The sequence below is a fragment of the Lonchura striata genome, chromosome 3, assembly GCF_046129695.1.
Source record: "Lonchura striata isolate bLonStr1 chromosome 3, bLonStr1.mat, whole genome shotgun sequence".
In the NCBI taxonomy this organism is placed as follows: Eukaryota; Metazoa; Chordata; class Aves; order Passeriformes; family Estrildidae; genus Lonchura; species Lonchura striata.
In genome coordinates, this window is record NC_134605.1 from 16962573 (window position 1) to 17034661 (window position 72089).

The following is a 72089-nucleotide window of genomic DNA, read 5'->3' on the forward strand; positions in this document are numbered from 1 at the left end:
TGAACCACAGCCAGTCTTCCCTGCAAACAACTTTATATTGATTAAAAAAATACTAGGCAACAATTAAAAATGCTCAGTCTTGCTCCTGCACAATGACTTTGGAGTGGCCCTTTCTGATTTGGGGTGTAGACCACTGTCAAGTTTTAGATTCTGGGACTAAATTCCTTATTGACCCTGAAGCACAAAAAGGCAAGACTTTCAAATTAGTTCCTGTATTTACTCTTGTCTGTCATCTCTCTCCAACCACAGAAGTGTTTAGAAAACTGGATGCAGAAAAAAATGGGGACAATAGAATTGAACCTTCTTAATGTAAGTTCATTTAGCTCTAAAACATTTGTTTTCATTTTTGGGGGAAAAACTGGGTGGGGGGGAATCTGTCCTTCTCCATTCTGAATGAGGATGGCTGGTTTTAAGTGCTCACATTTGTGCTGCATTTACTTACCTTGTATTTATAAGTAGCCTTAGAAAGATTACCTTTTAAAAATTTACCTAGATTACAGTGTATTCTCTAACAAACACAGTTACTTGCACCAGAAGCCACTTTTGGTAAAAGCAGCAATTTTGGCTTCTTCACTGGTTTTTCTATCAACAGAGTAAAATGTAGGTGCAGTTGTGTAGGCAAGACTGATGGTCTTGCTCATGTCTGCTTCTTCCTGCCCCATGTGTGCCCTGTAGAAAGGACTAAGTTTGGAGAAAAGTACCCTCCTACATGTGTTTGACTTCCTTATTACCTGAACATAACTTATTTCTGAACCTAAGAATCCCAAAACTATGATTTAAAGGAGATATAAATTTAAATCCCTCAGGAAAGATCCTAAAATTACTTCTGTAACAACAGGCTGACTCTATGCTAGAAATGCAGCTATTTGTAAGCTTGCTAAAGGTCTTTTCTCTAAATATAACCTTGTTTTCCTCTCTCTCTTGCTACAGTGGCTGTGCTTTACTGTCATTTGAGCCACTGGCATCAGCCTGAGACCTCAACAAGAGCATGATCAGGTGAAGATAATCAAGCTACATACAAGTAATATCCAAACATGAATGTGCCTTAACTTACACAAAGCAAGCAGATTTTGCACGCAATTTCAAGAAGAAAAGTGTTCTACTTCCACAGAAGAACCTGCAACCTCATTTTTATGGACCTGACAGTCTGTGCCTACTCTCACATAGCCTCTGGACAAAGGCTTTAGCTTAGTATCAATCTTCAGTGCAAGTTTTTCACTGCTTTGCTAATATCTTTGTATTTAAGGTGTTTTACAGGACTTCAGGGAGAAAAGCTCATTATAGCTTGACAGTCTGGTTTTAAAAAGTGCTTTTTGAACAACATCCTGCATATCTGAAATTAGCAAAGAGATAGTATTGCATATCTAACCATCTGTACTCAGAGATAGGGGTTCCAAGACCCAGCATATCCTAGTTAAATATTCTTTAAAGAATTTTTTTAAGCAAGTACATCTTTGACCAAAGTGAGCATTGATGTGCCTGGAGCTGAAGGCTGCTGGTAACAAGATTCTTCCAAGAGAAAGCCCATGCTGAGGTGGAATCTTGAGTTCCTGTATCTTATTTATCTTCATTTGAAATACAAAAAAAGCATTTAGATTAAAAAAAAAAAAAAAAGCAGAAATAAAGTTTGCCAGACTGTTATTTCTGCTGAAGATAGGCATTTTTTTTCCTTAGAGGTTGATACTATATTCCCCACACCCAGCCTGTTGAAAACAGAGGCTGTGACTATGAGCCAACTGCTGCTGCCTTTAGTTTCCCCACCTGAGGAATTGTGTCCTCCTCACAAACAATTTCTTCCTTATGAGCACCTTTTCAGAGAGCAGTAGGACTTACCTAGTAGGAAAACATGAGCCTGCAGCGTGAGGCATTTTCTAAATACCCTTAAGGAATTATTTGCTCCTCTATTAAATACTGTTCAATATCAAATTATTGCCAAATGGAGAGATAAAAATGATAGCTCTATAGGAAAGGCTTTATTTGGAAAATACTTACACCAAGTTGAGTTTTTTCTGCAAGTATGTCCCTTAGCTTTTAAAGTTAACAATGTGTCACTAACAGATCCAGCTCAATTTTGAATGCAGAAAAACTATCTTGAATGGATGGGGGAGGAGTGGCTCAGTTTAATACAGAAAGTAGCTGAAAGTTATGGTAATGTAGAACAACAGTGTGTCTTACTGGCAACATTTCTAATAAAAATCACAATTAAAATAGAGTTAAAGCTTAAGAGGAGACAAAAGTTTAATGGTGGAGTAAACAAGTAGAGTAAAAACAAGTACATTGTCAAGGACTACAGAAAGTTTCTACACTTAGTCTTCAAAGTACAAAATACAATAAATACATGAGGCTCTTTGTAAAAAGAGGAATCTAAAACTACATTTCTGTTACAGCACATGATATTTTGAATACATAGAATTTCTAAGATGCTACAGCTTTTTTAAAAGTTATTGCTTAATGGATTGGTCATGTGGTTGCCACTCTTCAGATGCACTTCAGGTTTTTTAGCTTTTTTTAACAAACATTCCGCTTCCAGCAATAAGTAGTTGGGTGCTGTGCACATACTTCAATTTCTCCCATTTGGAAAAAGCCTCGGGATAAATTTGGACAAAGCCAAGTTGTCTGTTTCATGATGATTCCTTCAATGGCAAATTCAAAAGGTCCTTGTATTTAATGCAGAAAATAAGTGAAACTCTCTTCTGCCATGTTTGAAGACAGCTGGGTGGGTACTTGAACATAATGGCTTGATTCGACCAAAGGCAGCAGAATTTCATTTGCTTGTAAGCATTATTTCATCTTGTACAATGCCCTCATCCATTTGCTAATGCATCAATCCTTCATTTGTTTTCAAAGCACATTTTTCATAGCTTTCAAATGACATTGTCATTGAAATAAGTCTCATGATATTGGAACCAACGCAAAATGGACTTTTTTTTGCTGTAAGTTATCCATGATTAGTACTTCAAGAATCTGGCTTCTGTACTACTTCATGCCAAGCTTCTTTGTCTAGGTTTAATCCTTGGATACAGCTGAGGGTAAAACAGAAATGAGGTTTAAAATTTTAGTATTGCAAAAGGTTACTTTTTTTAAAAGAAAAAATAAAGGAACAAATCCCCCCTCTCTTTGGTGCTACAATTCTAATGTAATTCATAGTATTAAAAAGCATGCTTATAAAAAACACTCAGGGCACTGACAAATATGAGTTTAGCAGTCTTAGGCAACCTTAAAAAAATACCAACCATGTCAGTACAAAAGGAAGGTATTGAACAGCACACAATTGAGTACTTTCAGCTCTACCCTGATGGATGGGCCAGGAAAAGCACGTGGCTTTGTAAGTCAAGAGACTTCTGTGTTCAGTGAACTGTGGGATTGTTCCCTGATTTATAAATGGGACCAGAGAGGCGAAGTCTGGTTTGCTTTCTCTCAGCTATCAGCTTTTATGGCAGTAAAGCTTGGGGCAAGCTGGAGACATCTGTCTGCAGAAGGACCATGGACGTGGAGGAACTTTGTTTTAGAGAGTGGAGGGTGGGTGGCCAGTTCCACGAGTGACCTGCCCAGCAGGAAATTGGTCCCTGCCAGGCTGTGGCCCCTGGGCCACGTGCTGCTCACACAGCCTGTCTGCGGGAAATTAATTTGTAAAGAATTCTTAAAATTTGATAGAAAGGTCACAGTCTTTTACATCTGTATGCAAACATTGAGATAAGGTGTGTTAATTTCAGAACTAGATTGAACTAGAAACAAATTTCTAGTTTCAAAATATGGCTTTGCAAAAAGACTAGATACTTTAGAGAATTAGAACTGTGAAAGATGCATTGCAGCAGGACTACGTGGGGGAAAAATAGAGGTGGATGGTGTTAGAAGTAATAGCAGCAGTGTGTGGCCAAAGCTAATAGGCTGAAAAACATTTATAAGGTATTGTAACCAGGAAATAGGTTGGCTTCTGATGGAGTGATGTTGAGTTTTACATCTCTTGTGTCTCACTATTCATCAAGACTGATAATGGAATAAAATGTTTTAAAACACCTCTCTGTTACCCCATCTTTGTAAAAACTGGGAAAACTTGGCCACACACACACAAGTACAGGGGACAACTGACAGGACACAGCTTGGGACAGCACACAGCAGTGACAAGATGCCTGGGAAGCTGTTGGCTCCCACTTGGAAGGGCTTAAGGAACAGCTGCTGTTCTGAAAACCATGGCCACTGGCACATGAAAATAGGAGGCGACACTTCATCCAGTTAGGAAAAATGAATCCTCGTGCTCTAAATGGCAATGCATGTCTGCATCACAGCTTAAAGCTCTCCTCAAAGCTGCCCCCTTCTCTCTTTAACCAGACTCTGGCTTCCTTCTTTTCTCAGTGACTAAGACAAGGCCAATGACTTCACCACAAGTCTGTCTCAGCCTGCTGTGATTTCACCACTCTTACAGAAGAAGTCAGTCAGTTCCAGAATCATAGCACCTGACAGTGTTCAAAAGACTCCCTTTGACAGCATTACCTTACTAGCTTAGGGAGCTGGGGAGTCACTATGAAGGCTGAAGCACTGATACTGGTAGTTTAATCCTTGTTTTTATTCAGAACACCTGGCTGCAAAAGGATAAAGCAACTATGAAATAAGAATATATTAATCTACCAAATGCTTTCCTCTTTGGTGAACATCACAGATTAGAATTCAGCTGTTATACTAAAAGGCCAGTAATTACTTTGCAGAATCATCGCAGCATATTTCAGTGGCAGCACTAGAACAACTGAACAGACACAGGAGTGTCTCAGCTAATTAATACTGTGTAGTTTTCCCCAAAGATTCTGTTGTGCATACAAAAGTAAGTTTTGATCCCCAGTTTTAAACTGTGCTGCCTTGTACTTTTTTTTTTTTCATGGAAGCACAGATGTTCCTTGTGTTCTTACACACCTGTGCTCAGGCTCAAAGCGGAAGCTTATGAACAAGCACTACATGCACAATTCACCACAGGGCAGGCAAAAATCAAAAAGCTGCTATTTTAACCTTACTGTTCAGGGATGATGGCTGCTCTCAATTTAGAAATGTTTACTTTGAAGAGGGGAAAAAACTGAGCAGGAGTAGTATGTTAGGCAGTATTCTACAGTGCATGGTGTGTAGGCCTGACCTGGAAATGATACAGACATGGACATGAAAATTGATTTTGCATTAGACAGAGTCACTCTGCAAAATCCAACCAGTTTAAGAGTAAGGATTATCTGCATGAGGAAGGAGGCTCAGTCTCTTTCAAGCATCATACATCAATCAGCTAAAATTCACAGTGGTTAATCTTGGAGAATCTCTTATCTCCAGAAACTAGAATTGCAGTAAAAAGCTTAATGGAATTTTTATGTATGTGCCCATCTGCCATTGTTTTCTAGCAACTCAGCTACCAGGAGAAATACAGGGACATAACTGAAAGTATCTTATTTGTACACTGTTTTTAATAAAAAGCAATACAAAAGGTGATGAGAGAAGGAGAGGCTATTCATATAAGGCCCCAGACATATGGTTAAAGGTTACTTAAAAAGCAGAGGAGAAAACAAAGATCTGCCTTTACTGAGCAATGTAATCTTTTTTCCAACACTAGAAAAAAAGATAACCTTGATTTTTGCAGTGTTTATCTCCTTGGATCAAAAAGTGCCCTCTGTACACAGCAAAGGACTCATGACTCACTCTTCATGCAAGTTTCAGTTCTGAAGGCCCTTTGTGCTAGTACGTCACTTTTTTGAAACAGGGAAAATTCTCAAAAAATCACAGAATATCCCGAGTTGGAAGGGACCCCCTCCAAGGAATCACGGAGTCCAGCTCCTAGCCCTACACAGGATAGCCCTAAAATCACCCCATGTGCCTGAGAACACGCTCAAGAAAATCTTATTCACACATGGATAAAAGAGGTTTTTTTCCTCTAAGATGGTGAGACAAGGCTGGTACCAGGGCATGCTGTGTATAGCAGGGTGGTGATACATGTTGTTCTTTTGGGCACCCATTAATCTGTGTTAAATACCTTAAACAGAGGGTGTTAACTCACTCTGCCAAGGTATTCAACTCCCTAAATAGAGATGGAGAATGTCATCTCTATTGACTCTTAAAGCTGCACCTCGATGCAAGAGATCCAAGGAGAACACAATGCTGTGTACACTCCACATCCTGGCGTGGGGTTTTTTTGGCTCTGGGAGCAGGCAGGACTCACCCCTAGCAGGTTTCGGGGCACGTAGCCCTCCTTGTCGTTGAGCCGTGCCCACCACCACTCGATCTCCTCCTCGTCCTCGCGGCGCAGGATTGTCATGCAGTCTCCTTCCTTCATGGACAGCTCGTCATCGTTCTGAGCCTCGTAATCCCACAGCCCATAAATCACTCCTTTGTTCATGATCCCCATCTTCTCCTGCACTCCTGCAACATTGCAAACACACAGCAGCTCAACACTGAGAAGAAATATATCAATAAAAAGGACAACAGGAGGGAAAACTCCTTTGTTCTTACTGGAAGACAGTTCAGGGAAAAACACCCAAAATTCCTACCTACTTGGCACCATATTGCCTACTCAGAGCTGGCCCTGGAAGAAGTGGCTTTATAAAGTTACTTACAGCAGACAGATTCCTTCAACATGCTCAAAAAACACAAGGCAAATGGGGAGAGCAGCACTGACTGATAAAAGGTTATATTTTTGTGTCCATGTTTTCTAGACCTAAGTGATGAGCAAGAAACACTTTCCGTACTCTTAGTGCAATAGTAATCTCTTTCTCTCAGAGGGAGATAGCAATACCTGCTTGGGTTGACCCCCACTGTCATTCTGATTCTTGTGGTGTCATTTGCCACCTGGGAAATTTTATTTCAGAACTTTAAAGCAAGTTGCATCTCAGCCCTGTACCTGAGAGATTTGCCTGCTACTCTGCAGCTGCTTTTGGTTATCTCAGCAGTTGTTCATTTCTAACACAATTTTTTTTTTTTTCTTGTTTTAAACACTGCCTTCAGAAACACAATTCTGTTAAATTATTTCTGGACCAAGGTGTTTTGGAGAACACACATGCACCCTGTAGGGTTCTTCAGAACTTGCTCATTTTACAGCTGTAGCCAGAGATTATACTCTTCTTTCTGTACCATCTCCTCAGCCTCTAAGCACAAGACTGGAAAAGGTATCTTAGTTTGTACACCAGTTGATTTTCTCTTAGGTAATTATTTTAAAATACTGAATTCTACTGTGGGTTTTGTGTTGTTTTTTTTGTTTGTTTGTTTTGGTATTTTCAGGATCAGAGAGTACACTGCACACTGTATCACAAAACTTGTCCTTTCTCATTTCATCATGTGCCCATTACCACCTACATCTGCTAAAGGAAGCATCTCTCAAATTCTTCACTTCTGCACACCAGCTCAGCACATAACATTAAATTACTTCCAGTGCATTATAAGCTCTGCTCAGAGAAACTCTTCCCCTGCTTTGCATTTGGTATAATCAGAGGTTTGGCCAAAGCTGTGCATCAAAGCAGATGAAGATTCACACAATGCATGTGGTGTCCTAAAGGGGTGTTTGTAGTCACACCAGGGCAGTGGGCAAACAGAGACAGCACAGGCATTACATTTAAGAAAGTGAAAATTTCCATACTTAAGCAGCATCAGACCTGTCATTTAATCAATGCTAAAGGATGACTGGTTTATTTACCTGTACCTCTTACTTGACATTAGACATAATTTGCAAGAAAAAAGATTAGGTGAATCAATTAATTACACCAGGGTTTATTAGCTTAATAACGACTTTAGAGGGCCAGGTTTTAGTGTAGTTCTGGAAACAGATACATATTCCCAAACTTCTTTTACAGAAGCAGTTTTAGACAGGGAATAATTTCTTACAGTAACTACAGGCAAGCAGAACCAGTCTTAGCAATAGGACTAATTTCTGATGGAACAATAAGGAACTTTGGTAGCTGAACAGCCAATACCATTAAGAGATAGTTTCAGTGGTTTCAATCTGGAAAAACTGGCAATAGGCCAAAGCCTCATAGTTCTTTCAGGACCCATCAACAAGTGCCTCATAACACAAGAAGATCCCAAACTCAACAGAAAACAGAGCATCAAATGAAAACACCAGATGGCAGGCCATAAAAAAACCCACAAACAAAAAGAATGGATTTCTTCATGGTATATATGAGAACACAGAACTTTCCACAGGATCTCATGGGCAGTTTACCTGAATTTAAGAATTAGATCAATTCCTGAAAGAAATCCTTCAAGAGCTGTTCAACATATACCATCTCTTAATAAAACCAGTTTAAAATATTTATATTTAATATATTTATATTTAAAATATAAACAAGTATTATTTTTTCATCTAATCCTGCAATCTTCCTTGGGTAATTGGTGTTGATGACCTCCCTCCGAGTCTGGATACAAAACCAAATTGAATTTTGCTTAGTCTACAAATTTTGATGCCAGTTAAAAAGGCTTCCTCCCTTTACAGAGAAAACTATATATTTGGCACCAAAGACACAGTTTTCAAGCTTAGGGAGGACAGCTGGACAGACTGTTTTGAAATCTCTTGGCTTAGGAGCAGCTTAGAGAAACTCGGCTCTCGCCTGTCCCACAAAAGCAGAAAGGCAGTTTTACAGCTTTTTCTGCTGTGTTACATTGCTGTTACTCTAACCTCTTGCAGAGAGATGACACACCAGCTGGTGTGTGCCTAGGGGACATGAGCTACATACAAAACAGAGAAAAGTAATTTAAACCCTCATTAAACACAAAACATACAGTAATGTAAAACCTCACTGACTAATACTCATCACACCCTAGGGGGAATTCATTTTCTCCATTCAAAGAGAGTATATCTCTGTAGCCTTACTATTTGAATAAAATCAAAACCTAATATGGGATTTCTTTTTAAATGCAAGTGAAGAAAAAAGTGAGGAAGGTAAAGTCAAATTCAGTGCTTACTAACATCCATCGAGGCAGGAACTTGACAATATCTTTTCTGGTTCTAAAGTGCACATTAGGAAATACTCATTTCGAGACAACAGGTAACAGCTACGAACTGCCTACTGACATATCCATACCACTTTTGTTTTCATGTAAAAATAGTTCTCATGTGGCAAGACTCACCTAACTGGCATATCTGTCAATGTACATGCTTCAGTCAAAGCTTTTAATATAAAGAAACCTTTTGTTACTCAGATGTCCCTCCACAGGATGAGTATTACAAAGTTCATGGAACTCCTCCATGGAACTCATTCTGTGACAGGAAGCTGCTGAAAACCTCTCTCTTTCCAAGAGGAACCTGAGTGTGCAACTCAGCCCTCCTCATGCACAAATGAAGTGAGAGGTGGCAGGGGAGCCCCTGGTGTGCTCCAGGATGGCACTCACCATACAGGAACTGGGAGCACTGTGTGTAGCCCTCCTCCATCTCCTCGCACTTGTCCGCAGCCGTCTGCATGTCGCTGTAGGTCATGGCAAAGACTGCAGCCCCCGACTCCACCAGGAACTTGCACACCTGCACGTTGTTGCAGGATGCTGCACAGTGCAGAGGGGTCCTACAAGGCAAGCAGGATGGCAATTCACTCCCACTGCTCACAGAGTGCTCACAGAGCCCTGGCAGCAAACTGTGTCCATGCCTGCAGGACCTGAGCAATCACCCCTGCCCTGCAGAGCGCTGCCCAGCACAGCACCTCACCCAGCATATCAAGAGCAATTGCTTTTCATAGGTAACAGGAGCTACTGAGAGCTCCTTAAGCCCTAAAGCTAAGTTTCCATACAGATCTCCAGCTATTCTACCTTTCTGTAATCTATTAACATTTTAGGAACATTCATTAAGGCACTAAAAATTCAACAATTTATCAATATTGAAAACCTACTCAGAAATCTTCCTGACATCATGCTTCTTACAATCTAGATAATTACTTCAAGATCTGACTTTGTGACAAGCACAAATAATTGTGATAACCCCTCAGGTTGAGGGAGCACAACCATCTTAATTCAGTTTTAGGCCTCAAGCACTTCTGTTATAGGCAGAAATAACAGTAAAATCACTACCCCCTGCACCAGCCTCCCATAAATAATCTCCCTAGTAATTTGTAAAAAGAATTTGTAACACATTATCAGCTGCAAGCCTTGTTTGAAGGTTACGGTTTTCCACTTTATTTTGGTTTCAAGTTGGCTGATTGTTGGACTGGGGAGAGTCTGCAGGGCTAGATACTGCCCAGAGCACAGGTACGTTATAGGTTATCTCACAGAGGATATTGGGAATTTCAGCATAAGGCTCATTATAAGCTGCTCTTCAATATCTCAAAGAAACAGAGAAATTTCCTGACAACTGTGTCCACTCCTACAAAGTTTTTCTAATAGAGGGAATACTGCTTTAATTTCCCTATTTTTCCATCTGCACAGTCCCATATGATGCCCCACGGAGAACTGCTGTTGCTCTGCTTTGGAAAGAAAACTCACTACCAGCTCCACAGGAGAAAAGCAAGGCATACTCTGAGGGACCTGCAGCAGCTCCCAAGTCCTGACTCTTGTGGAGAACATCCATAAGAAGCCACTTAATGAAACCCTTACCATCCATCACTGTCTGCAGCGTTCACGTTCACCCCAAACTGCACCAGGAACTTCACAATTTCCGTGTGCCCAGCACACACAGCGTTGTGCAGAGCAGTAATTCCTTCATCATTGGGCATGCTAGGATCTTCCACCTGGCCAGCCAGAAAGGAGCAATCACATTCATGTGAAACTCTCTGGAATAAACACCTCTTCTCATACAAATACCCATTTTATTATTCTTAAGTATGAATTTGTGATGCATTTCTAGGAAGGACATGAGCAAGAAGGCTACAACCACTACCAATTTTGCAGCAAGACTCATATTTAAGTTTGCAGTCTCCCTGTAACAGTGTGGTTCAAAGAAACAGGATCTTGATAACTTACTAAAAGTACTTTCAATAAATTTCTGATATATGTTTATTTAACTGTGAGCAAAATTCACATGAATTTTACTTACCAAATCAAATTATCTGATATCATGCCAGACAGGGAATGAAACACTACATCAAAAATGAGAAAAAGTTGTCCTGCAAATTTAATCTTGAAGCTAAATATCCACTGTGGATTTAATATACTTAAAATCAGCTTCCAAATATGATCACTTAGAACCTGTGATGCTTGTGGTGTCATTTGCCACACCAGATTTAATCTCCTCAAGCACAGATCTAGGTTCTGCACTAGTCCAGGAAAGCTATGACTTCCCAGTTTCAACCAGGATTGGAATTCCTTGTCTTACAAATTAGCATTTGTACCTCATAAATTATTCTCTGCACAAGGTCAAACTCCCCCTCCAAAGATGAATCCAGAAGCAATGCCAAGGGATTGAATTTCACTCTCATTCCATGGCCAATCCTTTCAGAGCCGGTCTTACGCAAGTTCGTCCTCTTCCCCTGTGAAAAGGTAACACAAGTTACAGACACTTTTTTCCTGGAAAGATGATGAATACAAAGCTGCTTATTTGGGAATGGCAGCTGAAATGATCAACTAGGAAAGTGTTTAATAGGCTATTTATAGTATTTTTTACCAATCCCCAAACACATTATGAATATATCAGGTTAAGGATGTTATGAAAGATCTCTGCCTTTATCTCTGGAGCAGGTCATTATTGAACTCTTATACAGAAGTCACCTTGATCAAACATCAACAAAGTAGTGAAGCTACCAAAGATCAGGAAAAGATGCAATATTTTCTTGCTGTTTGGAAAATTTTACCATTAACTCTCATAGCTGTTCAACAAATCAAGCAGCACCCTCCCCAGAGTACACTACTTTAAATGCTGATTTAAAGTTCCTAACATTTTTGTAAGTATACCAGAGGTTAGCAGGAGCAAACAGTGATGGAAAATGGTTTTGGGAAAATACAGAACCAAGTGCAGAATTGCTTTAGATGCTCCCATTGATACTGGAAACCAAGTATTTCTATAGCTGAGTTTGTATCCTTTCCTTTAGGGAACAAGCTTGCATTAGCTCAGCGCTCGCCCAGCTGCCTGGGCAGCAGCAATAACACTATTCATGAGGGAATGTAAATTTCTGACAGATGTCCAGGCAAAGATGACTAGAACTGACTCATATTCTGCAAGAGCAGGCATGTGGAGATAAGGTATTTAAGCAGAGATTCTTGTAAAATGCTCTTCTGCCTGTAGATTTGTATGTAATACCAAAAGTAGAGGCTTTTCCAAGAGTGAACCTGGCAGAACAACCCACAGATTTAAATATGAAATCAAGAAGTTGGGCTGGTTTCTTCTCATCATTGCAGAATTACTACTAAACCAAGCAGAAATAAGTTCTCACAATTCAGGAAATCCTACCACTCAAGTTTCCTTGTAAAAGGGAGCAAGAACAAATTCTTTAAACCATGAACACATGAAATGTCTACTCCATGCACAAATTACAAGGTTAAAAAGCACATCTAACATTGTAACTTGTCTGCACTGAAGTGATAGAGGAAAAAACCACTCACATGTATCAGGTCATGAAAACTGTTATCAAAACTCTCTTTTATAGGTTTTTAAAGAAAATCTTTGACAAACCAAAAACAGTAAGCATTTTTGTTCTGCAACAGTGAGGTAACATCATACCTCACATAGATACAAATTTGCAAAATAAACTAGTAAAAATGTTGCCCCCTCCCAGTCCCAAGTGACTCCATTTCAAGGCAACTTGAGAAGAGACTGAGGGTAAATCAGATTTCAAAGAAATTCAGGAAACATTCAGTAGACGTACAAACAGCTGATATCTACAAATGAGTTTTTTAGACAGAAACTAAAGAAGTCTATTCCTACATATTTTTCAAGAAAGTCACTTTCAGATAAACAAATGCAATCCAGGATTAAGAAAATTAGTCCCCAGCTCATGCTAGCAATAGTGGGAAATGCTTGTGAAATCTCTATCTGTACCTCAAGAAAAAAAAAATCAGCTTTAATGTTTCTTAAAAAGGAAGTAAAATCTGGGTGTAGGCAGACTTCTATAAGGAAGAATTCTTTACAGCTTTGTAGAGTTTTACTATTTGTGTATTCCATTTAAAACTTTCCATTATGTCATTAATTCTAGGGACAAGAGAGACATTTCATTACTGTCATGTAGTCTGGAGATAAGAGCATCACACAAATAGAACAGATACCAACAGAGACTTTGTTGAGACTGTTGTAGACTGTGTGACTGTTCTCCCACATCTGCCTGAGCTCTACAGCACAATGCACAGGGTTTATGGCAGCACGCGAGAGGGTTTATTGACAGGGCACCCCAGTTGTAAGCCATTACTTACAGGAGGCAAGGAAAACTGTCCAGTAACTTCAGGAGGCCTCATATTGAATGAATCCTCTCCCAAACTCTCAGGTTCCCCTGAAGGGTAGGGAGGTGGTGGGTATGGAGGATATTCTTCCATGTACACCTCCAGTGGCAGTGGAGCTTCTAGGTTTGGCTCTTCTGGTTTGGGCTGTGTGAGTTCATCACTGTCTGACACAGCTTCAGGTACAGGGTCCAAAGGCACAGGGGGAAGAGCAGCTTCACTCTGCTCTGCTGCTGTGCTTTCTGTCTCCTCAGCAATAGCTGCTTCTGGCATGGAAGCAGCAGTTTCTTTTTCTGATTCTGTGCTTAGATAAGGATTTGGGATTTCCACTGGGCTTTCGGGACTGGCAGCTGATGCTGTCTGTTTGGAGGGATGCGAGGGAGCTGAGATAGTCTCCATTGCAGCCAGAGTGGTTCTCTGATACAGCAGCTTCTGAATGTTGGGGCCATTGGGCCCCTCTGGCTCAGTAATGGAGCTGCGTTTCTTCAGCGGCCGGGGCGCGTTGGACAGCTTCTTCCGCAGCGCCTCCAGGTCCGCGTCGCTCTGGTTGCGGTAGGGGTTGGACAGGAAAGGCAGCAGCTTGGTGGGGCTCAGGGGACGGGGAATCCGCTCTGGTTCGTGGTTCTCATGAGCAGAGGCTGCTGTTTCCATCTCGGGCTCTGGACTGCCCGGCTTGCCCTGGAGGTTGGAGTAGATGTTTTCAGTCTGCGGCAGCTGATTCTGTACCCCGGCTCCTGCCATCACGGGCTTGCCATACACTGTGGAGCAGTTCAGAGAGGGGTTGAGGGGAAACAAATTGAGTATTTGATCAACAAGAGAACGACAACAAAGAAAGGTGAACCAGGTTGTGTATTTTTTGTGTAGGGCAAAGAAGCAGAATACAAAAAACCGAACAGAACTAATCTGGTAACCAGATCTACCATTAGTTATCTTGCAAACCCAAGACACAAGTTCTGTACTTCCTGTTAACACTCTTACACAGCATGGAAGATCCACCCAAGATTCCTACAGCTGCTCTCACCCACTTAACTTCCCTAAAGAACAGTTTCAAACCCACAGACCAGGTGGAGAGAACATTTATCTGAGGTTTATCAGACAAAAGAGAGGGAGAGAGCCACATGCTTACCACTCGGGAAGTGTGGTCCTCTGGTCTGTGCCCTTGTCAAAGCACTCTGCACTGCCTGCTGGAAGTTCTTCCCAGGAGTCTGCTGCTGGGTGTACATGCTGTAAATGGAACTTGCAGCCACAGTCTGAGGCTTTCGAAATGGTGGCAGTGAAGTCTCTTTGGATGGCTGAGGAGTAAAAGGTCTCACAGCTGCTGCTGGGGGACTCTCCTGTTTGGAGGAAGGAAGAATTTGATCCTGGCTAGAGGAAGAACCTGCAAGAGGTACTGAAATTCTTTGCTGTATCTGCTGAGGAGGATGAGAAGGCTGCTGTGCCACTGGTTTTTGCTTGTTCCCCGCAGCTGCAATAGCCAAAGGAAGTTTCTGCAGGTTTCCATCCAGCTTTGTATCAGCAGGTTGCAGGTGACTAGCTTGACCAAAGTAAGGCAAGTTTATCTGTTTTGGTTTAGTGGGGACAGGTGGTGGCACCTTGGTTACATTTTTATTGGTTGTCTGAAAGACAAAAAAATTCATTAAGATAAAACAGTAAAACATGATTTAGGAGTTCTGCTATGAAGGACCAAAGACCTCAAAGTATGACACAGTATCTTATGTCTACTACTTCTATAATAAGGTTTACATCATCACTGGAAATAAGAAGAAACCGCTTGAAACATTTTGTCATTGCTGATATTTTTAAATACTTTGAGCCTATTCTCTTTAATTCCTTCTGTAACAGGTATGTTTAAAACAGGAGCAATGGCAGGGCAAAATAATTTCTCTAGAGATATCAGACCCTCTGTTGGCAAGAGGCTGCTCTCTAACAAAGCACCTGTCTTAACAAGTTGTAGGCTAGTACACCCCTACCTGATCAAACTGTGCCCTCATGCCAAAATTTGGGTGGGAAGTTTTACTGCTATCTGAAGTTTTACTACATCTGAAGGACAGTGCTACACTGAAGATGAAGAAGCACGTAGATGATTTTGAAAAAAAAAAAAACAAACATGCAGATGCCTCTTTGTGTCTTTGGGGAAAAAAATGCACACTTGTACAAGTAATACAGCCAAAGATTCCCACCACAGTGACTGTAGAGAATGATTTGGAGTTACTAATTGCCATTAAAAGCCTAAGAGACTTTTTTTCTCAGAAGCAGTCTTTTAAAAAAAGCCGACTCAGTACTTTTCAGAGCTTTCTGCCAACCGCATTAGAGCAGCCATGGGTGAGCCCTGGCAGAGGGGAAGCAGCAGCCCGGGCTCCCTGCATACCTGTGCTTCCCGCAGCAGATCCTCGCTGCTCTGGTTCTTCCTCAGCGTGCCCAGCCCAGCAGACTGCTCCACAGAGTCAAACATGGAGAACGGACGCACCTTCTTCTCTCTGTCTCGTAAAAAAGTTTCTCCTTCAGCTGTTGTTGAAAAGAGAGGAGACAACTTTCAAAAGGGATGGCACAATTGTAGGGGTGAGAGTCCTGCTGCGTGCAATATTTACCACAGTGTATGCAGGGGATGCTTTTTGCATCCATCCTATCTCTGCACTAAGAGCCCCTGGGCCTGTCAAATGCTGAATTATGCAAATTCAACAGGGGCATGTAAGAAGGAACTAGGATCTTCTTCAGCAACTGATGCAAGTTGTGGGTTTGGTTTCTTTCTTCTTAAAAACCCTTTGCCATAGCAAAGCGATGGTAATGTTCTTTGATATTTTTTTTGTGCTTTCAAATGAATTCTCAATTATTTACTGAAGCATTTAGAAGAGTGGTTTCATTGACTAGATTCTCCAAATTTTAAAATTAGCCAAGCACACAAGTACACACCTTGTCCTTCACTTGTCACAATTCCTTTTCCTGAAGTCAAGGCAGATCCTTGATTAATATGATTATCTGTATTTGAACTACTCCAGTCAGGGGCAGATGGGGAAGGTTTTGCATTGGGGATCACAGAACCTAGGAGAGAATAAGTGGAACAGATTAAGCTAGAATAGTAGCTTTTATCTACTTATCACAAATAGTTCTTTTTTCTGTAAAAGCCAGGTCTAGCCAATGTAAAAGTATCACATAGAGGTTAACTGCTATAAAACCTACCATTAGAGATTTTAATTTGTTTGTTTTAAAGAGAATGCAAATGAAGTTCAAGAACAACTACTAAAAGCAGCAGCAAAACTCTGTCATAGCACACATCTGCACTTAAAGCAATCAAAAAAGAAACTTCCCTAGATTGGCTTCTTTCCAGTTAATAGGAAACTTCCCTTGAGTATCTGTGCCAAGTTAAAAGTGATACAATGTTAAGTATAAAAAAGATATATTGCGCAAAGAAAAACATGATGCTTTAAAGCATAGACAGGCTCAGCCAGGAATAGTCAAAACAGGAGAAAATTAATCTGAGTGTTCAATGTGCACATAGGGTCTGCATTAAAGATCTATGATCTTTACATTCACTGGAGTAGACACCCAAAAACCACTAAGAAAATGCTTGCCATCTCCTATTAAGTATTTCACCAAATTCTCTCTATTAAATTCTAAATAACCTAAGTAATGTTAAATTCAAACAGTAATAATAAGCAGCAGCAGAAAATTTCATCTGACAAAGTACCAAAAACTCTCTCTAGAAAAGCAGCCCTTTTGTCCAAATGCTAAAAAATAAGAAGAGATATTTGAGTTCAAATGGCTAACCACCACACATTCCTCTAGCAAAAATTCAAATGTTGTATGGTCTAAAGTTTAAATTCCCTCCAGTAGTTTTAGGATCAGCAAATCAAATAAAACGAAACAATCCTCCATTCTCCAATACAGCAAGTGACACTTGCAACTGCTTTTGAGGTTACTTCAGTATCTGCCAGAATTGGAGATGGAGGGACGGAGATAGAAAATAAACAGAACTATTCTGCAAGCCCAGTCTCCATTTCTTGCTTTTGTGAAGATCAGTGTTTCTCTTCTCTCCCAGTTGAAAAGTGAATCTTCTCCCAGGATAGCACAAAAGAGATATTTAGTCTCTTAGAAACTCTCTAAAAGTTTCTTTAGACTTCTCTTACTGAACTGAACTGTTTCTCATAGGAGAAAGCCACAGAGAGAAGCCAACAAATCTCCAGTAACTCTGAAAGTAGGAGAGGCCAAGCCTCACTCTTCAGCAAGTCAGTAACTTCACTGCTATTTCTGTGCTACAAGCAGCCACCTCCTTTGTAATATTTGTTACATTGGTTAATCCTTTCCATGTGTCAGTTCCAAAATGCACCATCAGAAAACCTGGCATTGCCAGTTTTTAAATCCAGGCACCAGGTTACCAGGTATGTACTAAAATAGCCTCTAGAAACTCAAACACACTGCTGGATAGTTCTTAGGGGAACTTTAAAATAAATAATTACCTTATAGAAAAATCCTCCTTATAGTCCACACTGTACAACAACTCAAAGTGCTCACTGATAGATTTATTTCATTTTTAACATTGAATCATAGAACCTCGGTGCTTATAATATATATTCACTGGTGCAGAAAAAATGGAAAGTAGCAATACTGGCATCTCAAACAACACTTTGCTTTAAAAAAGTGCATCAAAAACAGTGCATAATAAAGAATATCAAAACAGAGCTGTTATGTAAGAAAACAAAACATATCTGGACAAAAAATATGAAATGTAAGCTATTACCTGCAGAAGCTTTAGCTTGTGAATTGTTTCCAGCTCTCATATTGGGCAGTGTTTGTGTTTTCAGTGGCCCATCAGGTACCTGCAAAGCTTGTGTCCCATCTGAAAATGCTGGCTTCACCAAAAGCTCAGGTCTGGAAGCAATACGTGGCATAGTAGAGGACTGGATATAAGGACCTACAGCAGCCACTCGGCTTGGAGCAGAAGCCACTGGCTGTGGTAAATTCCCATCTGAAGAAACCTTGGGGGGAAAAAAAAAAGAAGAAAATACAAAGAATTTTATTCTGCAGTATCCATTCACAGAGTTTAAAAAAAGAATAAAACAAGTAGCAAATGATACTCCAATATAAAAAGTGCTTTTTTGAAACAGCTCTGAGAATTATAAAGCTGAGGTAGTAATAGCAAAAAAAAAAAAAAAACAAGAATAAAATTTCCACGACAACATAAGACTTCTTGTCTGTAAAGAGTAAGTAGGTTAACACTAATGTACCAAGAAAAGGACTTCAATAATACAAGACTTCCACCACATATGGATAAAGACAACAAGTCTAGCATCTCAACAGCACTCCCCCCAAGCAAGTTTTTACTTCAGGCTGTACAGACAAGACACAGAATTAATGTTTTAGTTATGAAATAGCTCACACTTACTGGTACATTCTCTTTCTGTTGCAGAGCCGCCTTTTTCTTCCAGAGCCGCTCGCGCAGCTCATTAACACGCTTATCCATGACTGCCACCTCCAAGTTGCGCTTGTTCAAACACTCCCTCTGTTGCTGCAGCTTGGCATTCTGCTCCTGGTTCAGTTTGTTCCTCAACTGAATAAATTCACAAAGCAGTGGGGGAGGAGGGGAAAACAACCAAAATAAAAACAAATTCACTTTCAGGATCGAGGACAGGAAACCCTCAGAAAGAGAAAAGCCTTCTAAAAAGTCAAGTCATGTTTCCCCTCCAGAGGAAACTTTGGTTAGTCTCCAAATTTTGCAGAAAGGAAAGGTACAGACAATGTGTGCTCCTTCCCTCTTTACCTTAAACCCAGTACAACTAACTCTCCATCCTCAGCATGCAGGCTGTCCCACACAGCCCTGGCAGGAACAGGAGCAACAGGATTTCTTTCCAACAAGGTAAGAAACAGCCCAACCAACTTAGAGCCCAGAAGAGCTGAGGGTCAGGGGCTGGCCTCCCATTACCTGCAGCTCCTTGTAGAGGCGGTCGAGCTCAGCTACAGCCGACTGGTTGTCGTGGTAACCATCAATCCGGCCGTTCTTCAGCATCTCCAGTTGCCTGGTGAGCTCCTCCACTTTGGACACGGCCAGCACCAGCTCGCGCTGCTTTTGCTGGAACAGGCTGTTCATCTGTTCAATCTCCTCCACTGCAAAGAAGGGCAGAGCACAATAGCTGCCCTGAGAAACAGCCCAGCGTGGGTTGCTTCCAAGGCAGCACTTAAGGAGACAGAGAGCGCCCTGCCGGCCTCCAGAGCAGGGCTGCGCAGCCAAACTCACTGCCCTGTCACACCAGCTCTTCCTCTGAGCTCTGACAAATGCAGGCTCACTAGAATGGTTATGGAAATTTGGTCTACTTAGAGCACTGATAGGGAGGGGAAGAGAACTTCTTTTAAAAAAAACTTTCTGAAGTATTGAAACAAACAAAACCACAATGCCTGACTAAATTCATCTGGAGAAGCCTAAATTCACTGAATGCTGAATTCAGCAGGAAGACACTCGCTAAACCACAAGGCATATTTATGATACTTGGAACTCTGAATTTAGGTCGTAAGAACTCAGTGACAAAGCACCCAAGCTGTCATATTAAACAAAGACTTCAGAAGGCTTTTTCAGGTCTATTACAAACATCTGTCATCAGCTGCCCCACTGCTGAAACTGTTCTATTATAGAATGAAGTTTAAGGAATCAGTAAGAATTCAGGCAAGTACAAAAATCAGACCTGCTGGGGATGGCACAGGAAAACAGACTCACATGCTCCAAGATCTTGTATTATTCTACCATTCTTCCAAGCCTTAAAACATACATTTATGTTGTGCAACAGAACATAAGCAGAAAAGGGATTCTCCAACAGAAAAACACTTATGCTCTATCTGTCAACCAAAATGCTTCCAACTAAAACAACATATTCATGTTTTCAGTTGAGTCAAGCTGGAAATAACAAATTCTACACAATAGAGAGGATGAAAAGGTAGGCAGAAGAATAAATGTTTATTTCAGACTTAATATTTTATCAACATGCTGAACCAGAAGCACCCAACCAGTACTACAGCAAGCGAGACTCTGGTCAGATTCACATAACTAAAAAGCAAATATGCAGCCAGTTTGGCCATTAGTTACCTCTTGCATAGAATGTAACTTGGGTACCAGGCTAAGCTTTGTTATGGGCCAAGAAAATAACACTCTAAATGTGCAGAGTATTGACATTAAGGATGGAAAAAGTTACTGTGGTGCACAAAGGTATTCAAGTAAGGAAAAAAAACTACACTGTAATTAAAGAGCAGACATGCTAGGCTCAAAATACAGGTTGCTCTTACAGGATATTTTAAAATATAGCAAGAAAATATATTTTGTTCTAGGTCAGTCATGAGTTTTCTTGGTAAATACAAGATTAAAATTAAATTATTGAAGTGAATGATTTAAGTGAATTTATTAAGATTACCATCTCCTGGAATGCTGTAAATAACTCCTCTGAATCACTGCAATCACCAGAAATTTTTGACTTCTAGGAACTTCATTTCATGAAAAATCCCAGGCCACTTCCCCTAAGTAGCAACTCACCTAATTTCCCATTGCTGAGTCTTTTTTGCTCCACATGACCTTTCAATGCTCTCACTTTCTTAAGTTTGGCTTCTTGATTCTCAGCAATTTCCTTTAATCTCTTCAGTTTTTCCTGCTCAGCAGCTTGCTGTTGCTGTCGCTGATCTTGCTGCTTCAGGAATTTCAGGCGCTGCTCCTGCAGTCAAGACAAAGATTTTTAAGTCTAAGCATTCATGTTTCAAGACATTTGCTAATTTGATTTAATCACTATTTGGGCTTTTGAGTTACAAGAGCTAAGGACTATTTCCTCTCCACTTTCTCCATGCTGCTTGTACTTTACATATCTCTATCATGTCACATTTTAAAAACTAAGTCACACTGGAGAATATTAGACATTCTTTATGTAGAAGGCACTCCATAAATTACTGGTATTTTACATTACTATTTTGTACTTTTACTAGTTCTGCTAAAACCTCCTTGAGATGGAGGATGGCTGCACACTAAACCTCTGAAAGCACACTGGTCTCCTAATAATGATCACCACTCAGATAATTCAAGACACTGAAAAATCCTTCCAGTGACCTGGTCCTCATTTAAGCAACAGGTATCACCTTAGTAGAGATCCTCTTGCCTTTAGAGAGTAAAATAATGTGTTATCAGTTTCTACATGCACATGTCTAGTTTAGACTTAAAAGAAACCATGAGACCACTAGATCATCTACAAAAAATTCCTTTAAATCACTGGCCATTATATATGGCTTCTAGCTCTGGAGAGGACGGGTTGCTCATGAGGAGTAGAACTAGTGAGACTTTCCCAAGCACCCACTAAAATCCAAGACTACCACTGCTTACTAACATTAGAACTCCACACTTTCTCAAAAAACCAAACCCACAAAAGGAAATAAAAGAATCACCAGTCAGATTTAAAAAACAGGGATTCTTGTGCACTTGGAATAAAAAAGGCAGAGCAGGAAAGTGAGCTTGCCTTCTGGAGAAAGCCAGGATCAGGCAGCACCCTCAGTGTATGCACTACTTTAGAGTCACTCCCACGCAGGAAAATGCCACCAAAAAGAGATTACAGCTCATGTCTAAAAAGAAAGTGTATTTTTCCACCCTCAGAATCTATTTTTAATATTGCATCAGATTTCGGAAGGCAGGAAAGAGGCAATGGAAAGTCACTCTGAAGAGGCACCTAGGAAAACAAGTTTGTTCCAGGCAGGCACCAAAATGAAAAATCCTACCAGTGGGACACTCATGGGGCTACTCTTCTTCAAGCCACAGGCGAACACCCACCCAAGGGGTAACAATCCAGTCTTAAACTCATATTTTTATTTTTTAAATAATTTAGAGTAAAAGTAGTATTCCTGCTTCTTGTGACTACAGTGTTATTTATAAGAATAGGGTGTATTGCCATCACCTGTGAGTGAAACAGAAGTTGTGACAGTTTAGGCTCCTCATATATAAACACATCTCAGCTGGAATTGAGAAGAGGGAAGAATTCTTTGGCCAATTAAACAAGGCAGTATGGGTATTCATTGTGCTGCTACATTTCAGGTGAAACCTATCATCACTTGGTTGACTGGCCAATTTCCTGCATATAGTTGCACCTGTTCTTACCACAAAGCAGAAAAAAGTTTTATTACCTATTTTGAGGGGCCATAATACCACTTAGCAGGTGCTCCAGAATATTAGAGAGCCATGGCTTGAAGCATTTCCCTGAGATACAATTATTGATGGCCGAGGGAACTGAACAAGGTACTAAACATACAGACACACACAGCTGGTCTCAAAGGGAGAGGGAGAGAGGGTGTGTGACAGGAAAAGTACTGAGAGCAGATCCTCACAGCAGCCTTCTTCCCTAGTAAAGCACATTCTGAAATCCATGGGAACACCTACCCAGACAGATGAGCCCTCTTCAGGACAGGCTCACATTTCACAATTCTCTGCAAAAAGCAGCATTTTCTGTTACATTTTCAAGAGTAATGTGCACCAACAACACTCAAACAAAACATGAGCTCTGTGCCACCATTCCACAGATGCATTCAGAGTATTTTTTCCCCTACACAATTCAGGAGCACCCTGTGTGCTTCCATTAGCTTTTCTGTTATTGTTCTGCAAGCATTTAATAAATCACAGTCCTAGGTTACTTTTATCACATACAAGACATCTCTTCCAGCCAGCTGCCCCAGAAAACCAGGCACACTGAACTCTTATCAGGGGAAGGCAAGATAGCATAACAGGACAGCAGAGACAAAAGCATTGTTCAGTGATCAAACTGGTGAATTGCTGGTCACCACATGGAGCACAAACAGAGCTGACAGAGCCACCAAGATGAATGACAATATATTAATGTTATATGCCCTGTCCTTTCAGTAAGCTAAATGGTCACTTCTATCACTGGCATTATTTGTATGTTTTACAACTGGATAATTGCATGACAGGCAGCCAAAAAGAGGAGCCCTCTGTTTAGAGGGGGTGAAAAATATCCGAATTCTCCAATCTTCCCTCCACTTCACATGACTCTTACTACCTTTGTTTCTGGCTGTAAACAATCTGATTCCAAACTCACCTTGTTAGCCAGCATTTGTTGTTGAGCCTCAATTTGTTGCTGCTGGCGTGATGCCATTTCCTGAAGTTCAGCCAGTGTCATATCCATCCTTGGTGCACTTACCTGTCAAAAAATACCCAAAGTATGTTAAGTCTAGAATTTTTAATTTGGTTAGCACTTAACAGAGCTACTGCAGAAAAGTATGATAAAAGTCTTTCCAAAACAAACCCAACTGAATAGCCAATAAAATACTTAGAGAGACACAGCATCTTCTCATGGTAAAACAATAAAAAATTGTAAGCTCATATGCATGTGTACCCCAATCCAACAACTCACAGAAAATGACATCTTTTGGAACATTAATGTTTCTAGCAAAATCCCAGCAGCATTTTGAAGAGGCATTTCAGAGCCCTTTATAATTCAGCTCAGCATGAATCAGCTTTGACTGAGTGAGCCCAGAATGCTCAGCATGTGGCAGGATGGATCTGTGCTCGTACGTGTATCACTACAGTTTGAAGCACTTCTACGTAAGCTGAAGAAAATAGAAAGTTTAAATATGGCTGGGCAGGAGGGAAACACCACTCTCAAAGACAGCACTGTTATTGGTTGTCTATTCAGATAGTTCCTGAATCTAGATTCAATCTTACATCTCTAATATTATGGAGCAAGAGTGGTAGACAATGGATTCAATGCTGAAACAGTAACTGGTGTCAGCTTGAAATCTGGAGTTAAGGATCTCTGACAAAACTGCAAAGGGGAAAAAAACCCAAATTGAGGGAATATGAGAAAAGAATTCTGATGAGAGTAGAGAAGGGGAAGTATGGTGCATTTGTGCCTCTGAGATCACCTGTACAAACACATCTATGGCAGCCAACAGATGCTGGTGACATCCTGAAAACTGAAAGCCAGCATGGTAATTGCTAGAGGCTTTGTGTCTATTTTAGAGCAGTCATTAACAACATTTCCACAACAGCCTCTTAGTTTCTTTCCATGGTATTTGCACCATTATCTCCAAAGAGAGAAAGCCTCCATTTTCACTATGATGGTAATTCTTCCAGAGGCCTGTGGATGCTAAGTGTCATGATATATTCACTCAATGCCATTTTGCTTTTCCCAAGAGTTTACGAGGTTACTACAAAAATCAGTCCCATTGTCTGATTCAATTCTCTCCAAGGTGCCATGTCACCACAGAACATTTCAAAGCCAGGAAGATGCCACCTCTACAGCTGGTCTATCCATCTGCAGGTAAGCCAGTGCCACCAAGATGCTGGAATATGATGGAGGGGCACTTTGAACCGCCTTCCTCCACATGGTCACTGTGGAAGGGATTTCCTCTGGTCTTTAGGGACACTGTCACTTTTTAGATCACTATGGGGGACTTCCAGCACTGCTAATTCTCTCTCAAGTACTGGATACCTTCATGCAGTGGTTCACTTTCCTCAGATTTTAGAGGATCTTCCTTAAATGGATACCTTGCCCTCACACTTGAGAGGAGCCATGCACAGAAACTGCAAATTGCTCTCTTTTCCAATTCCTCTTTCAATCTCCTGATCTCTGGCAAGGGATCCCAGCTGTTGGGCTTCATGACCTTCCACGTGCTGACTGTCAGCCCCATTACCCCAGCATTGAAGCAGCCAGGCAGAAATCTGCTCACGTGGCTGGCAGCTGTAATCTTTTCACAAGTCTTGAAGTTCTGATGAAGACAAGGACCGAGTAACTTAATCTTCTGTTTGATTTGTCTCACTCCTTGCAATTTCTTTTTTGAATGACTGGCTTCTTTTTCTGACCCCTACTCTCCTAATTCTCATTCTTCCTCCCTTTCCAACCAACCACATGGATCTGCAGCTTACTTTGTTTTCCAGTTTTCACTACTGGGGCAATTATGAGGTGGTTTGAGTCCCTGTCTCAGCCATAGTGTGCTCAAACACACTTTGGGTTCCTGCCTCTACTACAGTGCTCTGAGTACTGAACTGTGGTTCACAAGCCCCTATATGGGGGGAGAGGCTGCTGGTTTTCACTGGGGTAGGTAAGGCACCCTTCTCTCAGCTGACATGTCAGTTTGCCAGGGTTGATTGATAACCTGCTCAGGTGTAAAGTCCCAGGCAATGAGAGGTGATAACCACCCCAGGCACCTGCCCAAATCCTTCCACGCACCTTGTCACCCAGGAACTGGATATCTCAGAGCAAATTTCAATATCTCCTCACCTAAAGTTTGTTTTCTCTTACACCCAGGTGACACTGAATTCCACAAACCCCACAGGATGCCAGCAGTATTAGCTAATATTATTAACAGTATTGAACAGCTTATATATGGACAAGCAAAGACTGTGTGAGCCTGCATTTTAAAAGCATTCACATCAATCTCAGGCAGGGAGGGAGGTGTATTCCCTCATCATCCCCACAAGACAGCTCCCCCAGTGCAACAAGGCCATCAGTGTGAGGGCAAAGCACAGAGCCATTGTTTATATTAATATGTTCCCAAACTCAGAAAAAATAGAGATAAGCAGTGCAGCTGACAAACTCTGTGTCCCACGCTGGAGCTTGATACTTGGCAACTACTTTTTACTATGGTATGCAAAACATTTTTGTATATATGTATACATATAACTGTCTTTGTCTCACCCCTGTTCAGGGACCAAAACCAGACTGTTGTTGGTTGACCTTGGCTGGATGCCAGGTGCCCACCAAGCTGCTCTACCACTCCCCTTCCCAGCAGGACAAGGCAGAGAGAATAAGTTGGAAAAGTCCTAGGTTGAGAAAAGGCAGTTTACTAAAGCAAAGGCAAAAACAAAGTTTGTGCAAGCAAACAAGAACAAAAAACCAGTTTATTCTCTACCTATCAGAGAGCGATGTCCAGCCACTTCCCAGGAAGCAGGGCTTCAGCACAGGAAGCAGTTGCTCCAGGAGGCAAACATTGCAAAATAACAAATGTTCCCCCGTTCCTCCTCCTTGGCTTTTGTATCTCAGCTGACGCCACATGTCACAGAATATCCCTTTGGTCACTTTGGGTCAGCTGGTCTAGTTGTGTCCCCTCCCAGGACCTTGCCCAGTGCCAGCCCCTTGATGTGGGGGGGGAATGTTCAGACAGTGCTGATGCTGTGCCAGCCCTACTGAGCAGTAGCCAAAACTCTGGAGTGTTATCAGCACCTTTCTGGCTGCCAATGCAAAGCACAGCACTGGGAGGGCTGCTGTGGGAAAATGAACCCCAGCTCAGCTATTGCATCAAACACTTACCCCATTCTCTATTCTGCGATCACCAGGCACTTTCACACCATTCCTTTTGAAGGCTGGGTCTTGAGACCTTTGTCCAGTCCCTGGACAGAAACAGTTAAAGATGGAAAAGTAATAAAAGATTTTTCTAAGCATTTTAGACATAGCATTCAGTACAAAAGGAGAATCAGAACAATCTTTATGGTGTAGAATCTACCAAGTGTTTACTACCAAGATGAATTTAAGCGATGGCAACACATTTTCTGAAAAGATTTCTGTTCAATGTCAACTTCTATTTTAAAGTATAGCTCTCTTCAAAAACACCTACTATCTTAACAGATAGTAGGTAATTCCAGTATTTATCCTGTGGCAAACAGGCAGTCAGCCCCTCCTAAGCATGTATTATAGATACATAGTTTAAAAGCACATTTTTTCCTTTTTCCTGGCAGTCATTGTGTCAGTAAAGATGCTGCTTAACTTAAACCCCACTTTATTCCCATCAAATTATGTGCAAATAGTGCTCAGATGCCCAATACCAAGCTAACTGATCTCCCTGTAGAACTAACTGTACTACAGGATAACCCATGCCTGTTACCTTCTTGCCCATTTAATTCCTATTTCAAGACCATATTTCTGTGAGACTAACTCAGAGCTCAAATACATTGCTTAGCAATGCTGTGGCAAATAAAATTACAATAATCCTAATACTACAAGCACACTGGACTTGAAAAAACACATTTTGACAACTAAACTGCTCTGTAAGATCGTCAGCAGGTAGAAATGGCACAGTTTTAGCTTTTTATGCACTCATTCTATCACCAGTACGCATTTCAAATGCTGAGATACAGTCAGACATCTAAAGTATGCTGGGTGCAATGCCACTTAAAAAAACACAGTATTTCCAACACCAAGGCAGATTACCAAGGAAGAAAACAGAAAAAGGGGAGGAAGAAGAAAATGGTAGATTGATTTAAAGGTAAAAATGAAAGATTCTACTGAAGAGATGAATGTGGGATACACAGAAAACCCCTGAAAAGCTGAAAGTTAATTTCCTTTACAGGTTTCACATTTCAATTTACAATGAGAATTATATTCTCAGAGAACTTCACCAGGTAGTTCATTTAATGCTATTCCTGAAACTAACACAAATGTGTAGGAGAAACTTTGAAGAACTCTATCTTTGCACAGTATGCCAAGTTTAACACCCTGGTAAAGTATTAACCAGGTGAATAATCACAGAGTACATTACTGGGCAACAGTTTGGTTATTATATTTAGAAGAAGAGATCACCACAGAGTTCAAGATCTTTTGCTGGAGAAAATATATTTAACACAGTATGCCCTTGGATGCTTTGGTGATAACCAGATTTAGAAAACATGCAGAAATTTCAGTTTGGATTTACTATTCCCAGACATAGCAAGGGAAGACGAAGCCTTTAAAAGACTAGCCAATAGTCAGACAAAAAAAACAGGCTGCAATGCCTACTGGCTGTAAACATTAATAAATTCAATAAATAACACACACAAGTGTTTCCTTAACCTTGAAGAATTAAGTAGAAGCTGAAAAAATGAACCAGCTGAGATCAACACCTACCAGCTTCCCTGCAGGGAGAGCGTTCATGGCGGAGAAAGAAACGCACCTCGCCCCTCTGCATTCCAAACCTCTGCAGAATATCCAGCATCCGTTCATTATCCGCTATGGGACGCTCTGAAAAGGTAAAAAACAGTTAACTGCTACATCCCACCATAGCCTGGGCCCACACCAAACCAAAAGTCCATCTTTCACCTGAACACTGTGAGTGCACAGGTGTAGTGAGTACACAGAACACTTGTCCTCATCCAAGGTATTTCTACTTTTCCCTTAAGAAGCCACTGCATTGCTCCTTGCTTCTGACACTAAACCAACACCTCTGAATAGCAGTCCTAGAAAAGTCCACCCCTGAAGGGAAAAGCTGAAGCACTGCCACAGCCTGAGGGAAAACAAACAGGAAATTTAGAGCTTTCAGGTCTAGTGTCCTCATTTTGTATGTGCAAATCACCTTACCCACTCACCAGCGCAGGAAATGTGCTGTTGTACCTTTCACTCCTCTTCTGTGGCACCTCAGACAAACTCATCCCTTAGTCACTCCCACCCCCTCCTCACAGGCACTGCTGCCATGATTCCTACAGGGATTCACTTCCTAATTCCAAGGAGAATGAAGAGATGCAAAGATAAACTCTCAGGGAAGAAGAATTCTCCTCTTAACGCTGGATGGCAGCCCTCGCATTCAAGCTCAGGCAGGAGCACTCAGCTCCTGGAGAGGCTCCTTGGCAGTACCCAGCGGGCCTGATCCTCAGTGTGCCAGCACAGCTCCTGTCACTTCAAGTGTTCTCCCACAGCTCCTGCCAGACACAGAGCCAGCTCATTGTCTTGGACAGCAAATTTTTTGAAGTTCAGATGAGATGCATTTTGAAAGCCCTATTTCTGATAAACCTTGAAAAGCTGAACTACTTTGGATTCACAGCTCAAAGTTAAAAAAGGATCAGACAGTGAAAAGTGAGTCCAGTAAGAACTTGCCATTTTCTTTCAAATAACTGAGATTTTAAAGCTACATGCACAAGTTCCACTGAATTTCTTTTCCTGCTTTTATTCCCAAGCAGGAAATTCCAGGATTCAGTCATATAAGGAATTTTTAAGCCTTACTTGCTGCATTTTGGTAATAGAAAAACCCAGTGTGAGTCTAAACTTACCACTACTCCTCCCTTTCTGTATTACCACTCTTTAAAAATTTACATACATCACAGCCAGGCACTCACAGCCAAAACATAACTAGAATAACTTACTGGCCTCTAAATCTTTACATAAAAGCAGTTTCTTTTGTTATTATAGACATTTTACCATAAATTTTTCTGCCCATTTTAAATGTGATGGCAACAGTGTGGTCAATATATCACAGCAGTGAATTAACATAGCCAGGATACTGTCACAGTATCTTCCAATAGCACTGGGGCTCATGATCATGTTGGATCCATTTGTGCTGGATGCCAGACAAGCAGAAGATATTTTTCCTGGCCTGAGAAATAAGACAAGCAGACAAAGTATGAAATTAAATACCACCATTTTTGCACCAGTTTCATTTTTCCTGATATTGCTTTTGTTGGCAGTTTTTTTTCATTTTTTAAGCAAGGGGAAGGGAAAGATAGAAAAAGGAAATCAGAGAGCAGTTCATTCATACTCAATAAAGTCTTTCAAAAAGTCACTCTCTTAATATGAAATAATATTTTCAGCAGGAAAAATTGTTGGTGTTAAGTATAAATGTTTTCAGTTTCATTTAAAAAGGAGCTGCTAACATGTTTTCAGTATGTGAAAAGCTCTTTTCAACATAAAAGTGTTTCTTTAAATGAAAATGCTGCAGCTGTGCTCAAGCAATCTAGGAAGGAGAATTTCTGGTGTCACTGTCAAAAGAGATTAGCTTTACAGAATAAGCAAGTAGGTCACTGTTACAGAAAAAGCCGTCTCTTGGCGGTGACTTGTCTAGACAGCAAAAACGTTCCTCATCTGCTAAACCTTAATTCAAGAAAAAAAAGGAGGAAAACCACAACAACAACAAAAAAAATCAACAGCATCACTGGCAGATTTTTCTCTTAAAGGCTATACAGCAGGCTTATGAGGCAGATTTCTAGCAGCTCAGCAATACTTCAGCTGAAATTCTATAATCAAGGGAGATGCCCTTTACAAAGGATTCTGTCAATACCACTCACTGGCTTCAAAGGAAGGTCAAAGAGATTTTCAAATACCAAACAAATGTACATTTGAAATGCTCAAGAAGAATGGACAATCAGTTTTCTTCCACCCTCCTCTCCGCATCTGTCTCATAGAGAAAAAAAGAGATCTTTATACATGCACTCCTTTTGACTGCTTTCCACAGTAGGCAAGGTAACCACCTAACAGAATTCTGACAAAAATAGGAAGGAAATTTTGCCCTGATATTTACCAAATTTCAAGCAAAACTAGGAGGACAGGGAGAGTAGTAAACTTGCCCCCTTCAGGGAGCAAAGTGCCTCAAGTACACTTGCAGCAATCTTTCAAAGTAGTTTAACAAGGTCTGACAATAGAAGCTAACATTCCTGAGCAAGTGTCAGAAAAAGAAAGAAACAAGTGATGTAAGATGGATCTCGATAATTGAAGTCTGAGAAGTCATTTTCCAACACAAATCTTTTGTTTCTACCCCTAGAGGTTAGCTGTCCTGCACCATGTTTGTTCTAAAGCAGTTGAATTTGTTCAGTGTAATACGCAAACAAAACAGAAATAGTGGTTAATCCTGGCAGAACAAGATGGAAAACATTGCTGACATTGAAAATGAGACTGGCAAAAAGCTAGAAGTATTTCTCTCCTCCGCTGCCTCCTCCCCTCACCAAAATAAAATCCAGAATATATATGAAAACATCTTGCAAATGCATGCTACTGGATGCTACGCAGATGCTCAAGACATTTTATCCAAAGCAACACACATGAATCCAGTAGTCAGATCTTTTAATGCTATTGAGATAACTGCATTTTTGTTAACAAGCACAACTGGGAACTGTATTTGGAACTTCAGCAACTGCTGAGCCCTGCCCTTGGGTCACAACAACCCTCAACAGTGCTACTGGCTGGGGACAGAGTGACTGGAAAGCTGCCCAGTGGAAAACGACCTGGAGGTGCTGGTCAACAGCAGCTGAACAAGAGCCAGCGTGTCCAGTAGGCCAGTGACATCCTGGTCTGTGTCAGCAATAACAGGGCCAGCAGGACCAGGGCAGTGATTGTCCTGCTGTGCTCAGCACTGGCGAGGTCACACCTCGAGTGCTGTGTCCAGCTCGGGGCCCCTCACTGCTAGAAGGACACGGAGGTGCTGGAGAGAGTCCAGAGAAGGGGAGTGGAGCCTGGGGAAGGGTCTGGAGCATGAGTCTGATGAGGAGCAAGCAGCTGAGGGAGCTGGGGTTGTTCAGCCTGGAGAAAAGAAGGCTTAGGGGAGACCTTATCACTCTCTACAGCTCTCTGAAACAAGCTGGTAGCCAGGGAGGAGTTGGTCTCTTCTCCCAAGTAACAAGTGACACAAGGAGAGGAAATAGTACCAGGGAGGGTACGGTTGGACACCAGGAAGAATTTCTTCACTTGAAGGTTGGTTAAGCATTTGAACAGGCTGCCCAGAGAGGTGGTGGAGTCACCATCCCTGGAAATGTTCAAGAGACAACTGGATATAGAACTTAGTGCCATGGTCTAGTTGGCACAGCGGTGTTCGGTCAAAGGTTGGGCTCAACAATCTTGTCAAGGTTTTCACTGTAAAAATGGATGAAGCTTTTTTTGTCCTATAACAGCTGTCCAAACAACATTTAGATATCTGTTCTTTTGTGTCTCATGATGTCTCTGCAAAGACTAATCTCAGAAAAAGTTCTCTGCTCTTCACTTTATGTTTCTGTATCCAGATTATTTTCTTACGCCTCCTTGACTAGCAGAGAGGATGATAATTTGGTAAGAATAAAACACCATGTACTATATCGTCCCACTCAGAGACAAGTTAACTTTTCAGCTTAATAAGAACATTTGGGCACTAAGTACCTGCCTCTTACTACAGGCACTCTCCTTTTATTTCAGGACAATCTTCCTTGCCTTTCTAACATACTCTACATCATCTCAAAAACCAAGGAAGAATCCAGGTTCAGGAAACATGAGAGGAGCTGCCCACTCTAGTACAGCCCCAACATCAGTACCAACAGGACAATCCTGTCCTTCACCAAAACCACTTGGTGCTCTTTAAAAGGGTGTGGGACTAAGGCCAGCTATAAATTCAGCAGTTTTACCTAGACCTTTATTTTAATTCTCTTTCACTGCAGATTTCAGTATTGTGTTGATTTAGACAAAGATGCACAATTAAAATACATTCCTAGAAGATCTCTTTCCATGATGAATTGTTGATTTTATTTTGTTATCATTTATGAAGCAAATTTATTTCTCCTTTATTTCTAAGGAGAAGAAAGAAATTCTGGACCCTTTTTTAGACTTAGAAGTATCAGAAACATTACATCTCTGTCAGAAGCAAGTAAATATGAAGAGACAACTCAAGTATCTCAGAGCATTAAACAAATATCCATCTCACCAAAGACTTATTTTAACAGATGCAAGCTTGAAATAACAGCAGAGGAAGAGAGAAATATAAGCCCTTATCATCTGAATCTTTTATAATCTTGTTGAAGCATTTCAAGAATGTTTGCTTAGACAATTATTTTTCATTACTCAAAATCCTATCAGGAATTCATCAATCTTATGCCTCTGGATGGCTCCCATATCTAATGAGTACCACGAAGCCAGGAGATAGTCCAGAACCCTTTCCCATTTAAGCCATGAGACATTAGTAATATTTTAGGTTTCATTTGTTGACATATTCTCCAGTTTCAGTGGAGCATGGCAAGTTTGGGAGATTTGAACTCTCAAGATCAGAAGAACATAGAAAAAGCAAAAAAAAAGTTACAATGAGCCACAAGCACAAACCCCTTTTCTACAGGCTTGAAAGGACAGTCAAAATTATATTCTCCATCCTCCCTGTCACCTTCTTTAGAGCATTCCACACCAGGTGACTCCCACTGCTGCTAACACACTCCTTCCCATCCACACTCAATACAATTAGTAACACTGAAGGTGTCATCTGAAAAAGAAAGCTTTATTTTGCCACTCCAATGCCTTTGGGTTAAAGAAATTATTTTGAACCAGTCACAGAACTACCAATACTTGGTACATCAAAACCCCCCTAAAGGCTGCTGGTATCCTACTGTGGGGTGGAGGAGGAAAAAAAAACTCTCTCATACCCTTCAGACTCATCTGAGTCACAGAACAGCTGCACAGACACAGAAATATCTGCATGTTCAAGTTCCCTTTTGCTTTTCACTCAGCTTTGCACGTGTGAGCCCTGCAAGTGGGTTATCACACAGCCAGTCTGATGAAGAAACCAATGAAATGGTAATGCAGGAACTCTCTGGGACAGAATCATGTCTGCCAGGTCTCCATGCGCTACCTTCTCAGGAGCAGAGAACGCCCAGGAATTCACCAGCTGCCAGCCTGACCTACCTGAGCCACACCACACCTCAGCCAGGTGGCACTCGGTCTCCCCAGGCTCCTTGCAGAGCTCCACCACATCTCTGCAGGTTGTCTCCGGGGTGACAGGCACCTCTGTGAAGTGCTGCTCGTTGTTACTGAGGTACACAGTCAGAAACATCTGCAGAAGACAAAGGCAAAGCACAGGGTTATTACTTTCCAACAGAAAGGCAGGCTGCACCTTGGAGTCACACATCAACTACAGTGGGTACAATTTTCTAAACAACCCCCAATTTCTTTAAGGTATAAGCAAGAGATGCTGCAAAAGTAATCCTCTGCTCAACTAAATTACATTGCTGGAGGATTACTCAGTTTTAAATCTGGACTTGGTGCTCCTTCCTTCTCTCTTCAGGTGATGTGCCAGAACTCCTCCCACCTTACTATGTGTGTATGTATCCCACAATCATTTGACACAGCAGGAGAAACAGTCAACTAGAGTTCAGCAGGAGTGAAAAACAATGGTAATTACATCTGGTATAAAAAAAGACAAGACATTACTACATAAGCAATGAAGTGAAAACACAATTTGCATTTCTGTTAAGTATTTAATCAAAAGGTTCCTAAAAACACAAGTCAACTTGCTGTGCTCTTAGTCTCAGCCTGAATACAAGGTCACCCCCAAACCCCATTCCCAGGAAACCAAGGATCTTTTCCTTCCTTTTCACAGCTAGAGAAGGATCCTTGATCTTTGGTTTTTCTGTTTATACACACCACACAGATGTTCTTGCTCATGTCTTTCCTGCCACAACTACTAAAAGAGCACTCTAAAGACTTAGTTGCCATATTTGATAGAAAATGTTGATTATTGCCTCTGAGCACCATCTCACTACATGCTATTAATATTAAACTGATATCAAAGTTTAGCTGCTAGCTAAAAATTAATGTCAATTCTCTTGAGACCAATTCTCAACTTCAGTCTCAACTGGCTGTTAGTCACACGGCCTCCTGCAACACAAAAATCAGTCAAATATCTCCAGAAAGCAATTATTCCACTAAGCATTTCAAGCAACAGCAACCTATACCATTCATGATTTTTTATACAGATGTAAAAAGTGTTTTCTCAAGACAAGACACAAATGCTTCCTTTCCTCATTTCTAATGGGTGAAGGGGGTATACATCCTTAGAAACAACAGTTCAAAAGGTCAAAGAGGAAGAAAAGTAGGCCAAATCAAACAAGAGGGGAGAGGTAGAAATACCCTTCTAAATAGATTTAAATCGTAATTTTTAAAAATAACAAAACCATTACCACATGCACTATTTCTGTGATTTTGTGTAAATACTATGGAATTAGAATTTTTTAAGCCTTTGCAAAGAGAAATTCAGCCCCATCTGTTTCACAGCTTTAGGAATCCATTGTTAGGGAGTCTCAGGGAATACAGCTGTGCACATACACATTCCTGATGTCTCCAAAGCCTTTCCAGGGCTCTTTTGAGTGCCAAGATCCCCTTCAACCCAGTATGAGAGGCTGCCTTTACTCTCTTTAAAGCTTTGACAGAAACACCCCAGACTCTGCACATGTTGTTACACAGACTGTATTTGGCCCACTCGTGGCAGTATAAACACTTACAAACAGAGGGTTTTTTTGGGCCCTAGCACTATACCAGGAACACATAATTTCTGACCACTTGTCAAGACAAGACAAGGGTTTCTGATAAATTCTTGACACCTTCTACAAATATTCACAGAGAGGAAAAAACCTGCTGAATGCAAGCTCAAAACTGCCTGATGGCTACATTCTCCCATCAATTTCCTTGGCACTTTATGGGAGGGGGGGAAAACCCCAAGAAATCAACAAGGAAACCAAACAAAAAAGCCAAACTTGGAGCTTATAAGGGGGGAAACTAGGAGAGAAAATGTAGAGGCAAGGAAGATCAGTTTACCACACACTTATTATATAGTGAAGATGAACACAAGGAGGTAGTGACCTAAATTAAGAGACAAAACTTTCCAAGCAGGAACTCTGGCACTTGGCTTTAATCTTTTGTCACAGAACAAGCTACCTTTCAGATGCTGTGTCTCTGACTCCCCTAGAGGAGCTTGACAGTGAAGGATGTCAGGTGCAGCCAGGTAAGAATATCTCTTAATCACAATTACTGGAGCAGAAGAGTATAAAATAAAGTTTCCAAATAGATTTACAGCAGGGTTACGTAGATGTTACGCATCAACCTTTCACATTTAATGCTGTACAACCTTGTCTTCAGAACAGGAATGCCATTCAGAAATGGCACAAGCTGTGTGTCTGCAGTAACATTTGTTAATTTAAAAGATGAGCTCACAGATGGGAATTAAGAGAAAATTATACAAACCATGGCATTATACACAAAGCAGACCTAATTTGACCCTAGCTCGGCTGTTCACTCTTCAGTGTGCCTGTCTATATCCAGTTGTTAATCCTTAGGATTTAGCAATACAGACAACTACACAGGAAGGATCACGAGTTGCCATTTCTATCCACAATGCTCTGGATAATTACTAATACATTAAGCCAAGAGCACTCAAGCCTCCTGTGTGGGGGCCATTTCTGGGACTTCAGAGTGTCTGCATTACCTCTAGCCCACATACTCCAGGAACTAAGGAAAGGAAAAGCAACCAAACTGCAAGTTCCCTAAAAATCATACTTTAAAGTCCTTAGAGTCTAAAGCAACTAAAATGTTATGATACTGATGTTATCTCGTCCTGCTTCCCTTCAGCTCTGGGGCAATGCTGAGATGATCAAGTTCTCTAGGCACCTGGGCTCCTCTTGCACCAAATGGTGTCACATTTGTCACCACCACTGCCTGCTCACCTGAAGGGCCTCCTGGGGTATCCCCCTGCTCACCTGGACACACTGGAGCCTAGGGCAAGTGACCAGAGAGTATCCATCACAGAGCTGCCTCTTCCCAGAGAGTGAGAAAGGTGAAGAAACCAACGTAAACCAAACGCCTGCTGTGGCTTCTTGGCACTGCTCATTGCCCTTGGTGGCTGCTGTGGCTGGCACCACCTGGAACTGGGATATCCAGGAATCACTGGTGCTTCCCTTGGGAAAGGTTCAACTGTGACATTCATTAACCACCCTACCAGTTAGTTTGTATCACTGTTTTACCCTTATGTGGCAACAAGAAACAAAGGAAATGAGTACTCTCATGACACTTTGTTCAGAAGCTGGAAGCCTTACATCCACCTAGAGCACAAAACACTTTCTTGCTCCTCCCTGAAACTGAAGATGTTAAGAGAGCTGTATATAAATATCCAGCAATTTCAGAGGGGAAAAAAAAACCCAACATGCACAAAACTCAGTTTCAAACTATGCATAAATAAAGGACTTGATTAAAAAAAAAAAGGAAAACAAATTTCAGACTTTGTAGTTTTTTTAAAGATTAAAGCAATTACTGAAACATCTGACAATTTTACAATTCTACAATAGCCTTGGATGAGGGGTTTTTCCTCTAGACTTTCAAAAACTGAGCTTTATAAATTCCCAGCAAACAGACCAAGCATTTTTTGAACAAGACTCAGATCCCTAAATTAAGGTCTAAATAAAAAGATTTCCGTCCCTTTTCCCAGCTCAAAACCATGCTCACTATAGGTACTGAAAAGCTGTAAAATACAAAAGCACTGCAGGTACTTTGGCATACTTGGGAGAAACCAGGGGTGTTGTGTATCTACTGAAGCAGCTCCTTTTCAAATCACATCACAGATTCCAGCTGACTCTGCTCCAGCTTAGAAAATAGAAGTTTGCAGTTATGGAGCCACCAAATGAGGCAGTTCGATCGGCTGCACCAAGGACATCAGAGGGAAGACCAAGGTCACACGAGCTAAAGCAAGGGAGAGTTTTTGCAAGGAATGACTGCAGTGTTTGACTTACAAAGAACTGGATGGAAAAGCAGAGTACTGAACATAAAGGACCTCATGTCTCAAAAAAGCCTGCCACTTAAGTCACAAATATAAAAAAAACTCACATTGGTGTGAAGTACAACTTTGACTACCCTCAGCATGAAATATGTAATTTTGCTTCAACTCATACTATTTATGAATGAACTCCAATGACAGCCACTAAGACAGGACTGTAACACACCCAGGAACTGGAAGGGAGCACAGTAAGAAAAGCAACCAAACAGGAGGACAGAAGAAGGCATCAATTAAAGCAAATCACAGGCCATTTTATAATCCCCCCATCTCCCTTCTGCACATCAAACAGCCTTACCTTTACCTGCAAATCTGACCCATTCACTGCTGAGCTCATCAATGGGATCATTTCATACAATTACACCAATATTAGATACAAAAGGTCTCAACATCTGCAAATATATTTTCAACTGAAAGTAAAATATTTAAGAATGGCTAGATCTGCAAAAGCTAGGCTATGACCACACTCAATTTTGGCTCCTGCTTTGTTGCCACATAAGACAAGAATTTTTTTTTTAAATTCCAAACCCAGAAAAAACTGCTTCCAAAAACTTACCTGAGCAAACACGTCTTAGAATTCACATACATCCAACAAGATATCATTTCACATCAAAGGCCCTGAATCACTCTTCTCCTTAGATCAGAAGGCCTCAATTATTGATTAAAATGGGGGGAATAGAAATGCAATTTACTTTTCAGCTTTGATGGTGTTTCTGCAAGGATCAGACTTCTTTTACTCCTTAGTTATTATAAAGCTGATGTCACACATCTTTGGAATGAAAAGGGTGCTAAATTGGACACTTTCTAATTCATACACTAATAGCATTCAAATATTCAGAAGAACACTCTTATATAGGGCATGATGTAAATTAAAATACACTTAATTAGTTTTTGAAACTACCTGAGTTAAAATGGACACATTTCCCCCTTCCCACATTTCAAGGGAAAGATCTAATTCTGATCATAAAATGGGCAACAATCAGCAAAACTCAGTCCCTTATAAAATATAGAAGAGAATATATTTAAAAAAATAACAACTTAACTCTGTTTTTCACTATTGTTCGAATTCCTAACTTTATGGAGGTTTCCTGCACAGCATGCACTATACAATACAAACCGTGGCATCTATTCACACAATATTCTTCAGCTTCAAAGCACTTTATGACCAGGAAGTCATGACACAATTAAGCAGTTTCCTACTTTACAGGCAGGGAAACTGAGGCACACAAGAAGGCAATACCAGCACCAGTCCCATTATTTGATAGCCAAACAAGCATACTGCCTCTGGAAAATTTGATTAATTTTGTTACCTTGCGCCAGAGCTAATAACATAATTCCATACAACATTCTTTATTAGCTGCATTTCAGACTGAAACCTAATCCCTTCAAGCACTCATTACCTCTGTTGAAGGTTTTTCTATTTCCATAACACAGCTAAGTAATGGTTTTAGCTTGCATAACAAATTTTCTCGGTTCTCATTTTTAAGGAGGCATTAAAAGTTGTTCTTTTAGGTCTTTTCAAACCTAAACAGTTTCTATGAATTTACATCCTGAACTAAAATGTAAATTTAGAAGCTAGTTTTAGTTAACTGAAAAACTAGCAACATAGAACTTTTAGAATTAATAGATTAACTATCACATTTCAAGCGCAAGTGACAGAAATGAGAAATATCTGCTTTCACCCACAGTTTAAACTACTAAGTCTTCCCTGATAAATACAAAACCCCTCTATACAAAGAGTTTTAAATTTAAGTCTTGCATCTTACCTAGTGGGAGGAATGATGCTGCACCTTCCCAGATGGCTATAAAGAAATCAGTGGCTAAAACAGATATTTTTGCTGACTTGATGCAACTTTCTAAACAACAGAAGACAGCCTGCACAACAGCAATTTTCCTGTTCTGAGAAGCAGCAGTCAGAGCTGGTACAGTTACAGTTCTCCATTCAGTGCAAAGTATACCACAACAATAGAGTAATTCAGTAATTCTGCATGAAGTTCCTTAGAACCTGAAAGCTGTCCTTCAATAGGCAACATCCGCATTTATTGTGCCTGAAGATTAAGGTAAGCAAAAGATTAAGGTAAGCAAAAGATAAGAATAGACTTACTAGAACACAAACACATGGGATGACTGCTCTCCCTGATCCTTTTCACATTCAGCAGTTCAGTAAAGGTTCAAGAGAAATGCAGAGTAAAGTTTAGTACTTGCCTCCAGCCACACCCAAACACACAGAGTTCAGCTCCTGCCATCTCGCCCTCCGCACACACTACTCCGTTTACCGTGCACTGGCTTTGGGCCATAAATACGAGAAAGGAAGTTATGATGCAAGGTAGGTGGAGTACAGTAGGAAGCACCACGGGATTGTTCAGATTATTCCCAGTCTATGTAAAGCACAGCCCTTTTCCCTTTTCATTGTATCACAGCAGAAAACAAGACTGAGCCTTTACTCTCAATGGCATGGTAGTCTCTACTTTAAATAAAAAGTTTGTTATGCATTTGTATTTTATCTTTAGCAAAAATGTCAAATTTCCAGGAGTTAAAATACAATGTACATCTATGTGCCCTTTGAGGAAGGGATGGGGAAAATGAGCTGAAAGCAGCAAAGAGAAAGCGTTCTTTTTTTTTTTTCCTCCTCCCTCATATCCTTACTGCAGAGAGAACAGAATGAAAGCCATCTGCTTATGGTATATGTTAGTTCAGCTGGGCAAAGGCTGTAGCACAAATGCCACATTACATCTCTATCAGGTATCTGAATCATCATGATGGGAATCTGAAGAGCTGCAAGGGAAACAGCCTGAGTTCTGGCCAAGTATTGTTACTGTCTGAAATTAATGGATGGATGTTTGCTCTCATTCTACTTCATGGACTACAACCTCAACAACAGAACTCAGCACTGTAGTTCAGATTTACTAATGAGGAATATGCAATAACAATTTTCCTGCCAAATCTCATAGAAAATCATTATCTTAGATTAGCAATTTTGATTTTGTGAAGTCTATCAGGACCAGTAAACACAGGATTCCTGACCTACATCCCCCCCTTCTTTCAGCAGAGCATTATGCACCCAGTTTTAAGAGAGCTTTCCAAACAAAGACTTTTACTTTGAACCCAAGTTACATTTTCCAACTTGACATTTTTCTTCAGGCATTTCCATACACAAGAAAGCAAATGTCCTCCCACAAGCCAGACAGCAGAAAGGTCTAGGCAAATAAAGCTCAGTATTTTGGATGAACACTCAGCACAGGAGCAACATAACTCCCCATTCCTTGGCTGAGCTACCACATATCACACAAGGCAAGAAAATCTCAAACAAAGGTGGCTTTTAAAGGCATCCATATTTTTACACTCCAAGTATCTATTGCAACATCAGCATTTAGTAGGAAAAAAAAAAATCTAAGCGTTTGTAGTGGGCTGACCTTGGCTGGATGCCAGGCATCCACCAAAGCCTCTCTATCACTCCCCTCTGCAAATGAATGAGGGAGACAAAATATAATGAAGGATTCAAAACGTTGAGATAAGAAGCTGAAGATCACTGCTTAAATAATGTCACAGGCAAAACAGATTCAAATTAGAGCTATTAACTAGATTTATGATTTAAAAATTCAGAGCAGGAAAATAAGAAGTATAAGACCTTTCTCCCACCTTTCCAGCTCTAGCTCTTCCACCCCAGCAGTGAAGGGAGATGGGAATAGGGACTGTGGTCAGTTCATCACATGTTCCTGCTGCTGCTCAGGGAGAGGAGTCCTTCCCCTGCCCCAGTGAGGGGTCCCTCCCACAGGATAAAGATCTCCATGAACTTCTCCAGTGTGAGTCCAGCCCAGGGATAACAGTTCTCCACAAACTGCTACAAGGTAGGTCACTCTTCCAGAGTTCAGTGCTTCAGAGGCACAGCCTGCTCTAGTGTGAGTCTCCCACAGAGTCTCACGTCTTACCAGGAAACCTGCTCCAGCATGGGCTCCCCTCTCCACACCCTTCCAGGAACTTCTTCCACCATGGGCCTCCCAAGGTTCAGAGCCCATTCGCAACCTCCTCTGAGGCATCCCCCTGCTCTGATGTGTGTCTCCTCCATAGGCTGCAGGTGGATCTCTGCATCCCCATGGACCTCCAAGAGCTGCAGGGGCACACCTGCCCCACCACAGTCGTGAATTCACCACAGGCTGCCAGGGAATCTCACTCCCAGTGCCTGGAGCACCCTCCTCCTCCTCCCCCTCCTTCTGAGCTCACCTTGGTGTCTGCAGAGTTGTTCCTCTTCCATATTCTCACCCTGCTCTTCTCCAGCCATTATTACATCTACACAGTATTTTGTATTTTTTTTTCCCTTCTTCCTAAATATGTTATCCCAGAGGTGCTGCCACCATTTCTGACTGGCCCAGCCTTGGCCAGTGGAGGGTCCATCTTGGAGCTGGCTGGAATTGGCTCTGCTAGACATGGAGGAAGCTTCTGGCAGAAGCCACTCCCCACCAAAGCCTGGCTGTACAAACCCAATACAAGGATAAAAGCCAAACAAATTGGCCTGTAAGATATATAAAATACATCGATTTTAGTGACACATGTAGGAAACCACAGCCCTTTACTGAACACCCACATTTGCCAACACCAATCCTCTATAGCTCATTCTGCTCAGACCTGAATCCACTTGAATTTGCACCAATGTAGTTAAACAACTGCAGAAATCCAGAGTAAACAAACTCTGCATATATTCTTCATATTACACCACACAGCAGCATTTTCACAGATCCCTGTCACTGCCATCTGTGTAGCTCCTCTCCTTCAATATATTCCCTTCCACCCCAAAATACTCTTTCCCTTCTCCACAGATCCTTCCTCGTGGCTCCTTGCAGACACTGCTTTTGCACTGTTGGACATTTTACTATCAACTCCTGCAAGATCAAGATGACTGTCAGAAAAGCAAGCCCACACATGGTGTTTGGGCTTGTACTGTTGGTGTCCTACTTGCAGCTTGCTCCTCCTCCTGCAGCCAGCAAAGGAGCATAGGATCTTTGGAGGTTCGCCCCTTCAGGCAGACTCTGCCTCTGCATTCAGGACCAAGTTACAAACATTTCATACACAAGCAGCATGAAATTAATGTTATTTTCAGGCAGATAAAAAATTATACCTTGTAGTTCTTACAACAGATACATACTACAGAAAAGGGGAGCAGTGCAACTCATACAACATAATCACAGGGGGTTCCAGCTGCTCCTCCTCCCATTCTTCAGTATCAAAACATGGGCTGTTCCTGACAATCCTAAAGCCAAGGCAACATCCAAGCATAATGAGTGGGGTTATGAACTCAAGCTTAAGCCTGAATCATCTCAATTTTCTGTACTTACGTCAAACGCAGAGGAAGCCTTTGTACAGAAGAAAAAAAGTAGTTATAACTTCATAAAAGAAAATAAAAAAGAAAGTAGGCTACTCTTGCTGTAATAGAGCTTCCCCCACTTGGGAATAAGTGTTATGGTTCTCTCAGCCTCCTACGTGGCCAGAGGCCAAAAAAGGGCCACAGTAAATGCTCCCTATCGGGATTTGGGAGAATTACACATCTCAAGACAGTCCTTCAAAATGCAGGTACTTTCTCACAATGAAAAGTCAGTCCAGTGTTTTTCCTGGTAATAATGAAAAGATTTTGTACAGACAAGACTCTTCCTGGAGAAAAGCAAAAATAGATGTGCATCAGGGATAAAAGCATATTTAACACCACCTACATCTAAACAACACAGGCTATCACAGGATCTGGCACCTTTCCCACCCACATCACACCTCCCACTGCCTAAGACACCAACTCTTCCTGGGTTTAAAAACTCCTTTTCTGCTTTTCCAGCCAACACGTAATAATCTCACCAATAAAAAGATGATCAACATTCACACCATGAAGCAACTCCACCTCAGCCCACCAGAACACACAAGGCAAAGTCACATTTATCATACAGCAAGTGCCTACCCATACATCAAGCACATTTATTACTTAAATTCTATTTACTGATACCAGAGGGGTGTGCTGGTGGGAGCACCCATGGGGGAGGGAAGGGTATGGAAGCAGAAGAGAGGAATTTTCTTTTTTTGTGAGTCAATGTATCTAAAAGAGTATTAAAAAAAGAACAAGAGAGCAGAAGATTTGTGATGTAATAGCAACATACAACAAATCATGTAGCAAGTCAGGAAAAAAAAAAAAAAAAAGGATAGAACACTCATTTACTCCAAACCCAGCAATTTCACAGAGCTCTGTGCCAAACATTTTTCAAAACACACCGTATTAGTCACTCCTCTAGGAAAACAGCTGTCAAAACCTGTGTCCTACCTCCATAAAACACTCCAAACCAAAACACCCATGACACACAGGTAGGTCAGAGGACACACCATTTCTGGCATCTGAAACAATGACATGTTTAACCACACAGATTAATTCCAGTGTGGGGAAAGTCACAGGACACACTGGGCTGTTGTGTGATTCAAGCTGGCCAGTCTGGTACCCTAAAACACATTACTACAATGGCAAATTCAGAGGCATTTTAGCACACCACAGGCTGGGTTAACATCTCCTTTATGCTGCAATTCCAGAATGTGCTCTTTAGCCATCTAACTGCAGGACAAGCGACAAACAAACCAAACCAACCCAAACTAGGAATTTCAGACCACACAGCACAATAGTGTGCCTATTTACTGCTTTCAAAGTCCCCTCTGCCTTCCTATTTGATGTTACAATGTAGAGGCTTCCTTGTTACATTTTCTAAATATCACCAGGGTAAAATATATCTTTTCGTTAGTCCAACTTAATCCTTGCAGTGAGTGATAATACACAAAGAAGGTGGAGAAATTCCCTTGTATTACCAACTTTCAAGGGAGGGTAGAAGATAAGGTATCACCTGACTGCTCCAGCTCAGCCAACCTAAATGCTGAACTGAGGCACACCATGATCCTCCTAAATCCACCTGTTATTTCTGATTGCACAGCCCCATGACAAATCACTTCCACCATGGAAGCTTTTCAGTTCCTTTTTGCCTTTAGTGCAGGCAGCATTTCCTACAAAACATCACTCAAGTCCTTCCTAAATTCAAGGGGAAGCTACAAAAGACATTTGGCTTTGGGTGTGGATGGAAACCAAAGGAACAAGACCATCCATTTGAGCAGCATCCTACTATTAAATTAATTAGGTGTAATGTTACACCACACCTGTGCAGAAGGACAGCCCTTCCCAATTCACCACCAGCTTTGGGTGGGTACACACTCCTGCCGCATGGGAATGTCCTTCACTTGTCACAACCAGGTGACTGCCACGACACACAGCACTGCAGACAGCCAATACAGCCACACCAAAGACAGCTGGCATGAAATGCCACTGCTTGGTGATCACACCTATTTGACAACAGCTGATATTATTTTTCAAAGCTACAGAGGAGATGTTTTGTCCTACTTCTGGGCTGCAAACACACAGGAAGTCATTAGTAACTGAAGCAGCACCCATTCAGCTGGCACAAAGGACACACTGAGCATTTGCAACAGAATGGATGGATCTTTGCCGTTATTTTGCAGGTTAAAAGGGATCAGTGGGGCTAGTCCAACACGGGAAATGATGGATGGCCAGACAGTCTTAGCCAACCACTTTACAGTGACAGGATATGTAAAACTACAGCAGAACTGGGAAGGAGAAATCTTGTCCTTCAATCAGCCCATGAGCCCAAGCAACCTGCTTGATCCAACCTTTGCTCCTGCGATGTGGAGCTCTACACACTTTAACTTGTATCCCAAACATTCAGGCACTCTCGCAGACGCTGCAGAAGGGTGGCAGATTGTAGAGCTGATCACTGTCTGACAGGTTTTATTTAAGTGCTGCTCACTCCCCACAGCTCTTTCCAGGCAATAGCAGACACACCAGCTGAGAAGTGAAGGGAGAACAGTTCAGCAGGGCAAGGCAGCAGAGCTTGCTGGGTGGCTTTTGGCTTTACAGGTTGCCACCAAAGTCATGACAGTGAACAAGACAGTGTTGTACAGAATGCTGGTTGCTTAGGTGATGTCACACCTATTTTAAATGAATTAAACAAAGCAGAGCTTAAACAAATAACATCAATATTATGCCAGGCTCCTCTTGTTTCAAAAGCTTCAGAAGTTGTCCCTTTCAGCCTGGTACTATTTGGCTGCTCATTCAGCTTCCCTGGAGGTAGACAATCCTCTCTTAGCCAGCACTGCTAAATACTATCTGCAAGAAAAGCACCCTAAATAACGTTTTTTTACAACACTGGTAAATCATTCTGAGAAGGGCCTTGTGGGCAAGACCTATGGACAACACAGAGGCACAACAGTACAGAGGCAAAAAGCACAGAATGCTGTGTCCATGGTTTCCCTGCACAAACCCTCCCTTGTAGCAGAACGTGCTCTCAAAAGGTTGGAAGATGCAGCGTGGAGAGGCTACAGGGCAGCATGATGGGACAGCAACAACGCTCTTCAGGAACGTGGCCTGGACACAAGCCATGGCAGAATGCCTTTGCCACCCTGGTATTTCACAGGAGAGCTTCCTGCCTTTTTCCTGGGAGGTCTGGTTCACTTTGTCTGGTCCCTTACACTCTGCCTTTCATGACTTGGTGACAGCTCCCTCACTCTGTTACAGCCAGACATCAGTCATTCCTTGCTATGCCACTGTCTCCTGAACAATTGATTGTGTTGAGAGACACACAGTTGTACTACAGCTGAGACCAGAGAAGCTCTAACAAATTCTAGGACTTCCATCCTTTAGAGGGTCTTCCCTGGCTTAGGATATCCAAAGATGTCAGGAAAGGATTTCACTTGTCTGGAGAAGTCAGGCAGGAGCTAACAGATTCAGATACTGACCTAGGCAAGTCTCTGCATTCAGGGCTGCAAATACATACAATGGAGAGCTGAATGAAAAAAGGTCATTACACACTCCTAAAAAAATAATAAAAAAGAAGAAAGTGCACTAGACAATCCACCACCCTCAGGCAGCAGGGAAATCAGCAAGTTATAACTGTGCACAGGTATGACAAAAACAGCTGAGTAAGGGACCCAGCTACAAGGAGTAAAAGCCCTCCTCTAAATTCATATTATTTGCTAGCCCAGCCAAGTTGCACAACTTCAGCTTTGTTCAGCAAAATTAAGGAATAGGAGGGTGAGATTCCTGTGTCTTGCTGAAGAGGCTTGTGGCTACTGAAACTCAGGAAGGGGACAGTCACCTCGTAGAAGGTCAAGCCTCCACACCTTGAAAATGCAAGTGCTTATGCGGAGCCTTCCAGCTCCTCTTCCACACACTCACAGGCTGCTGCTACACGGAGTTACTGTGGTGCAGAACAGAGCTCAAATACATTTAAAAAATGGATTTTATCTTTTAAATGACAGAAGGAAAATTTAGGAAAAAAAAATACACAATTCCAGAAACTGTCCTTTAGCTTTCAATTCAAAGAAACAATGGGATTTAACACCCTAATGAAATCAGTAATCTAAACTTAGATCTAAATTACTCCTTAAGTAGTTATGTTTCACAAAATAGAAGTATCAAATGACAAGGAAAATCTCCCAATTTATTCAAAAAACAAAACAAACCCCACATATTGCTTCTTATCCAAGACACATCTTAAAAAGTGAAGCAAGAATATTTATTTTATATACAATTGTAAAGGATTTGTGAAGAAGCATCTCTTTCAGGGCCCATTCTCAAGCATGGAACACAAATAATTACCACCAGAGTTCTCTCTTCATTTGTAACTGACCCTACACATCATTTAAATGCTGATATTGGATATGACAGACCTGTATTCCAGCTGCACCACAATGTACCAGTTGGTCTGACCCTACAGGTCCTCCACATCCCAGGCTGAACTCACTGCATGACTTCTAACAAGTGGCTTGACCTCCCTATAGCTTCTGCTCACTTTATTCAAAGTTATGATCCATAGCAGTTTGCATTTTAGACATCAAATATTTGACACAGAGTAACTCAATAATGTCAGAACCTTTAAAGCCATCTTCCTGTCAATTCTGTGGGAACATGTCCATGTTTTTACATGAGTTTGGGTATTATAACCCAGGTACACTGCAGATAAAGGCTTTAAAGAATAAATTTTATTATCAAGAGAATCACATAGAATAAGTGATAACTGCAGTACAAGCTTGATTTTAAAATGTCTATGTTTTACTTTGCAGAAGGATGAAATAAACATATTAATAGTTTTTAAAAAAATGCAAAACCCTAGACAATGCACAAAGTTTCCCCCAATCTTTCTTTTTAAAATAAACACCAGTAAAAGGTAGTACAGCCATCTATCAAAGGTTCATATCAGATTAAAACTAGGAAGCATCACAGCAGTACAGAAAAAATTTGTACAGAAACTACATTACCAGCTCAGTAAAAAATATTCTTGGTATTACCACCAAGAAACAAAAACCAAAGAGTTCATTCTTAAGACACCAGTTTGTTCAACATCCACGTAATACCATCCCTATGGTGAAATACCCAATGAGTATACGTGCAACAACAGCTGCAAGATCCTGAATATTAATGATTAACTAAATGCAAACAGCAAAAGCAGAAGACAACTTTGTGCCCTTTAACACAGAGTCACAGTTGCTGTTCTGTCCCCAGCTCACAGTTCCCTCTACATGAACATTTATCCCAAACTAAAGCAAGTTATCTCACACTGTTTTAAACAATATTTCAGATCTTTCATGTTCCACAGAAAAGTCTGAAACCTCTAAACCAGTTAAGCAGTAGTGACTAAGGTAATTAAGTACACTTCACATGATGTCCAGCATTTCTGGTGACCTTTACTCACAGTATCATCCCACTGTTTGGGGACTGAAGATCAAAAAGACTTTGCCTGACTCACAAGTGACTAAGCTGACAGAAACCAGGCCTCAAGATAATAAAACTGAGAGCAAAAAGAAGTTTTATCTGCTGAAGTTACCTCCTGAATAGGAGCATCCTCCAGTTTCCAGAGCACTGAGTACGTTTTACATTTCACAAGATGGTGAAAGCCCAGACATCAAAAGGACCTTGGATGTTCCTTTGTTGTCAGTGGGCACATGCACAAGGAAGCAAGAAGTCCTTCTTCAGCTGTGCCACCAAGCCATAGGAGGCAGCCTGAGACAGTCTTCTCAGGGTTGCCCAACTCCTCCTCCAGGGAGGCTGTATGGCAGCAAGGCACAACTCTGCACGTAATTAAACAAGCTCCATAACACACACAGTGGGAGAGAAAGGAGTCCCCAAGGCACACTGCTAACAAGGACAGAAGACAGACAAATGGAGCACTTTCAAGACTGTTTCTCCATCAATAATTTGAAAGGAATGCTAGGCACGCTGCCATCCCGCTAGTTTATTCTGTGGAAATAACCTTTATACCTGTTTCTTTTAAAGTCCAACTGACTTGGGTGTAAATTAATCCCACAAAGCAGATCTGCTCACCATAAAAGCAGAGATCCCAGCTGACAACACTAGGAAGGAGAAGACAAAACAAAATTCTGTGATTTATCCATCCATCCCAAACCTCATGACAGCATATTAGCCCTCGAAACTGTAAATGCAAGAGCCTCATGAGGCACTCAGCCCCTGAACTGTTCAATAGATCTGAAGAGGCATAATTAACTATTCCCATGGTCTCCACAGCTTGATCTGGTATGAATTTGTAATATTGCCCTTCCCCCATGTTTAATAAAAGCCACACAAAGAGACAAAGATATTAACACACTGCTGTATATTGTAATATAAACTGCAGCTAGAGTGCTATGATATTAAGTAAATGCATTTAAAACTACTCCTGGAACAACTATTCAGTGAATAGAAGTAAAAAATATCTTGTTGTAACAGCATGAAGGCAAAGGGAACGGGAAAAGAGCACTCTGGAAACCTCAAGGCAGTGTTTTCTATTTTGCATAACAACAGGTCAGAGTCTGTAAGAGAAGTGCAAGAGGTTTGAGAAGTTTAGAGCTAAGACAGCACAGCAAAACCATCAACCTAAGCTTTATTTCGCGTTCTAGACAGAATACTTAAAACACTAAGTACCACATTAAAGTGTTTGAATACAATATTAAAGCTTTTAAATTATTAATATTAAGTGGATATTCACTTAAAAGAATACTTAATAAACTAAATCCTCCAATTAGATTAAGATATGCAGCACATTCCTTGAAGAGCTCATAGTCTGAAACCCCATTGGTGAACTGAAATCCATGAAAGAGGCCAAGGAAAACAGTGTTAATGACTGATAAACCTGATCAGATATAAATAATTAAAAGACCACAGGAACAGCACTGAGATCCTACAGCTCACTTATTCCTCTCATAAACACTGCTGGGGGTCAGTTTGTTTATAAACTTACAGCTGCTTATCTTACAAAGCCCAAGAGATTAACTTATGCTAAAAGTTCTTGAGTTAAACTACAGAAAAGCACTTCCTACAAAAATTCCCAAAGACAGGCTACTACTAGATTACCTCAGTAAATCAGAATCCATAGGGCAGTTCCAATTAACTGCAAAACAGCTTTAATTGTAGAGGTTTTCTGAAAAATTAAATGTACACATATCCACAAACTAGTGAGCATTCTACAATGAAAATAAGTACTTGAAGTGCTCTCTGGATGTGGCAACTCCAAGAAGATCCCTTGGGACAAGATGTCAAGACTTTAGAAGGAAAACACTACTCCTTGTGGTATCAAAGTTGCAGTGCTGCACTTGAAAGCTTAACTTGATTAGAAAAGAACACGTTGTTATCAAGAACTTCAGTGTCAGACATTTCAGTCATTTCTGATGACAGAAGGCAAAACTTACTAAGGAACTAAAGTGCTCTCCAGTTTGCCAAGTTAGTCCCTAACAATACAGCTGCTGGTCTTGATCCAGGAGGCCCCCAGTAACCAGTGTACATAATTCAAATTAAAAAAATTAATCCTTATCTTGATCAAGGGGGTTTGATCTAAAAAGTTCTCTGGGTATTAAAGAGTAGTTCAATCTACCACATCCCACATTCTGATAGGAAAAAAAAACCCAAACATTTATCCAGCATGCATAATGACCCAAATTATTTCTCAATACATATTCCTTTTAGGGTAATAATGTAAAATAAAAGGAGAGATAGCAATTATACTGTGGAAAAATATGCTATTTTAGAAAGTGTTTCCAGCTCCTTTTCACTACTTAACAGTACCAGTCACACTCCCACAAGCCTTCACAGATGAAAGGTGAGACAACCTCACACAGCTCGCCAGCATTAACCCTGTTATTACCTTCATCAGTACAGCTATGCACAAATTACTTCTTAGTACACCCTCGTGCAGACTTTCAATCCCATTGCCCTGACATATGGTTACAGCAGCAGTTTAGCTCCTATCTGTCATTACCACAAGGAAAACATTCCCATTTCAGGGTAGTCTCCCAAGAGCATGAGTAGTTATGCTGCTACAGCAATTTCCCAGCTTTTCCCTGGCAGCTGCTGGGGAATTCCTGGCTGGGGTCACGTTGCCTGTATTTCCCACTTGGGGAACAAACTGTGTTGTTTAATCCTTTGCCCACACTCTCTTCTGGAGCACAGGAGATGGACCTGAAGCTGAGAGTTAAAAATAATAAACACGTGATTTTATTTGCAGGTTGGGGAAAAGAAGGAGCAATCTTAAACTTTGAAAAACATAACATTTTGCAGATGGTTTAGGGCCAGCCTACTACTTCTCATTCAAACAATGAAGAAAAAAGATACTGAAGTTATGAACACAGCACTACTGAATAAATAAAAGAGACCTCATGTACTGTTGCCTCCCTTCTTCAAATCCTCCTTCTCTGCCCATCTCAAACTTTTAAATTTTTTGTGAAAAGAAAAATGAGATTTATTAACTAAAAGACAATGAGGAAATCTGGAGAAAAGCTTTTTAAGCTGAATTAAAAATTCTAATACTCAAAATACTTATATTTTATTCCTTAATCCACTTTTAACTCTCACAATCCTTTCATTATTCACAGTAAACACAATGTGAAAAGGCCGCATTCATCTCTTTATTTACGTGTTAAAAACCAGAATCCCTAATGAGTTGAGTCATCAACGAGAAGTCTGAGCCACCGGGGCAATGCATACTCTGGAACTTGTCACCTGCAAATGCTGATGGGATAAGACTGTGCCTGTTTGTTTTCTCCTCTATTGGAACTCAGTAACAAGGAACTCACCAGCAACAGCATCTCTTGAAGATTTCACTGATATATGAGGGCGCTTACCTAGCTCAGTTCTGACATGGATTGAATTAACATCTTATTACATTTACTGCTTGTTTTTCTAAGTTTTTACAGGCAGACAACACCACTGTTGCACAACACATTGGCTATTTAATCTAGTTGGGCTCATATTCTGTCTGTTCCTCCCTCATTAGCTAGAGCAATCTTCACCCAGCCTTCTCTAGTGTTCTGCGAGATCAAATTATCACTCATTATTTCCTCCTAATTGCAGAGGAAGAACCTCACACCTATAGCAAAACAAGCTTCCCTGAAACACCCACATCCTTCCAGCATAGATTCCCAGTTTCACCTTTCAGTACAGCTTCTTTTTTGCTTGCTTCAAGTCAGTTCCTTGAAGAGTTAAACTAGAAATAATCATTAATACAAGAATGCTGTTGAAAGAACCACCTATGCGTGCAAAGCTACGCGGTAAGACAGGCCACATCGCCCGGGGGAGGACGGCATACAGAACACTTGAAAGCACTCTCAGGCCGGACTAAATAGGTATTAAACTCGTCGGGATTTTCTGTACATAGTCCAGTCGATCAGAACAATAGAATATGGATTTTACGGGGCATCCCTGCCACTAAACCCAGGTATTTAGTGGCAGGTGTACTTTCAAAGGAAACTATTTTACGTCACCACTTTCACATATACTGCGCTGGAAACTAAGGAAAAGCTGCTGAGCTTTGCTTTCATCCAACCGCAGCTGACAAAAACGGTGCAGTTTTAAAATTCATGGTAAAACTCTTATGAGAAGGTGGTGCTCCGTGTGCCCTTTGAAAGTGTTAGAACAGAGACACCTCCCAGAGCCGGGCAGGTTTAGCACACACCGCCGCCAACAGCTCCCGAAACTCTCCCGGCCGAGGTCGGGAATACCTGCCCCGGGAGCTCGCAGGCACTCCGAACCGTAAACAACGCGGACACCATCTTCCTCCGGGAGCCCGGGCACCCCAAAGCAAAGCCACCCGCACCCCGCAGAAGCAGCGCGGCTCAAACCAACTTTAAGAACTTCGTACCATTAAAAACAAAAAAAGCCCAAATCAACGGGGGGGGGGGAGGGGGGGGGGAAATAAGAAGAAAGCAGGATCCAGGCGAAGTGCCATTTAGCCCGCGGGAGCTCGCTCTGGCGGGGAAGCCTTATCCCCCGGGAATGCGAAGGAAAAGCCCCGGGCGCCGCGGGCTCCCCTCCGCCCCGCGCTGCTGCCGGGGCCCCGCGGCCCCCCCGGCCCTGGCTCGGCTCCAGCGGCGCCGTCTAACAAGTTGATCCCGGCGTGAAAGAGGAAGAAAAGGAAAACCTGGGAGGGGGAGGGGAAGCCCCTGGGCGGCCGCGGAGCCCGGACCGAGCGGGGGAAGGCGGGCAGGGAATGCCGAAGGGAAAGAGGGTCGCCTCCCGCTCCCCTCCAGGTCCGCAGGATCCATTTTCCCTCCCGCTGCCCCGCTCCAACTTTCCGCTCGCCGCGGCCCGGAACTCACCGGCATCATCTTGGAGCCGAACCGCATGGGGGCGGCCGGTGCCGGCCCCGCCACCCGGAGCGGGGAGCGGCGGCCCGGGGGCGGAGGGGCTGCGCTGCCGCCGGGACGACCTGTTGCGGAGGCACCAGCCTCACCGCCCGCCCTCCGCTTTGTTCCCACCGGGAGCCGCTCTCCCACCGCCGCCTCCGCTCCGAAACTAACCCCGGCCCGGCGAGGAGGAGCCGCCGCGCCCCGCCCGCTGCCCACCCCCGGGAGGGGCCGGCCCGCCTCCTGCCCCCGCCGCGGGTACCGGCCCGGAGCTCCACGAGGGAGGTCGGACTTCCCGGGGCTCGGCACTCAGCAGGGCTGTGCCAATACGAGACCCGTGCGAGTCTCCACGGGTCACCTCCTCCTGCGCACCGCTCCGAAACGCGCCAGTTTAAGGGCCCCAAGGAGGGCAGAGGCACACGCAGCCCGGTTTTCCCTGGATCGGCACCGCGGGTGGAAGCCACCGGCCAAGGTCAGGCTTCAACAGCAGAGCCTCCCCTAGGCTGATCTGCGAGCCCCTGCCGTCCCCGCTGCCTCAAACGGACTGTCCTACAGATCCCTTTTAGCCTTTTGTGTACGCTGTCAATGGAGCATCCCTGCCCAAGGCACTTTTTTTTTTTTTTTTTTTTTTGTTATTTCTGGTTGGACCTGGTGAGTCGATCAAGTCAGACCTCATTGAGATGACAAAGTCTTAGTTGGGCTGTCCAAAAAACGTCCCCACGAATCGTTTGCGCCCACTTAAGAGGTGTAGGGAAAAAGTTCTCCGTTCTTTGGAGCAGTGTGCAGGACACCCATTTCAAACCCAGGTACTTTGCTAGCAGCACTTCAGAAGCTCACGGAAGGCTTGGGGAAAAAAAGTATATTCAATCGGCACCGTTACAGAGCTCCCTCGTCAGGAAAACCAGCCCCATCTGTTTTTCCTACTCGTATTAAAATCTTCGCAGTAATTAGGCAGGATAAAAGCGGAGAGGAGTAGAAATTCCCAGATGAAGGAAGAGCAAAACACGAACATAATTTGTACACAAACATCTCTTTTTCTAAAGCAGTAAAGAAACTTTGAGAGCATTAATAACGCCTCCCCCCCAGGAACTCCTAGGCGATAAGCAAGCACTGTTTAATACAATATTGGTAGAGTCAGGGGACAGGGATAAAAATCCCGGCCGAGCCGGGCCGTGTTTGTCGCGATCCCGGGGCCGCTCCCGCATCCTTCCCACCCCCCCCATTCCTCGCCCCCGCGCCACGGCCGACCAATGAGAAGGCGCCGGCGGCGGCATGACGTCACCTCCCCCGGCGCCCATTGGGCTCCTCACGAACACAGCGCGGCGTCTCCTGGCAACGCCGTGACGTCACGGCCCCGCCCCGGCCGCGTCCCGAGCCGCGGCTGCCCCGTTGTCCCGGCGGGAAGCGCGTCTCCAGCGGGGCCGCCTCGTTGGGCGAGCCGCGAGCAGAGAGCCGCGCCGCTGCTCCCGCCACGCCGCTGCTCCCGCCACGCCGCTGCTCCCGCCACGCCGTGCCCAAACCCCGCGGGTATCCCACCGGCTGAGCGGGATCTGTGGATCCCTGCTCTTTCTCCATTTGCGCCCGTTCCGATTCGCTTCTCCAATGCCCGCATGCATGGATTTTACGCACAGGACACTTATAAAAGCCAAAGTTTTCATTTGCTAGATTATTTAAAACTCAGACTTTAGATTTGTATTACAGGGTAAAAATGTTACAGGTCAAAGCAAATGGAAATGGAGAACTGAAATTCTTAGAATCGCACAGTAATAGAATCACTGAGTTTGGAAGATCATTGAGTTCAATCATTAACCCAACAGTGCCACGTCTGCCACTAAACCATGTCCCTAAGCACCACATCTCCACATCCTCTGAACACTTCTAGGGAGGGTGACTTCCTCACTTCCCTGGGCAGCTTTGAGTTAAGTCATTCCAGTAAAGTAATTTTTCCTAATACCCAAGCTAAACCTCTCCTGGTGCAACTTGGGGTCATATCCTCTTGCCCTATCACTTGTTACTTGGGAGAAAAGACCAACTCCCACCTGGCTACAACCTCCTTCCAGGGAGCTGTAGAGCACAATGAGGTTCCTCTGATCATCCTTTTCTCCAGGCTAAACACCCTCCAGTCCCACCTCAGAAGCCTGGGTGCTCCAGACCCTTTGTTGTCGCTCTTTGGATACACTCCAGCCAACAATTCTGCAAATCCCTGCTGAATTTTTAGAGGTGTCTAGTTGATAAGGGATAAAAGCAGGTGTGATCTTTTAATGTACTCACTCCCTAAATACGGACACAAATAATTCTAATAATTAGAATATTAAAATAACAATTGTAAGCCTGTAAAATAAACCTGGAAATGGTTAGGTAAAAGTCAAGTAGAAAAGGTGTTTCAGATGAGTATGTGTGCAAGGTAGCCACATTTTGCTAGCACAAGCCTCTTGCAGGCCAATCTACGGAAGTCTCTTTTGGCTCAAGTTCTAACTTTGACATCTTCCACACAGAACTCCAACCCCATCCCTGCTAAGGAAATGAAGCTCCAAGGGGTGCACCTATTTATTTCCAGCTCTGTGCAGGCTCTGTGACTCATGCACTGCAATGAAGGCTCTCAGTGCCATCTGGTCCCGCACTGAAGATCCCATCTCCTCTCCAGCAGAGGGGACAGTGCTGGCCAGCTTTGCAGGCAAAGTCAGGCCAAAACCACTTGTAGCCATGCCTGTCTCAGCAGCACTGCTCGCCCTCCCTACAGCACCTCACATTCCTGCCTCTCACAGCTACTCAGACATGATTTCACTAGAGAAGCATGGCATGAATTTCTCACAATGAGTTATTAATTACAGGACAGACTTTTTGGTTTATCAGCAGAGAGTTGATGATTCCCCCAGAGAGGGCAGAAATATGGAAGGGTTTCTGACCACAGGTTCAGCCTCCAGAGTGCCGACAGTTGGAGATAACTCAGGCATGCACAGGAGCATTGGCAAGGGGCAGCAGTTCCCAATCCTGCATACACAGAGCTATCACAAAAAGGAAGAGCCACAGGATCTGGAGCCAATGGCCTGGACAGCTGAAGCTCTGCACCTCTTCCCTGGTTCCCACTACTTTTGGCAGCCTAAGCAGAGCATGCTGCACTCGACTAAGGCCACATGGAGTTCCCTAGAAATTATCACAGCACGGGTTCTGATGCCTCAGGCTTCAGCACTTTTTATATTTTTCAGATTCTGTACTGCTTTAGTGCACAGTTCTGACTTCATATTAAGGGACAGTAAGCTCTCTTCACAGAGTAGGTAGGCAAAATAATTCCTTCTCTAGCTGGGGACCAAGGACAAATGATCCAAATTTCAGGCCCAAGAGCATAAACAACAGTGGACTGAAGAGAGAAAAACAAGAAGGATGGGACTTCATAACCTAAAGCTGTAATTGGACCATTAGCTCCAATATGCAAATGGACCAGAACTTATAAAAATGAGAGACCTTGTGTCCAGTCATCCATTTTGTGACCATTTTGGGTTCATCTTGTATGTAGCCCTGCCTGGGCTCTTGTACTGCCCAAGGTGGATCCATTGAGGCCTTTTAATAAATACCTACTTTATTCTTTAATTTTGTCTAGCATCTGTTCTAGGTCAGCCTTCTCAGTTCAAAGGAAGTTCATGCTCCTGGAATGGTTTGAAAAGTATCCAAGAAAAGAAAAAAAAAAAAAAAGTCTGCAAAACCACTAAACAGAAATGTAGCAGAATTTTTCTTCTTTCCACAGGAGATCAACTTGATCTGAACCACAGAAACCTGCAGTAGAAGAGACATTACAGACAGTATTGGTAATGATAATCAGTAGAAATAAACAGCATAATCTTTTCTTGTCTCTAGTCCTTCCATACAATGGGATCTGTAGGACAGGGCTGGAAAAACACTGCTGTGTTTCATACTCTCAGCACACTACTTAGAACTCAAAAATTCCACATACCTCCTTCAGTGCTGTATCCAAGCAATTTTAATAGTAACTTCACATCCTCTGCTCTACCAGACTGCCTAGAATCACTTCCAGACCAGACAAGTGCCCTTTTACAGTCCTGACAAAAATTTGGAGAATTATCAGGTAACATTCCTTTTGCAAGAACTCATAAGAATTTAAAGGAAAAAAAAAAAAAAAAAAAGCTGTACCTTTCGGTTATTGTTAATAAATCCTTCATTTCTTCAGCAAAAAAAAAATGAATATGATTTTTAGATTGCTTCTAAGACAGTAATTTCAGAGGCTGTTTGACATAAATCAAGAGAGAAGCAGCAATAGAAGAGGTACAAGAGGGCAGCTGGGTTAGATTTGCTGTCCACTGCCACCTACTGTTAAAGCTCCACCAAGTCAGACTTGTGCGCTCTAATTCCCCAAGGATATGATTTAAAGAGTCCAGAAGGAAGGAAAAGCTTTGGAATTGAGATTGCTGTGGAAAAAAAAAATAAATAAAAGGAACATGCCAAGAGAATTGCTCACCTAAAACGATCGGGCTGTGGCACAGCAGCTTCACAAGTTTGGTTTCTTTCCAGCAATGTTGAAATTCTTGCACCTAATTTAGACAGCTACTCTTCAGCTAGAGATAAGGTTTTTCCAGGCAGTGATTCAACACAAAGACCTCGATTAGTCCGTGTTGTCAAACTTCTTCACAAAGAGAAAATGTAGCTAAAGAAGAGAAAACCAATGGTTTAACACTTTCAGCACCCACATACAGTTCTGCTAATCCACCATCTGCCCTCTTGTTGTTAGATTCATTTCCACTATTTAATGCTGCATTCCTACAATTTAATTTGTTTTCAAAACATCAGATAACAGACCTTACAGCAGAAACAGTTTTGGGGAAAACACACAGCAATGACTGGGTCTATATCTCAACCGGAAAATGAAGTACCCTAGCTCATAAAACCATATAATCATTAAGGTTGGAAAAGACCTCTAAAGTCATCAAGTCCAACCATTAACCCAGCATTGCCGGGTCCTTCACAACTATAGGTCCACAACTATACATATTTTGGGCAGCTTGTTCCAGTGCTTGACCAAGTTCCAAAGTCTGCAGGTAAGATTTATGAAATCTTTTAAAAAATTTGCTAACATCAGCTAGAACATCCCATGTTATTCCAGTGGCTGCTTCCAAAGCAAAAGCCTTTGGTCGATGTCACATTCAAACCAGTACATCAAGAAGCATTTAACAAGTGTAAATTTTAAATTAAGGCACAGTGGATTGCCACAACTTCTGCCAGCCAATTCTCTAAGTGTAAAGTTTTCTTGGACATTGAGGGGCGATACAACAAACATACCTTTCTCTTGGAGATAAGCCACTTCTCTAAACTTGTGTCTGGCAGCTGAAATGAGCCTCTTTAGGGAGTTTATCACATCAGTGCATGCTTAATGCAGAACATCATGAGGCCCCTCCTTGTGTGTGCTTTGTGCCCACACCAAGTCCATTTTGGTTGTGATATATACTTCCTTATTCACACTCAGATTAAATCCATTTAAAATCTAAACAAATAACTGTATTCTGTCACATCCCTATGCCCTAGCTGAAACAAAATCTAGATTTTCCCAACACAAGGAACAGCTGAGTTACATTTACCTCACTCAGAGCCATGAAAGCTGGTGCCCTGTTTTGTGATAGAGTTTACTACTACAGAAAGTAAATATAAACACCACTGGTCACTGTATGTAGGAGCTAGTCATGCATATAAGCAACTACATGAGACAACCGAAGTTCAAAGTCTGTAACTTTAAAGTTAGTTAAAAATTATTTATTGGTTAACTTCCATCCTCTCTGTAAACTAATCCCATTATCTAAATTGTGACAGTCCCACATGCACCCACTATGCAAAGTATATAATCATGTTACTGAGTAAATTAATAATTGTACAGAGCCAGCAGCACTCAGAAAATACTTCAGAAATTTGCATCAATTTTGCTGCAACCTATTCAGGCCTTAAGTTGATCATTTAAATACAGTTTCAAAGGATGAATCTCTAAAAATAGAAAGTGTCATTAATATCACAAGCATCACTCACTTTAAAGAGAAGTCATCAATTTATTCCAGATCAATAAGGAATTATTTAACTTCCGTAAACTAAAGCTCCTCCAACTTCTCAAGTTACTTGCTGGAAGAAAATTCTAATTTCCTCACTCAATTTTTTTTTCTATGTAATTTATATATGGGGCTTTTTCCCTCACGGGTAATTGAACAACCAGCCAGCCAAAGCAAGTCTGCACTGTGTCTTCAAAAGAGGAAAAAGAAACTTCCTCTTCCATTAGACCCCAGCATCCTTCAACAAAATGTAGGCTGGCACAAATTAGTGTTTTATATGTATTACACAGAGCTGCCATTCTTTTCAATAACTAAACTATATTCACTACACTCACTCTGGATCCCTGATTTACCTGAGCACAGATCCTTACAGAAGACCCTCTGTAACAAAATGTCTGTTTAGGGCAATAACAGCAATTTGGGAAAGCTGTATCTGCCTGCCGCCACTCATCGCACCCCATACAGGAGCTAGCCAGTGAGGAAAAACAGGGAAGGAACTGAAACACATGCTCATTAAGCACAAGTATATTCAGCTGTTGGAAACAGGAGTTCTGTGATCAAAATCCCATTCCTTACCAGAAACTTTAAGACACTGATTAGGCACAAAGTGACTCTGGACCTTCATCCCAGCTGGAGAATGTGGAAAGTTAAATGAACACTGCCATTTTACTGTTGCCTCATCCCTGTTGTTCAGCTGCCAGGAAGCCAGACTTACTTAGCTCATGCTAGCAGTCCCTCTGGAGTCAAGACAGAATGAAACCAGAAGGATTTAATAAAATACAAAATTATTTCAAGATCAGGCCTTCAACAATTTCTTTTTTGTAAAGTGACTGCAGGAATGAGCAGACCATGTCTCTGTAAACCTCTTCTCATGGTTAATTTATCTATTTTCTTTGCACCTTCTCACACAGGGCTGTAGTCCTTGTGCCTCAGACTATCAAACTCTGCTTGAGATAACCCTGGCAGACCTGGGGACATCAAAAGTACTTGGCAGTTTGTTGTGTCTATGGTATTTCACCAAGCTGAACTGATAAGACACTGAGACATTACTGATGTCTTCCCTGAATTATCTTTATCATAGTGTAAATATGTGCTAGTATACTGAAATTAAGGGAATTCCTTGGAATTTATATCAAAACTGAGCCCTTTCTCATGGTGATAACTAATTCTGTGCCCTAGGGATGGCAAATATCCTACAAGAGAATAATGCAGAGCATTAGCAAAAGTCATGTTATCCAAAGGAAGACTCTTGTTTTTTTATCTAAGCTTGTTCACCAAGGTTACTTCTGAGTACAGCCGTGTGAGGGAGGATGTGTAACCTGACCAAGTCATCACGCTATCAGTAGCTGATTCTGCAGCCCTCCTTGGGGAAGGTATTTTGACTACAAGGAAATAGAAAGGGTATTTGTCTAAACCCTTGTCTTTTTTATCCCCCAAATAAATTGGTTTGCCTGATTTGTAATTAATTATTAGTAGTATATAATCAATAAAGTATGTGTCAACAAATGCCAATTTTTCTGTGGATATGAAAACACTTTAAGTTTTAAGAGGTTGAAATTTGACACACAAAAACATATTTGATGAAAGCTTGACTGTGCAACATGCCTGGCATACATAAACCACTCAAGATTAGTCTGGTCCCCACACTTTCAGTTCAGAAAAATCTACAGGGGTTGTATTTTCTGTCTTCCTGTCTTCTACATGTCTACCTTTTACTTCTACCTCTCATCTCCCATGGAGCATCATATTCTTCTGCCTCTCAACATCAACTTATGATTATTATCAGATACCTAATATACAGTATTACAAGTAAATTAAGGGGTGGATGTATATTTTAGAGTCAATTTCTCAACTATTTTTTTATGCAACATGTAGCACTACTGGGTCCGAAACTGATTAAATTGCAAAGGATCCAGTTAAATATTTATATTGGTTTAATTGAACTGGGATTACATTCCTATCTGAAGCTGACTTCATACCACAATATTTACTCATTTACTTATTAGAGGATTAAAAGTTTCAGCTGCAAAAGATTAATGTGTTCAAATTTACAGTGCTGTCTGTGTTTATTAACAACACTCTCAAAGGAAATTTAAATATTACTTTTTTCCCCCTTTTTACTGTCTTTCACAAAAAGACCTTTAAGCAAGAAAGACTTTACTCTGCCTTAGTGTCCAGCAGCCTGAATGAAAGTACACCTGTGTGAATAGACCAGACTTCTTTCAAATTTAGCATCTCTTTAAAAAAATTCCAATATCCATGAAATGAGCAAACTGTTGCTGCCCCCAAGAAGAAAACATATCATGTGGGAAAGCTTTTCATATTTTTCTATTGATTACACTGACTTAATAAAACAAATCTGTTCTCCTCCCACCCAACTTCTGCTCTTACCATCAGTTTCTGAGCACATTACTCCTCTTTGCTCCAATATTCCTAATCAACATGACAGTTCTGACCTACTTACACACTTTCCTTCAGCTCCCAACCCCTGCTGCTAAATTTTTTCCCCACTCCCATCTTCTCAGATGTCTGCCTGTTAGCTCCTGCTTCTCACTCTCTTTCTACCCTTTCCTTAATTTCTTCTCCTTTCTCAGATCTCATAGATACAACTTGACTTGTGTTTGAGTCAGGCTCCTTCCTCTTCATCACAGTTCTTGGCGTTGCTTTCTTCCTTACTAAGCCCAACCAAAACACTCCACACAATTTCAGTAAAATTTCACAGCCTGAACACACCAAACACCACACTCCAATCACTGGGGAGCACAATATGTAGTCCAGAGTATGGAGATATCCAAATTTCATTCCCTCAAACATAAATCAAAATAGTATGTGGATTTTTGCATGAAAGGAGTGAAAAAATTAATTTCCCCTAACACCTTCTTGTGAGTCATTGAGAAGTTAAAAATATCAATCCAACTATGCATAATTCTAACGAAATAAAAATTATGGCTATTTCAAGATTTTAAGATTTAGAGGCTATTTCAAGATGATACATGACATGTAATATGCAAATAGATCCTACATAACTTTATTTTATCCCTTTCAGAAAATATCAAGTTTTCTGGATTCACAGTATCCCAAAATAACTGAAAAAAAGTTCATCCACTGGAGAGTCTGTAATGGGGGTTTTTGTGAAAGTGCATGAGAACTGTGTTTTTCCAAATTAATGCAAAGTGATGCATGCTCAGAAAAATGACACCAGATGCACTGGGGAAAGATATGACTCAGAACCTGGAAGGCAGCAGAATGACCCAACTTACTAAAATAGAGTTATTAACTGTTAAGCTATGTATATAGTTAGCATAAAATATATATTGTTAATTGTAATTAATCTGTTTGGTTATATGATAAACATGCAGCTTATATTTATTAAACATAGAGCTGTATCTAAAAAACTGAAATTGTCTAAATGATATGACCAAAAAAAAAAAAAAACCAAACCAAACATTATTGAAACAATGTGAAATCCTCTATGCTTAGGTAGGATGAAAAACGCATTTCCTTTTAAAGCATCAACGCACTGCCAGGCCAAACTTCATGTGCCAAGCCACAAGTTCATAAAGAATTCTCCTGAGTGAGTTTTAAACTGCTGATGGTGCATGTGAAAGGAGATCAGGTCTGAAAACCATGCACAAGAATAAAACCCTTGTTGCAAGATAGCGGCATTGATGAGTTGAGGGGAGGGAGCAAAACACATCCAGACCCATACAAGGCACACAGTATTCTGCTCCCAAAAAGGAAATATTAATTTCAGTGCACATTTTTGGAGTGCCATTAGGATGACACACATAAAGCCTTATCCTTGCATTTGCCCTGCTCCCAAGTTAATTCTTTTCCAGATGCCTTTTTTTTTTTTTTTTTTTAATGAAAGAGATTGCAGATGAATTTTTGAGGAGGGGGGGAACTGAAAGAAATGGATTAAGATAAAACTTCAAAGAGAAGAAGCATGGCTAAAAAAAAAAAGTTCAGAGGTGCTGCAGGCAGCTAATTCTTTAGTCTTGTAATATTTTAGGCTGTACTACCTTGGTGCAGGTACTGAAAGAAGTGGTCTCTTTCTCCACAAACATTTGATGTCTTTTTCCCAAATACTTTGCTATCATCACTCTTGGCATTTGTTTAGTGATTTCCTCTGACAAATCAGTCTTCAGCAGCAGCAGCTCCCCAGTCAAGCACAGACACCCAATGCTGCTGCTGAGAAACAAAGCAGCAGCAGCAGCTCAAGGCACTGATGAGACTGGCACCATACTTTTCAAAGGTTGTGCCAACTTCTGTCAGGCTAAAACGCGTGTGAAACCGAGATGTGTCTGTTCTCAGAAGCACTAGGGAATGTTTTAGAAAAAGCCCTTGGTTCCATCCCTTTGTTGTCTCGGCAATCTGATCCAGAACCCTCCTTAACATGCAGGATAAAGGGCAAATAAAGGAGCAGGGTTCGCTTTATTCTGGGTGTTCTGCCTGCTCAATTGTGGCTGGCTCCAGGCAGTGGTTTTCGGGCTGCCGGGGGTTTTGCCAGCTGGCTCTGATTCCAAAGGCTGGCAGCGGACCTGCAGCCCCCCTGGTGCTGTGGCTCCCCCTGCCAGCACAGTAGGGGCAGCTTGGACATCAACCACAAAAGGGGCGCTCGCCCACCCGTAGGTAAAATACAGCGGGCTGGATTACTTTGTATTGAGGATGTAGTTTTGTCTTGCTTAGAAGCTACGGGGTTATTTTCCGCCGTGCAGCTGCCTCGCTGTAATGCAAGCACATTCTCCCGGTAAATCACTGTGCTGTGCGGGCGGAGCACTGCCGGGCTCCTGCGCAGCAGCACCCACGGAGCTCGGGGGGTCCTTCCCACGCAGTTTCCTCAGAGGGGCATGGAGAGGGAGGCGCCCATCCCTTCTCTCCGGCCTCCAGCCGTAGCACATGAGGGGATGCTCCAAAGCCGCCTTGGGGGAAGTTCAGGTTGGGTATTAGGGAAACTCCTCAAGGAGAGTGGGAATCCTGCATGGGAATCACAGAATCGATTTTTTCCCAATCCAATTAGGGTTGGATTTGGAGATCACCAGTCCAATCCCCCCTCCCAGGCAGGGTCACCTGGAGCAGGTGACACAGGAACGCGCTCAGGTGGGGGTCTGAATATCTCTCGAGAGGGAGACTCCACAACCTCCCTGGGCAGCTGTTCCAGTTCTCTGCCACCCCCAGCTTAAAAAATTCTCCCACGAGCTTCTCGTGTTTTAATCTACGGCTCTTGCTCCTCGTCCTGTCCCTAGGCACCGCCGAGATGAGCCGGACACCATCCCACCATCCCTCTGGCACCCGCCCGCGAACGGCTCCCCGGGCAGGGGCAGCGACCGCAGCCCTCAGGAGCCGCCGCGGCAGCACCGAGGCTCCGTTTCCCTCACTCCCTGCGGGAATGCCGGGGCGGGGCCGCCCGTGACGGCTGCGGAAGAGGCGTCACAGAGAGGCGGTACCGTCCCCCCGCGGAGGAAGGACGGGCTGCAAGATGGCGGCGCCGGAGGAGCGGCTCGTGTCGGAGGGCGAAGGCGGCGCCCCGGGCTCGGCGCGGCTCTCCCCGGCCCCGCTGCCGGAGGCCGCCGAGCCGCTGGCGCCCATGGAGCCGCCACCTCAGAGCAACACGCTCATGGGGCTGCCCATCGTGGCTATCGAGAGCATCCTCAGCTTCCTGTCCTACGATGAGACGAGCCAGCTGCGCTTGGTAGGGGCCGCGGAGGGGAGGCGGCGGGGCGGGGGCCCCGCTGCGGCCGGGACCGGGCTCAGCCCGCCGGGCTCAGCCCGCCGGGCTCAGCCCGCCCGGCTCGGGCAGGTGCGGGGGTGGCGGCGGCCCCGGCGCCCCCCGCCGGGCTGCTGCTCTCCCAGGGAAGGGGCTGGATGAGGTGGGGTGGGATCGAGCTTTATCCCTTCTTCGCTCTCCGTGTGCGCTTCCATACACGTATTCCTAAAGCTCTTTATACCTGTATATGTCTCTTACTTCTTTCATTTCTTTCACGCTCTGTGAGAAAGCACCGGGCTGCTGGCAGCTGATTTCTCCTAGTGACTGGTTGGGGTGGGTAGTCTATTGTGTCTCATACGTGTGTTTATTTTTGCTTATAGGGCTTAAGCCTACAAGTGTAGGAGGTGGTGAGCCTGCTGCTCCAAGAATCTTCCCCTATCTAGAAATGTGGGTCAAAAAAAGAAGATGTTTAAAAAAAAAAGACTGCTTGCTTCTTGCAGTCTTAGTGGATTTGTAATTAATAAGATATAGTGTCTGCACCTCTGAACTTGATAATGCCAAAAAACCCCGCAGCTGACAGTGAGGAGATCAATGTATATCAATATTTAACTGCCTGCATAAGCAGCCTGATGTAAACTATGTCATATTATGATAAGCTGCTGTCTTACTGAATCTCTTACGAGGTTGTAAATGGAATAATAGGGAATTAATGCACAGCTTATGTAACTCTTAGTAAATGTGCATGCACTGTACCGTTTCTATTTTAAGAACTCTATTAGTCTAAACTGGATAATATTACAAGTGTATTTATGCAGGAAATTGGACTGTGTCTTGGATCAGCAACCTGAAGTGTTGCATCCTGACTGTAACTTAAACCAAAAGCTCTTCAAGCAGAAAATCTGTTCTCATTTATACTACCCCAAGCATACCAGTTCCTGAATATTTCTAGAGTGTGCTGTCAGGCCCCTGAAGAATTCAGCTTCTTCTGTGAGAGTAGTGGATCTGTAAAAAAGATGCGGTACTTGAGAACCACAGAACAGCCTGAGCCACGAGTCCAACTCCAGGCCCTGCACAGGACATCCCCAAGATCACAGGTGGTACTTGCAGTTTGACCATGGGGAAGGGAAGTATCTTGCGTGCTGTTTGGATATGCCACGTTTCAGGCTCAGAATTGCAACGCCAGGCATAGCCCGTGGCTGCAGCTTTCCCAGTGCATCTTATGAATGGTAGTGCTGTGGGAACTCTCACAAGTCTGCAGAAGGCTTTTTCTTTCTCTAGCTCTAAGTGTTTGTAATGCTCTGTTGGCAGTGAAGGTGAGAGTAGCAAAGGTGAGGATGTCAGGACTAAACCAGCTGTTTAACTCTCACTGGAGCTTAGGATGTCAAATGTGACACTTTTATGCTCTCTTGTATAGCACTTCCAAGTTCCTTTTTCTAGAAGAGGACTGCCCTTTTCAGAACTTTCAAAAATATGCAAAACCAGACTTGATAAATACCAACTTTAAAACATATGTAGAACAATACTGGGCGTAAAAGGAAAGAAACTATTCAGTTGGTCTTTCCCTACTTTGAGTTTTGGAGTCAGTGGCAGCCAAGAAAAGTAATCTCCATCAAATTCCCAACTATTCCTTTAAGTACATCAGAAGGCATTATGAGCATTCTTGTGAGAAGAAAGTAGCCTTTTGTTAACCAGAAGTAATGTAAAGAATCAGAGCCTTTCTGGTTTGAGCCCATAAGCTTGATCAGCTGGGTCTTTCAGATTGCTGTTCAGAGCTGAAGGTGTTCTTTTGACAGCTCACTGAGAGGCAGACACTGAATGTTCTTCATAGCTCCAGGTGCTGTTGTCAGAGAATTAAGGTAGCCTTTAAAAATAGCAGTTCCCAGGCATAAATTCATAATGAAATTTCATTACTTTGGGATTTTTAAAGGTGGCAAGTAGCCTTTGGAAAGACCTTGCACAAACAGTACATTTTTGTTTTCTGTGAGGACTGACTTGAGCTGCTTATCAAAGATGAATGAATGTATCTTATAGTAAGTAGTATTGTGCTAAAGAGACATTGCAGGAGCACATTAATTGAGTGACAGATATTAAATTGCTCTGCTCTCGTGCATATTAGAAACATACCCAAAAGCAGGTTCATTACCCCTTAGAATGTGGGATTCCATGGGATAAAGCATCTTGAGGAAGGCAGGAAAATCCAGGACAACAATCAACGTAAACAAAGTTTTATCATACATGTTTAGACAAAAAAAAAAGTGCATTCCCTAAACCAATAATTTTGATGCATTTTCTGGATCCCAGCATGGAAGGAATGGATGTCTTAATGTGCTTTTTATTTTGGATGACCTTAGCTCAGTGATCCATAAGAAATAAAGTCTCTGAATTGAGCTGGATTTAGATCTACAGTGTATACAAAACAACAGACTGAGGAGTTGGCTGGGTAGGAGGACATAGAACACCAGAATGTTTTCAGATTGAAATGGAGATAGGAATGTGCATTGTTTATGTGGAGCATAATGAGGAGCATAATCTCAGGCATAAGATCCAGAAGTCTTTTTCTGTCATCAAAGGATGAGGTAAAGAACATTTCCTGCTTGTGATGATTGCCATCAGGCAAGCCAAGACCATGGGCCCCTCATTGTGCAAAAAGCACTTGCTTTCCTGAGTATAATGCTTTCTGCTATTCCTGGGGTTACTGCGTGTGAAAGCATGAATGAAGCACCTACAGGTTAAGCAGTGAAGTAGATCCAAGGAGCAGAGATTAAACAATAGGTATTCAGAGAGCAGTTGTGTCTGAAATGAGGGGAACCTTGAGCCCTCAAACTTTTGTTCAGACAAAGTGAATGAGAGGAAAAAGCAGCAGCATTTTGCTTTCAGCCCTTTTGAGTATTTATTTAATCTACTTCCTCTGATGATCCCCATGAGAGAAACACAGAAAACCCCAAAGATGCCAATGTCTGAAGCTGTAATGCTCTGGATGAGCCTATTGTGCATGCTGAGAGGGAAGCTCACTATCTTCCAGCTTTTGAAGGCTCCTTTTACAGGGACATTTTTAGTGACTTTAGAAGCTTTGAAAATTTTACCTCAGTGGGATAATAATGAAATTCTTAAATTCCAGTTTATTTTTCAGTCATGTGTCTGAGCTTGGAAAGGCACTTCCATTCAGGCTATTACTACAACAAGCATGATTAAAATCACACAGCCCACACCTCCTTCCATGAACACTCTGAGAAAATTTTCTTGGATTCTGACACATGTCAGAATTACATTGATTCTGCAGCAAACTTGTGCTTATTTCCCGCACAGCACAAGTAAGGACTGATAGCCCTTGGACAGCATGGCTTTAATATTCCCAGTTTCAGTCTGTATTTAATATTCCAAATTTCAGTCTGTATTTACAGGCATTTCTATTTTAAAGTTTCTTGATGAAGTTATAAGCATTTTGCCACTTTTTTTACCCTAAAAAAGGCATTTTATGGAACATGGTGCCAGTGTACTATCTAAGAAAAATAACATGTATCAAATCTAAATACTCTAGGATATTTTATATTTGTTTTGGAATTGATTATCTGGTAGTGAAGCTTAGAAGAAATAAAACATGCTTTTAAAGGAAGTTCGTAGTTTGTGTCAGTTTGTTTACAAATGAAGTGGAAAATTAATTTATAGGATCATAGAAAGCTGTTATCACATAAAAGTCAGTACATGAAGAAGCAACCTCTTTCTGCTTTTTTACACGGATTTGGAATACCTTTCTAACCCTGAAATTTGAGTACAGGGTCTGGTTGGACTTGACCTTTGAGGAAACACAGCCTCTTTTAGCTCTGTGACTAAAATAATAAAATATTCACCAAAATTGCACATACAAGGATAAGGAAATGAAACTTAAGATCTGTTGAATAGGTAATATCAAACTGTCTTGGACTGCTATGGACACCTAAAAGTGTAATGATGCTACTTTGTGTATGACTGACTGTGCAGTCTAGAAGAGATATATTGTTCTTATAAATCCAGATGCTCTATGGTTTATGTAGTGAACCTTCTGAGAATTATGAGATGATTGGTAACATAAGTTGGAAACAGTTTTGATTTCTGGTGGTCCCGGCGTTTGGGTTCTAGACTGATTATTGGCTAAATATGGGTAACGTTGACAAATTGGAGCAAATAATCCTTCATGCGGTGTAGGGCGGGAAGAGGAGGAAGGTTAAAAACCCCAGTGTGGTTCGTGCGGTGGGCTGCAGCTCCCTGGGGCCTCTGCCGGCAGATGTCACTGTGCGCCAGGTTAAAGCCTCTCGCCGCCTCCGAGCGCGGAGCTGAGCGTGGCTGGAGATGTTTTCCTCTGGTGCCCGGTCACTGCGGAGCTGACGCAGCCCTGTGCAGGTCCCAGTTCCTGCTTCAGGGATTCGGTGCCACTAGAGCTGCGAGAAGGCTGCAAAGCATTGGCTCAAAAACGATTTAAATCCGTGCACCCCTGGAGCTACGAGCTCAGGGAAGATCGATTTCCTCCTTCCTGTAGGAAGGGCCAGCATTTTTCATTATACACAGGAGATGATTTAACTGGATCACTGAATGTGGGGCAGAGTGTGCTGAGACTCTCCCTCTGCCGTTTGCCTGTCTGATCCTTCTTTGTTAACCAGAAAGATCTCACACCAAGGAGCACAGACAGATCCAGAGTCACTGCTTAATGGTCTGACCACACAGATCTGTCTGAAAGTGGTCAGTTCTCACAGAACTTGGGACACAAAGCAGAACTTCTTTCTTTTTATACAGAAGGCATTACACAAAGTAATTGCAGGGTTTTTTGGGAGAGGTGAGAATCTACTTCCTCAAGATAGAAACTTACATAGACTTTAAAGTTATGAAATTATGAGTGTATGGAGGAAAGGAGTGTTTATTTAAAAAAAAAGTGTATTTATTGGCAAGTGGGGTCACTGTGGGAGCTGTGGACTTTAGTACCTAAAAAATCCCAACAAAACCAAAACTATTATAAAGAGCAGCTACCCTTGCATCTTCAGAATTGAATAGCAACTGCTTTAAACTTTTGTATGAGTTGGCTTTGTCCTGTAACTGGTAACTTTGTTGTGAAGGTTTAACTTTAGTAGTTTAATATATCTTCTGTAGCTCTTTGTGACCCTTCTTCCTAAATCTGTGGTGCAATAAACCCCTGAGACTATTGCTGTCCAACAGCAAATAAAGGAATAATTTAAACAGAGGAGAAAATACTTTCTTATACAAAAAGGAGAATTTTGTTCCATGTCCAATGTTTTCCATGTGTTTTTAAATTTAATTGTGGTTGACTTCAGAAACATGAGCCTTAAACACTGGAGGAAAACCACCATGATTTCTTGTCTTTAAAGGTTTCTATTTTTGAGACTACAAAATATTTCATCTACCAGAATCAACCTGGAGACCATGCTAAAATCCAGGCTTCGGCATTTGCAATTTCCATTAAAATCAGAGGAATTCAGCCTACTGTCTCTTGTTAGGCAAAATCAACAGATTTATTTGTGAACTGTGTGAAACATAGCTGCTCCTTTTTGGAGTATCATGATCTTTGGTGGAGATGGGGATGTCTTAATCTCAACTGCAGTTTTTGCTTGTTTAAATTGAGCAAAAAACAGTAAGAGAATCTTTTGCTACCTGGCAAGTAGGGATAAGATAAAAGTGACTTGTGGCCTTAATTGAGCCTTAAGATTTCTTTTTACTTAAATACAGGTTTGTAAGCGAATGGACTTGGTTTGCCAGAGAATGTTAAATCAGGGATTTCTGAAAGTGGAAAGATACCACAACTTGTGTCAAAAGCAAGTTAAAGCTCAACTTCCAAGGTATGTACCAGTTAAAAACTGGAATTAAATTTAATTGTGTTAGATTCATTTAAACAGACTATTGAAAAGGAATTCCTTGCTGGCTAATTCTCTTATAGATCTTGAAAATTTGAGTTACATTTGCCTTTTTTTTTTTTTTTTTTTTTCCCCTAAAAGCACCTTGTGGTGTGAAAAGTGTGTCTGGTGTTTCAAACAGAGAAGTCTGGGTTCTGTATTACTCTTCTGGCAAATCAAACAAGGATTCCTGGGAATGAATAAATGCCATTCCTTTTCAAGACCAACTGCCTTCACTGATGATTTATCAAATATACTGCTTGAAAAAAAGAGCAAAGTTTTTCACTGGCAAGGATTAAATGGGAACAAGGAAGAGGGATTTGACATGTGAGCATTACTGGGAACTGGTTTCTCACTAAAGCAATGTCTTTCTTCCTCTTCCATTGAATAAATGTAGGTGCTGCTGTGTCCTATCAGATTTCCCAGTCAGAGTGAAAAAACTAAATGCTACTTAGCACAGCAATCCTTTACCAAAAAGTGTTTCTATCTCAACCTAAATGTCATAGTAGTTCTTCACTACATAAATTTCACTACTAATATATTACATTTATTATTTCAATTGCATTGAAGTATCGACCATATGAGTGAGTGGGATAAATATATTCACTCTGACTCAGTGTCTCCTGCTAGTTAGTATTGCAGTCTTGTTCTTAAATAGTCCTCAATTACATACAAAATTTATGGAGCACATAAGGTATAGTAATTATATAGAGAGCAAATTTTGTCTAAGAAAGTGTAGTATGCTGTTACTAGCTGGGTCTCAGTCAGTATCTGTTGTTTCTGTGAAGACAAATGTTAGTGGTTTTAGGGGTGAAATGAACTTGACAAATGTTACAGTTCAATTTTTTAAATCAGTGTCACCTTGTGGTCTGTTTTCCAGACGGGAGTCAGAAAGGAGAAACCATTCATTAGCTCGCCATGCAGACATCCTCGCTGCTGTGGAAACGAGACTCTCTCTCCTAAATATGACTTTCATGAAGTATGTGGATTCCAATCTTTGTTGCTTCATACCTGGAAAGGTAAAATGCAGACCATATTATGTAAATATTTATCTATATTTAAAAAATAGGATTGTGTAACTTAACCTAGCACAGCTGGGAAAAATTGATATTGTGTATATATATATATATACACACTTGTAAATAAACCTACAAACCAGTACTATGTTTTACCAGGCAGTCTGAAATGAATAAACCAGGCTGTATTTAAATATTAATTATTTTAAATTAGATT

The 72089-nt window shown here is 41.9% G+C and overlaps 2 protein-coding genes across 5 annotated transcripts in view; one reads left to right on the top strand and one right to left on the bottom strand.

The window, feature by feature from the left end:
* Positions 1-1958: 1958 nt before the first annotated feature.
* Positions 1959-53365, bottom strand: TP53BP2 (tumor protein p53 binding protein 2). Of its 4 annotated transcripts, none has more exons than XM_021544313.3 (18): positions 53206-53365; positions 33627-33774; positions 28140-28253; positions 26571-26650; positions 23358-23459; positions 20810-20984; positions 19217-19398; positions 18680-18844; positions 18035-18272; positions 16210-16239; positions 15668-15804; positions 14426-14915; positions 13276-14057; positions 11265-11402; positions 10531-10664; positions 9343-9509; positions 6185-6384; positions 1959-3023 (listed from the first exon to the last, which is right to left on the bottom strand). In XM_021544313.3, exons 1-18 carry the CDS (start codon positions 53230-53232, stop codon positions 2982-2984), a joined length of 3351 nt encoding a protein of 1116 aa, XP_021399988.2. In that variant the 5' UTR covers positions 53233-53365; the 3' UTR covers positions 1959-2981. The 4 variants fall into 4 exon arrangements, with proteins under 4 accessions (XP_021399988.2, XP_021399986.2, XP_021399987.2 ...); XM_021544311.3 differs by having other exon boundaries at positions 16210-16338; positions 53206-53356; XM_021544312.3 differs by lacking the exon at positions 53206-53365 and adding an exon at positions 39745-39989 and having other exon boundaries at positions 16210-16338.
* An 11378-nt stretch (positions 53366-64743) lies between these two features.
* The window catches only part of FBXO28 (F-box protein 28), a 16355-nt gene continuing 9009 nt past the window's right edge, over positions 64744-72089 (top strand). Inside the window, exons 1-3 of the mRNA XM_021544310.3 lie at positions 64744-64965; positions 70693-70802; positions 71737-71875. Of these exons, the coding sequence (XP_021399985.1) occupies positions 64753-64965; positions 70693-70802; positions 71737-71875 (462 nt within the window). The 5' untranslated portion in view covers positions 64744-64752. The remainder of the gene's footprint in view (positions 64966-70692; positions 70803-71736; positions 71876-72089) is intronic.

What these genes read in the sequence shown, in the direction of transcription:
- TP53BP2 (XM_021544311.3), bottom strand. Translation starts at nt 53,232, where the DNA reads ATGCGGTTCGGCTCCAAGATGATGCCG. An exon ending in TGAGGTGTGGTGTGGCTCAG is followed by an intron (nt 28,254 to 33,626) that starts GTAGGTCAGGCT and finishes TTACCTTTTCAG; the next exon opens with AGCGTCCCATAGCGGATAAT. An exon ending in AACAGAAAGAGAATGTACCA is followed by an intron (nt 18,273 to 18,679) that starts GTAAGTGTGAGC and finishes TTTCCCCCCAAG; the next exon opens with GTTTCTTCAGATGGGAATTT.